This window comes from Aotus nancymaae, unplaced genomic scaffold (assembly GCF_030222135.1).
Source record: "Aotus nancymaae isolate 86718 unplaced genomic scaffold, 86718_ANA_hifiasm-v0.15.2.pri h1tg000018l, whole genome shotgun sequence".
Classification (NCBI taxonomy): domain Eukaryota; kingdom Metazoa; phylum Chordata; class Mammalia; order Primates; family Aotidae; genus Aotus; species Aotus nancymaae.
The window spans coordinates 9,364,818-9,434,129 of record NW_026988430.1 but is presented as its reverse complement, the minus strand read 5'-3'; the positions used below and the strand labels follow the sequence as shown (position 1 = coordinate 9,434,129).

Sequence of the window (69,312 nt, the reverse complement as noted above, 5' to 3'; positions counted from 1 at the left end):
AATTCTGTCAGTTACTGATGAGAAAGGTAAACAACTTCACCTGGTGGACATTATCCAGAGCAGACTAGCAGTCTTATTTACAGAAACCAAGTCAGCAGTTATTGCAAGGAGAATGGGGCAGTTATTACAACTCATTTTTTGGAGACACAGCTTTGTCTTATAAAATGGCGTTGCTCAGGTTCTGGCTCTAGGCCAGCTATAGCACACTAAAATACATAAAAATTAACTGGGCATGGTGGCTCGTGCCTGTAATCCCAGCTACTTGGGAGGCTGAGGTGGGAGAACTGCTTGAACCGGGACCCAGTAGGTGGAGGTTGCAGTGAGCCGAGATTCCCCTACTGCACTCCAGCCTGGGCTACAGAGCAACTCTCCATCTCAAAACAAAACAAAACAAACAAACACAAAAAAGCTTAAATTTTCTTTGCATTTTTTGAGTAAACATTAGATTTCATGTGTGATGAGGGCACATTCCATGTCTGTTAAGATCCAGGATGGGGCTTCCCAGGCCCCAAGAGACTGGCAGCACCGACCCAAGCATGCCCTGGCATGTCCTCCTGGCGGGCCCACTGTGTCCCTTGCAGAACGGCCGGGGCATGGGCTGGTCTCCAGAGCTTTGCGGCTGGGGCTGCGGCCAGGCAGTGACTCAGGCAGGTTCCGCCTGGGCTGGGAGGGCCGGGCATTCCTTCTGTGAGGCTGCCTGTGCCTAACTCATCATGACTTGCACTTTGCTGCCATCCTGCCTGGCAGGCTAACTTAGCTAGGATGACCCCACATCCCCTCCAGCCAGCACTCATGCCATCTGCCCCACAGGTGCCCTTTGTCCTGACTCAGCAGAGGCTTCCTGGGAGCCAGGGCCTGGGCCTGGGAGCCACAGTTTCCTGGGAGCGGGAAAGTCCAAGGGAGACAGGGTGAAGACTGGGGCCTCTGCGGCAGCTTGGGGGAGGCTCCCCTTGCCCACACTCACCTCCCCAGGCTGCAAACCTGCAGCTTCTCCGAAGCATGTTGCGGCTGCTTGCCCATTCAACATGCTTACCACTATGCATGAAGCACTATGGCTAGTGGAGGATAAAGAGAGATGAAGAAGCCCAGAAGTCCTTTCCTAAGTGCTTTCCTACAAGTCCTCAGAAGGTGCAGACAGTGGGGGAAAGTGCCCTGGGCACAGCTAGTTCTGCTGATTTCATGCCTCTCCAAAGAGGGGCTCTGAAACAGTAGTTGACTGGCTGCTCTTGGCTGGGCACAATGACTCAATCACAGCTCTCTGTGGCCTAACTCCTGGGCTCAAGCGATCCTCCCACCTCCGCTTCCCCAAGTAGCTGGGACTACAGGCGTGTGCCACCATGCCCAGCTGACTTTTAAATTTTTCGTAGAGATAGGGTCTTGCTTTGTCACCCAGGCTGGTCTCAAACTCCTGGCCTCAAGAGATCCTCCTGCCTCAGCCTCCCAAAGTGCTGGGATTACAGGTGTGAGCCACTGTGCCTGGCTGAACACTAAGTAAGTATGTATTTGTACCCATTGAGCAAGCTCTCTTCATTCCCGCACCTCCCCACCTTCCCAGCCTGGTAACCACCAATCCACTCTCTATCTTCATGAGATCCACTTGTTTGGCTCCCACACATGAGGGAGAACACGTGGTATTTGTCTTCCTGAGGCATAGCTCTTTTAACCAATGGGGAGATCCCTGAGACCCACTGCCTAATCTTCTCCTTTCTACTCTTTTTTTTTTTTTTTTTTTTTTTTGAGACACAGTCTACCTGGTCACTCTGTCACCCAGGCTGGAGTGTACTGGCACGATCACAGCTCACTGCAGCCTCCACCTCCAGGCTCAAGCGATCCTCCCTCCTCAGCCTCTCAAGTAGCTGGATGTATGCCACCATGCCAGGCTATTTTTTTTTTTTTTTGGATATGGTGTCTTGCCTAGGCTGGAGTGCCATTGCATGATCTCGGCTCACTGCACCCTCCAGCTCCTGGGTTCCAGCAATCCTCTTGCCTCAACCTCCTGAATAGCTGGGATTACAGGCGTGCACCACCATGGCCAGTTAATTTTTGTATTTTTAGTAGAGATGAGGTTTCAACATGTTGGCCAGGCTGGTCTCGAACTCCTGAGCTCAAGTGATCTGCCCACCTCAGCCTCCCAAAGTGCTGAGATTACAGACATGAACCACTGCGCTCGGCCTCCTGGCTAATTTTTTATTTTTTGTAGAGATGGGTCTCTTCTCTCTATGCTGCCTAGGTTCCTTCTGTAAGGCTGGTCGCCTGACTGGGAGCTTGGACACCCCCCCACTGGGAGTTCGTACACGCCCACACCCCCTCCCTCTCCAGAAGCCTGGACATGCCCCATCATGTGGAAACCACATCATTACTCCACGCCCACTTCTGCACTTGGCACCTAGCCAGCCGTTGAAGAACCCTGCCAAAATGCAAAAGAAGTCTTGTAAATCTACCCAATAGCAGTCGAGTCTTGTAAATCTACCCAATAGCATTCAAACCCTGCCTACCTGCCAATAGCAAGCTTGCCCTGCCCACGCCCTGCTCTTCCACAACCAAACACCTCCACTCCCTATAAAACCCCACTTCTGAGAGGAGTCCGTGCGACTTCTCCGGCCCCTCCTGTCAGACCGCAGAACCTTGTCCAGGAGCTGAATAAATTCGCATCGGATCTTCTTGTGCTGGTTTCAGTTTCCTCATTTTAAACTCGCAATAACCCTTACACCTTCTACTCATAAAGGAAGTGGTTTCCCCTCCCGACAACTATTTCCAATCTAAATGTTCCTCGAAATTTAAGCAAACTCGCTTTTCATTCATTCATTCATCCGTTCAACACTTTTTTTGCTAGCTTTGGGTGAATTTGCTGAAAATCTTCTTGCTAAATGATTGATTATTTCCTGTCCGAGGGGTGGTTTGGTGTAGTGGGCTGCTTCCGTATCCTCAGAGGTCTCCCTTGTGCCAGGATATGGTACTGAGCAGAGGTTGAGATATCTGCCTTTGTGGACATTCCAGTCCATGGGGGGACAAGGAGAGAAGAAAAACAACCAACACATAGTCATGCAGACAGAGATAGGATTGCAGGTTGTGACAGGTTCTTGGAAGTAACAAAGGTTTTACTTAGAGGGTGAGAGAGGTCAGGGAGTCTGGTGCCGTGTGGAAGAGGAAGTGTCCCAGGGAGTGAGAGCAGCGTGTGCAAAGGCCCTGTGGTAGGAAATCGCCGGGCTCAGTCAAGGAATGCCAGCGGACTAGAGTGCAGTGAGAATGTGGGAAGTGGTGCCAAGGGAGGCTGGCGAGGCAGCCAGGAGCCAGACCAGGCAGGAGCTCACAGGCCATGGGAGGAAGTTTTCCGAGAGCAAGGGGAGCTACCCGGGATGTAAGTCGGGGAGAGACATGCTCACGTCCTCATCATCCACATGCCTCTCTGGCAGCTGGGATTACAGACCCCCAAATAAGACTAACAGAATGGGAAACATTCCAGAAACAGCAGAAGGAAGCATCTGTAGGATCTAGCACTTGGGGGGCCTGGATTGGGTGGTAGGTACAGAGTTGGGTGCCTGAATGAGCCTGGACTCAAGGAGAGTAGGCAGATGGCAGGAACGTTAGCCTGGGAGAGAGAGAGAGTGACAACCCAGGTGAGGAGGAGGGACTGGGGGTGGAGGACTAGGGCTTGCAAAGACTGCTTGCAACCCCAGCACTTTGGGAGGCCGAGGCGGGAAGATCACTCAAGCCCAGGAGTTTGAGACCAGCCTGGGCAACACAATGAGACCCATCTCTACAAAAAATGTAAACATTAGCCAAGCATGGTGGTGCGTTCCTGTTGTCAGGAGGTGGGAGGATCGCTTCAGAACCAGAATTCAAAGCTGCAGTGAGCCATGATGGTGCCACTGCACTCCAGCCTGGGCAACAGAGGAAGACCCTGTCTCAAAAAAAAAAGAAAAAAAAATCCGAAAAACAAGTATCCGCAAGCTTCTGTCACAACCCACACTTTTACCAGTACAGAAACTGTAACCAAAACCCAGACAGGCAAACAAGGATTTTGTTCTTTGTAGATTTTAACTGCTTCTAGGCTTCTTGCTCTGGCACTTCCACCACTACTGCTGCCACTTTCCATACCACCCACGCCACCTGACCTTTCCCGGGTGCCCTCGACCCGCCAGGCCCTGTTGTGGTCACTTTGCGACTCACTGCTGCATTGAGGGCTTTTGCTAGTTGCTTCCATGGTTCACCCAGGGGTAGGCCCTGGCCACGATGAGTCAGTTCCAAATGGCCTTCGGCCTTGCACTCTGCCCTCTACTCAAGGTCCACATTCCCTGGGGAGTCGGGGAGGCCCTGTGGGGAGCCCACCCCAACCCATGACTGGCCTGGAGCAGGCACCTGGTTGACCATCTCATCAAGTGGGAAGGGGTCACCTGCAAAGATAATCAGCTGCTGCTACCAGAAAAGGGGGAGAGGCTGGCACTGGCCTGGGTCCCCGCCTGGTCTTCCCCCTCTCAGGAGGCACCTCACTCTGCACCTACCACCCAGTCCAGGCCCCTCAGGTGCTAGGTCCTGCAGATGCTTCCTTCTGCTGTTTCTGGAATGTTTCCCATTCTGTTAGTCTTATTTGGGGGTCTCGTCATTTCTTGCCTGCATTGATAGAAGCTGCAGCTTTCGGTCTAGACCTTTCTCACACTGTGCCCTGTCCAGGGGGTTCTCTAAAACAAAAAACTATCAGATGTTTGTCTTTCTGATAAGCTCCTCGGTGCCCCGCACCCCCGCAGCCGGCCTGGCCCACAGGCCTCTGTGAGCCCCCGCCCCGGGAGCATCATTCCCCACCACACCCACTGCTGGCAACAGTGGACACATCACAGCTTTCCCGTGACGTCATGTTCCCTGCCTCCATGCCTTTGCTTCTGCTCTTCCAAGCCCCCTTGCTGTTCCCTGCTCAAATGCTTCTCACTCAGCTCTGATGATGTTCCCTCCCGAGGAGTCTCATCCCAGCCCCGCCAGCCTCCTCTGCCAATCTGGTCACCACAGTGTTCACATTATTTTGAAATTTCCTGTTTATTCCAGGGGAGGGAGGTGGACTTTTTCTGTGCCCCTTTGCTGTCTTTTACATTTTGTTTCAAGAGCATATATTGCCTGTCTTAAAATGCACCAAACATTTACAAAATACAAGCTCATTAGCTCATTGTAAAAAGTCAAATGTTGCTTAAGATGAAAACAGGTCTCCAGTAATTCCACCCCCATCAGTTGTCCCGTCACGTTGGGGCCACCCTTCTGGTCCTTTCTTGTATGTTAGGGCACACGTGTCTACATCTGCTGTACATCTGTACACACACGCACACTGTACTATGCAAGAAAGGACTAGTCCATCTGTTGTTCGGTAAGCTGTTTTTTCTTTCTTTTCTTTTCTTTTCTCTTTTTTTTTTTTTTTAGACAGAGTCTTGCTCTGTCATCCAGGCTAGAGTGCCATGACGCAATCTCGGCTCACTGCAACCTCTGCCTCCCGGGTTGGGTCAAGCAGTTCTCCTGCCTCAGCCTCCCAAGTAGGTGGGACTACAGTCAATAAATATTTATTGAGCATCTACTATAAATGCTGTATGGAGATTACAACAGTGAAGAAATCAAATTCTAGCTGTCAGGAGTTAAGGGACAGGGAGTAAACAAGACATAAATGCTCCAGAGAAAGAATAATGGGGGAAGAGAACAGCGTTGGGAGGGGTCGGGGCTGTTTCCCGCCGCACATCGGAGCGGTGTGGGTGGATGGAGGGGAAGGGCATTCCAGGTGGAGAGAAGCACGAGGGCCAGAGGATGTCCTCGGGACTAGTCCGCCACGATGGGGACCTTGCGTTTCCCTCGAGGGAAATGGGAAGCAAGGCCCCCATGCTGGTGAGCAGGCTGCAGGCGGGTGAGGGTGGCAGGAAGCGCCTGGTGAGAGGGGCGGCGAGTCCGTGGCTGCAGTGGGAGTGTGAGAGGTGACCACATGTGCCGTTCCACACCTGCCCCCTCCCCACAGCGGGGTGCAGAGCAGGAGCCCGGCGAACATCCCTCAGACAGCGTGGAAAGGGCTTTCCAGACGCCTTCCTTCCCAAGCGTCTCTGGTTTCCTGGGGTCCACACAGAAGGAACTTCCCAGAGTTCTCAACCTCCTTGGCCCTCTTCTCAGCTATTCAACAAGAGCGCAGATTTACGGACTGGAGACCCCCATCGAAAGCCCCCAGCGTGTGGCTCCCCAGTGTTAGGGTCCCTGTCTCCATGGGGCCCTGTGCACACTGGGGAATGTGAAGGGCCGGGGCAGTGGTGGCTGGGGGTGCCTTTCGGGGGAGCAGCATGCTCTCGCTGTGGCTCGTGGCTCACCCCTGCCGGCCTTACGTAACCAGAGAACTTGGGGAACGGCATCTGGCAGTGGCAGGTTGGAAAGCTGGAAGAGCTCCACGCCAGGCTGAATCAATCAGCAGCCCCCACGCCCAGGGCAAACACAGGCTCTTTTGAAGACTGGATGTGTGCCCTGCCCAAGCCTTCAGACACATTCTTGGATTTCAGAAGCAAACAAAAGTAGACAGCCCGGGACCTAATCCCCAAAACCAGGGCTGTAGGGAGCAGAGGTCCAGATTATGCCACACCCCGCATTTGAATATTGTTTATTCCTTCTCACGGGAACTTCCTGGGCAGGAACTCCAAGGGCTCAATGAAGGATGGTCCTTAAATACGTGCCCTCTTGGCTCTTGCCGTTCCAGGAGCCCCAGTTACCAGGAGAGGCTGTGTCAAAGGTAACCGTCTTCCCTGCGTGCCTTATTTTTCCTCTTGTCTAGGTGGAGCCTGCACTAGGAGCAGGGGCCCTAAGTGTTGCAAGTCTCTCAGGGGGCTGGTCCCTGCCTCCGGGACCATAATCTCTGGAGCATCCTTCTGGACCTTTGGCAGCTTTGTCATCCCCCAAACCAGGAGGTGGAGGTCCAGGGACCCTCGGAGCAGAGACGCCAAGGTGGCCGTGGGGTGAGAGGCCTTGATGGGCTGTGAGACTCCATCACTGGAGAGAAGGCGGCAGAGCCTAGTGCCAAAGGCATGAGTGGCCGACAGAGACGATGTGGGTTCAAACCCTGACGTGCCGCTTGCTAACTGTGAGATCAGACAGAGCATTTAGCGTTTCTCAGTCTCCCTTTCCTCATCTATAAAACGCATTCATCTCTGTTCATTCTTCATGGGCATCACTGCAGCGCTTTTGTGAGGATGGAAGGTGATGAGGAGGGGAGGGGGTGTCATGGAGGCAAAGTCAGCACTGGCACAGATGAGAGAGGCGGGGTGCAGCAGGGATATGGGGTGCGAGGCAGCTGGCTCTGGAGAGGCTCCCATCCGGGTGCAGCTGCGACGTGAGGGGCTTTGGTCTCCACTCATCTCTGTGAAGCGGCACCTTTGTTAACCTGTCTCTCAGGGAAGTCCCGGGAAGGCCATTCTGCCCAGAGACCACAGTTCTGAGTGGTGACACTGAGGTACAAGGCCAGTCCCGTCCCATGCTCACCAGGCTCTTCCCACCTGGGCTGCCTCCCTTGGTGGCCAGTGTCTAAGGCTGCTGCCCTGGTTTGACCTTACAAGGCTGGGGAGAGAAGCAGGACCTTCCTACAGGGCTGGGTTTGTGACCAGCAGAAGGGGCCTGGCCCATGGGGCTAAGGAGGTCCCAGTGAGGGGGCTTCCCCAGCCTCCTATCAGATCACAGGGAGGGGCCATAGAAGGGCAGGCTTAGAGCACCCTGATGCCAGCAGGTCCCTCCTCCCTGTGCAGAAAGCCTGGGGCTGGGGGTCAGAAAGCCTGGAGAGGGGAGGCAGAGGAAGGATCAGAAACCACTCCATGGAATGTAAGCAGGATCACATATCTATGTACAATGTAGTTATATATTACATGTGATATATAAGGTTTAAAAAAATGGAAATATCATATTTTTGCCGAGGTTAAAAGTTATGCTGTGTCTGCAGGTGGGCTGAGTATCTCTGAAAGGAGAGTAAGGAACTGGTAGCAGTGGCCCCTCTGGGGGTGGCCCTGACAGCTGCCGGAGCAGGGAGGAGGGAGGTGGACTTCTTCTGTGCCCCTTTGCTGTCTTTTACACTTTGTTTTATGAGCATGTATTCCCTGTCTTAAAATGCACCAAACATTTACAAAATACAAGCTCATTGCAAAAAGTCAAACGTTGCTTAAGACGAAAACAGATCTTCAGTAATTCCACCCCCATCGGTTGTCCCGTCATGTTGGGCGCCACCCTTCTAGTCCTTTCTTGCATGTCAGAGCTCATGTGTGTGTGTGCACGCACGCAAACACACACACCCCCAGTCCATCTGTTGTTCTGTAACTTGTTTTTTTTTCCTTTTCTTTCTTTCTTTCTTTTTTTTTTAGACAGAGTTTTGCTCTGTCACCCAGGCTGGAGTGCAATGGCACAATCTCTGCTCGCTGCAACGTCTGCCTCCCTGGTTGGGTCAAGCAATTCTCCTGCCTCAGCCTCCCAAGTAGCTGGGACTACAGATGCCCACCACCACGCCCAGCTAATTTTTGTATTTTTAGTAGAGACGGGGTTTCATCATGTTGGCCAGGCTGGTTTTGAACTCCTGACCACAAATGATCCACCTATCTCGCCTCCCAAAGTGCTTTCTAGGATTACAGGTGTGAGCCACCGCGCCAGGCCTGTAACCTGTTTTCTTTCTTATCTCCAGTGCCTGGGACACCCCTGGTGCAGAGAAAGCCCCTACAAACATGCTGAATCACCTGCTCCTCCTTAGCCCTCAACATGCACAGTAATCCGTCACGTGAGTGTGACAGGAGTCATTTAAACTGCTGACTTGGGTGTTTCCAATATCTCCCTGTTACAGTAAACAGTGATGACTTTCTTATTCGTGAATGTTTAGGAAAGGCTGTAGGACCTCTTTGTCACAGAGAAATATGTTTGAAAAGCTTTCGTCAGATATTGCCAAATTGCCCCCAGCGGGGCCATCGCAATTTGCCACTATGGTTTCGTGTATGGGTGGCAGGAATCGCCTCCATCCGTCTGTGGAAATCTGCAGCTCTGTGAATCCTTGGCGGGCATGAGCGTGCGTCTCCCAGGTGTGGCACGCATGGGCTTAAATACCAAGCCTGTTCAGCTCTGCCAAGAAACCAGCGCATTTTAGAACAATGGCTTAGCCAGGAGGGTTAGGCTATGTTTTCCTTTATCGGCTTGGGTGTGGAATCGCGGCCTGTATCCCCAAATCTACCTGGGGTGTGGGCCTGGGACTGTGCCACCAGCTTTGCAAGCAAGTAGCGGAGCCGGGGAGTCCGGGAAAGGCCCTGCCCCCAGCACGCTGCTAAGGACCCTCAGCAGCAGTTCCGCTCCAGACGCGTGTCGCGGCGGGTGTCGCCCGCTCAGGGGCGCAAGGCAGCCGGGGTCCCTGGCGTCTGAGCGAGGGGCGGGAGAGGAGGCGAGGCAGAAAGCGGACCTTCCAGAGGGAAGGCCATTTTCCGCAGGGCCGAGCCCGGGCCCAGGCAAGTCCCCTTCCTATAGAATTCAGGGCGCGCTCTTGCCCCCGGCCGCTGCAGGTGCTCTCTGTCCCCAGGCACCATGAGCCAGATCAGCGAGACCGTGAGGCGCGCCCGCGCCGCCTTCAACTCGGGCCGGACCCGCCCGCTGCAGTTCCGGATCCAGCAGCTGGAGGCGCTGCGGCGCATGATCCAGGAGCACGAGCAGGAGCTGGCGGGCGCGCTGGCCGCGGACCTGCACAAGGTGCCGGGGCTGCACAAAGTGTCGGCGCCGCGCGGTGGGGCGGGGGCGGGGGGAGTTGCAACCCGGAGAGGTTCGGGAAGCCGCCGAGACGGGGCGCCCCGCCCTCCCCTCCGCCGCGCCCCCGCTTCGCTGGCCTTTTCCTCCTGCCCCGGCCTCCGCGTCCCGCCCGCAGCGCCCCCTATTCCAACTCTCCTGCTGCTCCTACACCCCGAACTTCTGCCCCCGTCATTCCTCAGCCCCACGCCCGACCACCTGATTCTCCACACCAGGAAACAGCGCAGCTTGGCACCCCGGAGGACATGGGGGGCTCTTCCCTCTCTCCCCGTCTTCACTGGGGCTGTTCAGACCCTCACCCTGAGCAAGACCAGACGCCCCCGCATTCGCAGACCCCTGCTGCCCCCACATCCTGCCTGGGGTCCGGCGCTCCGGAGCCCATCCTCCCACCGACTACCTTCTTTGCTCCTGCACTTTTATTTTTTATTTTATTTATTTATTTGAGACGGAGTTTCACTTTCGTCACCCAGGCTGGAGTGCAGTGGCACGATCTCAGTTCACTGCAGCCGCCTCCCGGGTTCAGGCGATTCTCCTGCCTCAGCCTCCCGAGTAACTGAGATTACAGGCACGCACCACCATGCCCGGCTAATTTTATATTTTTAATAGAGATGACGTTTCACCATGTTGGCCAAGCTGGTCTTGAACTCCTGCCCTCAGGTGGTCTGCCCGCTCGGCCCTCCAAAGTGCTGGGATTACAGGCGTGAGCCACGGCGCCCATCCTACTTCTGCACTTTTAAATAAATTGCTCAGGATTTATTTAAACCAGAAACAACAAGGAAACCTACTCCGTTGACTTTACAGCTTCTGTGTTGCTCTTCACAGCCAAGTTTATAGAAGAGACACGTTTTCCGCTATCTGCACCCCCTCTTCTCACTCCTGCTCCCCTCAGGAGTTCCTGAGCGCCCAGCAGTCCTTGGCCCTGCATCCACCGCCAGACAACTCAAGGGCCTGGCTCCATCCTGCCTGCCCAGATCCATCCCCCAGTGCCCGGATCTAGCTCCCCTCCCCCAATCAAGGCCCCCTCCCCGGATTCATTCCCCCTCCCCCCGATCCAGCCCCTCTCCCCAGATCCATCCCCTCTTCCTGGATATACTCTCTCCTTTGCCCCATTCTATTCCCCCTGCCTGGATCCATCTCTTTGCCCATGCCTGGCCCCTTCACCTGCTCTCTCCCCTGGGGCCCCACACATCCAAACCTGCCTGGGCCCCACTCTGGCAGAAAGGGGTCCTCTCAGACCCACAGGTCCAAGCCTAATCCTGGCTCTGCCTCCCCCGGCGGGACCTTCTGCAGCTACCTCCACCCTGGGCTGGGTGGGTGGCCCCCCTCACCCTGGCAACTGAGCAGTGGGGCTCCCCACGGCCCCAGCTGCAGGCTGGCCCTGGCCCTGAAAGCTGACTCAGGCCCTGTCGCTGCAGAATGAATGGACCGCCTACTATGAGGAGGTGGTGTACGTCCTGGAGGAGATCGAGTACATGATCCAGAAGCTCCCCGAGTGGGCCTCGGACGAGCCTGTGGAGAAGACGCCCCAGACTCAGCAGGACGAGCTCTACATCCACTCGGAGCCGCTAGGTGTGGTCCTGGTCATCGGCACCTGGAACTACCCCTTCAATCTCACCATCCAGCCCATGGTGGGTGCCATCGCTGCAGGTGCGTGGCCCGGCCAGGAAGGGAGGCTGGAGGAGACCATCCCCCACCGCGGAGCCGTGCCAGGACGGACTCAGGCCGAGTCCTGGGGTCAGATAAGGGTTTGCTGGGCCTGTCGCAGGAGGCTGTGCAGACTAAGCTATTTAGCCAGGCCTTCTGGTGCCTGAGGTCCAGCCAGACTCAGTGTCCACACCCGATGATGGAGAGAGGGCCTGCCTTCCCCTGACTCTGTTAGGGGGCTGGAGCTGCTGTCACCTAATATGCATTCCTAGGAGAGGCCAGAGCCCAACTCAGAGGGGCGGGTGATGTAGCTCTGGCCCGCGTGTGCCTGTGCATGTCCCTGTGTCACGTGCCCGTGTGTGCTCCTGGTGCGCCCTGTGGCATGTGTGGGTGCCAGCAACTCCTCCATCCACTCTTCCTAGTGGAGGGGAGGCTTCAGGTGTGATCCTTGGGAGGGCGGAGCCTCTGGGTGGGGAACCCTGGGCACAGGCCTGGCTCTGTGTGCTCTGCAGGGAACGCGGTGGTCCTCAAGCCCTCGGAGCTGAGTGAGAACATGGCGAGCCTGCTGGCTACCATCATCCCCCAGTACCTGGACAAGGTGAGGTGCTCTCCAGGGCCTCATAACTCCACAACCTCTAACTGCTGAGGCCAGGTCGTTGGGGGGTGAGAAAAGGAGAATTCTTACAGTGAGGAGCCAGCTACTGGTGGGGCTGAGGATGGGCCTTAGCAGATGCCCTCTCTCATTGGGGTAAACAGAGCCCCTGGGTCAGGGAAGGGGGTCTACTGCCAGTTACTGCCCCTTCCCCCCGGGGTGGGCTGCTGGTCTCAGCCACTGCCCACCCACACTTCAAGAGTGAGGAGGGGCTTGGTCTTTGCTGAGCCTCCCCTCTCTCCTGGCATGGAAGGATCTGTACCCAGTAATCAACGGGGGTGTCCCTGAGACCACAGAGCTCCTCAAGGAGAGGTTCGACCACATCCTGTACACAGGCAGCACAGGGGTGGGGAAGATCGTCATGACGGCTGCTGCCAAGCACCTGACCCCTGTCACACTGGAGCTGGGAGGGAAGAGTCCCTGCTACGTGGACAAGAACTGTGACCTGGATGTGGCTTGCCGGTGAGAGGCACGGGCCTGCTGGCTGCAGTGGTCCTTACTCTGCCTTCCAGCACACGACTGCACCTCCTGCTGTGGGTCCGCTCTGAGTAGCACAGACACCCTCTGCTTCTCGGAGCCTTGGTCTGGTCCTTGCAGAAACTTACATGGGGGTGGGGGTGAGGACCACGGGGCAGAAGAGGAGTGGGGAGTCCCAGAAAGCTTCCTGGAGGGGGAGAGGTCTAGGCTGAGCTCTGCTCGCTGAGTGGGCATCACTGAGGAAGTGCTCCAAGCAGAGGCTGCAGGAAAAGCAATTGTGGGACATTCAGGACACAAGGAACTGTACTGGGTCCAGCCCTCTGCTGGGGCAGGGCAGTCTGAGGTCTGAAGAGCAGGACCAGAGGGGAGAAGGGCCACCGCCACTCGGAGTCTGGGGCAGAACCAGTATCTGCACCTGCCGACCCTGGCCAGGACTCTGACCACCTCCATATTCCACCTGTGTGGCCCCAAGAGATGTAGGGGGCCCGAGTGGCAGTGACACTTGGCTGTGCAGGGCAACAGCATGATCAGGGAGCACAGAGGCTGACCCCAACAGATGTCTTCTAGAAATTCCCTGCCAGTCCCCAGTGAATGTGATCGGGGCACTGGGTCTTCTCGGTCCAGTGTCTAGAACTGAGCAGACCGCTTGGGAGGACTCACTGGTGGCAAGGTCACAGCCAATGGCTTCTGCTGACCAGAGAGCTCAAGGGTCTGCAAAACGAGATGCAGCTCGTGTGGAAGCCCCAGTACCTCTTGGATTTAGTCCAGTCTGGGATTTTCACAGACGCATCGCCTGGGGGAAATACATGAACAGCGGCCAGACCTGTGTGGCCCCCGACTACATCCTCTGCGACCCCTCGATCCAGAACCAAATCGTGGAGAAGCTCAAGAAGTCACTGAAAGTGAGTCTTGGCCTTTTGGCGGGGTGGGATGAGAGGCTGGAAGGCACAAAAACACTGGATTTATTTTCTTCTAATATAAACATAATGCAAGCTAGGCACGGTGGCTCACACCTGTAATCCCAGCACTTTGGGAGGTGGAGGCTGGAGGATCTCTTGAGGCCAGGAGTCTGAGACCAGCCTGGGTAACATAGCAAGATCCCGTCTTTACAAAAAATGTTTTTAAATTAGCCGAGCATGGTGGCACAGTGGTGCATGCCTGTTGTCCCAGCTTCTCTGAAGGCTGAGGTGAGGCTGGAGGATGGCTTGAGCCCAGGAGTTTGAAGCTGTAGTGAGCTGTGATTGCACCACTGCACTTCAGCCTGGGCAACAGAGCAAGACCCTGTCTCTAAGAAAAATAAAAAGGTAATGTACACTCACTATAGATAATTTGGAAAAGATTAAAAAGCATAAAGAAGAAAAAAGCTCCACCAGAATCCCACCACGTGAAGACAGTCACTGCTGGCATTGATCTGTGCAGCCTTTGGCCATGATGAGGGTCTACGTCCTTACCTGAAGTCCCCTCCTCTTCTCTGCAGGAGTTCTATGGGGAAGATGCCAAGAAATCCCGGGACTATGGCAGAATCATTAGTGGCCGGCACTTCCAGAGGGTGATGGGCCTGATTGAGGGCCAGAAGGTGGCTTACGGGGGCACTGGGGATGCGGCCTCCCGCTACATAGGTGCGTGATCCCTGAGAGCACAGCCCACCTGCCCAGGCTGCCGGGGTCCCCAGCAAGTTCACAGCAAGTGGGCACAGATACTTGATAAGCAGACATGACTCCGGGATGGGGATAAATTGCTTTTACCAGGGGGCCTGGGGTCGATTCCAGCAGGCGGGAGCTGAGCACAGCCTCAGCATCCCCTCTCCCAACAAAGGCCCAGAGAGAGGGCCTCATCTTCTCACCCCTCTGAAGCAGCAGGAGCGGGGACAGCAGAGGCCATAGGAGCCCCAGGTGTGTCAAGCCATGAGGGGCCCCCAATGCCCAGCTGTGGGTCACCAGATGGGCCCACTTGGCCCCCAGTTTGTCAAGGAGACAGGATTCGGGTGGCCGGCAGGTGCAGTGTCTGCTCCTGGAGGCAGATCTCAGGTCCCTCTATACAGGTTAACCTGTAGTTGTCCCCAGTGGTCTGCCCAGATGGCACCCGGGACGCAGGTGGGAGCTATGGGAAGAGCTCTTTGGGCCTGGTCCCTACCCTTTTCCAAGCCTGGGCAGCTTCGCCTGGAAAAGGGTTGGAGCAGGGGTCTAGGTGCGTATACTTGCCGGTCACGTGGGGGTCTCCACGCCGTCTGACTCTGGCTGGTTTCCTGCCTCAGCGCCCACCATCCTCACGGACGTGGATCCCCAGTCCCCGGTGATGCAAGAGGAGATCTTCGGGCCTGTGATGCCCATTGTGTGCGTGCGCAGCCTAGAGGAAGCCATCCAATTCATCAACCAGCGCGAGAAGCCCCTGGCCCTCTACGTGTTCTCCAGCAACGACAAGGTGTGTGGTGGGCTGGGGGTGCCCTCCCCCAGGGTCCTGAGGCCCACAGACCTGGGTTCACACTGCAGCTTCACTGTTCTCTGTCTGTGTGACCTCGAGTGAGTCACTAGATCTTTCTGAGCTCCTTTTGCCTTGTCTCTAAGATCAGGACAGCAGCATCACCTGAGGGCATTGCATGAGCGATCCTTGTCCAGGGCCCTGCACACAGACATGGGGGCAGCTGCCATCACTCTGCCCGTGTGGTGCTGAGGGCCATGCAATCTGCAGGGAGAGCAGGAGACAGCGGCTGGGGCTCTGCCTCCACCAGCTCCTCTCCTTATGGCTCCAGGCTGTGCCCAGGCAGGGTGGGGCAGAGGCCTGGTGCATCCTGTGGGCAGGAGACTGAGGTCATTGACTGGGTCCTGGTGCAGGTGATTAAGAAGATGATTGCAGAGACATCCAGCGGCGGGGTGACGGCCAACGATGTCATCGTCCACATCACCTTGCACTCTCTGCCCTTCGGGGGCGTGGGTGAGTCTGGGACTGAGCTTGCTGCCTTCCTGCCTCCTTCTGGGGCTCCTAGGACTGGGCACACTCACCCAGGAAATTCAGGAGGCGCTGGAGCAGCCTGGCTGCAGCCTTCCACTAACTGCTTCCATGTGGGCCTTGGCCTCTGCCGGCCGTCCAGCAGCCACACTTCACCCGGGAGCGTAGAGGGCCCTAGAGGTCACCTGGTGCACCCGGCCTGTTTCATGGAGGCCTGAGAAAGGTGACCCAGGCCAGAAGTCACACAGCCATTTAGTAACAGAGCTGGGATTAGACCCATGGTGGGCACTCCCACTGTTGTCTCCAGCACGGATGCCCTGGGGACACCCTAGACATTGGCCATCCTCAGGACGCCCAGAAAAGGGGCACGATCTGGGGCTGGGTGCCGAGGGCCACAGCACAGGTGATGGGCTCTGCCTCCCTGTCCCTGCGGTTCTGGGATGCACCTGACAGGGTGGAGAGGGAGGCCTGGGGTGTCCTAGGGGCAGGATGCTGAGCCCTGAGCCGACTTCTCCTCTTCAGGGAACAGTGGCATGGGGTCCTACCACGGCAAGAAGAGCTTCGAGACCTTCTCTCACCGCCGCTCTTGCCTGGTGAGGTCTCTGATGAATGATGAATCCTTGAAAGTCAGATACCCCCCAAGCCCAGCCAAGGTGAGAGAGGGAAGGGGGCTGTCAGGGAGACCGGGCTGTTGGGGACCAGAGCCTGGGGATCACTGCCCTCTCCGTGTCCCTCTCACAGATGACCCGGCACTGAGGAGGGGCTGCTCCACCTGGCCTGGCCACACTGTGCCCCATCGGAGTGCGGAACGCCCTTGCTGGCTCTCCCGGCCCTGGGAGAATCGCTCCTGCAGCCCCAGCCCTGCCCTGCTCCTCTGCTGACCTGCTAACCTGCGCACACCCCTCTCCCACATGGGCCTGGGCCTCACCATCCCAAATCCCTACCCCTTGCTAGACCAATAAAGAGACCAATACAATTTTCTAACTCAGTAAATGCAGGCATAAGGAGCTTCTTTTGCAGCCCTGCACCCACCGACCTGTCCCGCCAGATCCCACTGCCCCATCCAGTGTGCTCACTGACGCACCAGCAAAAGCCTCTCATCAGCCCGTGGGGCCTTGTGCCAGGAGGCCATGCATGGTGTCCGGGTGAAACTTGTCTTCCTTTTAGACTCGGGGAGGTCAGCTCCATCTCTGGCGTGTCTAGCCAAGGAGAGGCTGAGGAGGCTGAGCCTTGACGGCACAGTGACTCAGATATGGGGAGCTGACATGCTTCCCAGATTAGCCTCACTATCTCAGGCAGGGGTCACTTTGTGAGATGATGCGGCAGACAACACAAAACGCCTCGGTGATGTCACACTGCCGCTCGTGAGGGCGAAGGACCCGAGGCCGGGCAGCACCAGCACCCACGGTGCCTTGACACTGTGGCGTTGGGCAGTGGCTGGCCCAGAGTCCGGCCCCAGAGGCCTGAGGAGCCAGGACAGGGTCCAGCAAGAGGAGTCTGAAGCTGGGGTTTCTGGGGGCTGGTCAGACCCAGAGCCAAGAAGCTTTCCAGCCTGGGCCTGGCAGGTGAGGGGAGGCTGCCGGGGAGACCTGCTGAGGCTGGACCTGCCCCGCCGGGTCCTCTACACACACTCTCCTGGTATCCTGCAGCAAAGCCCTCGCTGTGAAAGCTGAGATTTCCCTGTGAAAGCACAGAGCCCCGTGCCACCACCACTAGATGTGCCCAGCCCTGCCTGGGACCCTTGCCTGCCACCGGCCACTTGGCTGCTCCCAAGAAAAGCCCACCCTCGCCCTGGCCTGCGTCCTGCCACCGCCGCCCCCTTCCTGCTCCTGCCCTTCCTCTCTCCTGCGTCCTTAGTCTTCCCTTCCGTCCTGGACCATTCCTACTCTATAGCGTCTTGCACTTTAGTCAAAGTCCCCCAGACCCCAATTGCAACCAGAAAAGCCTTTGTTACCTGACCTTGAGCTCCTGACTCATATACCCAACTGCCAACTTGACCTGGGAACTTGGAGTCTCAATAGGAAATTAATGCTTGTGTGCCCAAAGGAGAACTCTTGATTTTCTCCTCTAAGCCATTCTTGCCCAACGCGTGTCACCCTGCAGAGTGGCTGAGGCCAAAATCTAGGAGCCTTGACTTGTCGGCTTTCCTTCATGGCCAAGACTTCCAAAAGCCCCCAGGGGAGCACCTCCAACTCTCACAGACACGTGTCCAACTCTGCGTTCCCACCCTCGCATCCCTGGCCCGAGCGCCAGCAAATGCTTCCCAAGTGGCCTTCTTTCCTCCACTCTTGCTCCCTGTGGTTCCTTCTTCACTGTGCATACAGATGATATTCCCAATACCAAAATCTCTGTTGGGGCACAGTTAAAATGAAAAAATCAGAGGCGTGACAGTGGCGCACGCCCGTTATCCCAGTGCTTTGGGAGGCCAAGGCAAGAGGATCACTTGAGCCCAGGAGTTCAAGACCAGCCTAGGTAATAGAGTGAGACACCATCTTATGTTTTATAAATATAAGAAAATGAGCTGGTCATGGTGGTACATGCCTGTGGTCCCAGCTACTGTGGAGGCTGAGGTGGGAGGATCGCTTAAGCCCAGGAGTTTGAGGCTGAAGCGAGTTGTTCTCACACCACTGCACTCCCGCCTGGGCGACAGAACAAGACTGTCTCAAAAAGTAGGAAAATAGAGCCTTAATTCTCTCTGTTGAAAATAGATTTCTCTCCCCTCCCTTGTCTTAGAGCACCTACTTTGCAAAGCATGTCATTGTAAGTTCTGTCTCTTTGAAATGTGTGTAAGTCTTTTCAGAAGCTATAATAAATAAGACTTGTCAGCTTTAAGAGCTAGACATGTCTTTCTCATAGGCTGGGGTGTCATCTCTTTGAAATGTACCCTTATCTTCTAGTTTCTATGAGAGGAGGAAGCTTAACTTCCAGTGGGCCTATCTGTCCAAGTTGCAAAATCACCTTCTGTCGTAAACATATGAGAGGTTTGGTTTTTTTCTGGATAGAGCCAATTAGCAGGCCAGGCACAGCGGCTAACCCTTGCCATCCTAGCACCTTAGGAAGCCAAGGCGGTAGGATCACTTGAGGCCAGGAGTTCAAGATCAGCCTGGGCAACATGGTGAAACCCCATCTCTACAAAATATGAGAAAATTAGCCTGGCATGGTGGTGTACACCTGTAGTCCTAACTTAGTGCAGAGGATCACGTGAGCCACTGCACTGCTGCCTTGGTGACAGAGTGAGACCCCAGCTCTAAAAAACAAATAAATAAATAAATGTGATGGCTTCCTGTTGTACTGAGGATAAATCCTCATGTCCATAAATCACCTCACAAAGTGCCATGTGTTCTGGGCCCCGCCTTACTCTCTGACCTCTGCCACGAACTTCCCAGTTCAACACCCACAGTCTCCTGCAAGCCTTTCCCTTTCTCAGAACTGTTCTTTCTTCTCCTGGATCCTTCTCCTCACGCCTCTGCCAGCTCAGACCTCACCTCCTTTCCCATCACTCTCCCTCACCTGCCTTAGCCTTTGTCATGTCTGCATATCTGTCTATTGCCTGTCTCTTCCCGATTGAATGCAAGCGCTGACCTCTGTCCATTGTATTCATTCTAGATCTCTAGAGGCTAGAACAGTGGCCAGCATGTAGCAGGTACTACGCAAATATTTGTTGAGTAAATGAATAAATGAATGAGTTTCAATGACATCAGTGGTATTTTATTGCTCCAAATCACCCCCAACCCCACACCATCATCTCATCTGAAATTATCTGATTTTATTATTTATTTGTTTATTTTGAGACAGAGTCTTGCTTGCTTGTCGCCAGGCTGGAATGCAGGGGTGCAGTCCCAGCTCACTGCAACCTCCACCTCCCGGGTTCAAGCCATTCTCCTGCCTCAGCCTCCCAAGTAGCTGGGACTACAGGCGTGTGCCACCACACCAGGCTAATTTTTGTATTTTCAGTAGAGACAGGGTTTCACCATGTTGGCTAGGCTGGTCTCGAACTCCTGACCTCAAATGATCCACCTGCCTTGGCCTCCCAAAATGCTGGGATTACTGGCGTGAGCCACCATGCCCGGCCTGAAATTAACTGATTTTAGATGACAAGTTTCATAGGATCCCACCATTGGATAAGACGGCCCAGAGGTTTTAAACTATATTAACCACAAAGACAATATTCTAATCAAAGATGGTGTGTTCTGTTGCCCTCACCCATCCCAGGTAAGGGCCCCACAGGCAATGCTCTGATAAATGACAGTTGCCCCAGCCGAAGGTGGGAGGAAGAGGAAGCGGCTGCCACACACTGCCTTCTCACCTCAACCTTCACCCCACAGTGGCCCTGTGCAGTGAGGGTGTGAACCTGTTTGCTAAAATTTATTTATTTTCATTTTTTATTTTACAGACAGGGTCTCTCTCTGTTGCTGGAGTGCAGCGGTGCAAACACAGCTCATTGCAGCCTCAAACCCCTGGGCCTAGCAGTTCTCCCCAATACCATGCCCAGCTAATTTTTAAATTTTTGTAGACAGAGTTTCACTATGTTGTCCGGGCTGGTCTTGAATTCCTAGCCTTCACTGATTCTCCTGCCGAAGGCTCTCAGTGTTGGGATTACAGGCGTGAGCCATCACACTGACCCCATTTATAGCTTGGGAACCTGAGGTTCAGGAAGCAGTGTCGCTGGCCAAGGTCTCCCGGTGCCAGCCACAGGTACCGCAGCTCTGGGGCATCTGGTCTCCTCTGGCATCACAGAGGCGCCTCAAAACCTTTGCATCAGGAGCTGCTGAAGCAGTTGCAAACACTGAGATTGGAAGAGAGAAAGTTGAGGGTTTCCAAGGACATTCTCCATCTGCGTTTTCCAAACTGAAGAATTAGAGCAGATGGGTGAGAATCATAATCACCTCTTTCTCCTCTTCCTCTTCCTCTTCCTCTCCTGTTTGTCCCCTTCGGTCTCCTTCTTCTACGTGTTGTTACTATGACACTTACAATTTACAATATCTCCTACTTTATTCATGAGGCCCCACGTCTGACCTTTTCTGAACTAATTTTATTTCCAAATTAGATCTCAATTTAAAAGAAAACTGCAATTAAAAAAAAACAGACTTGGTCTAGTCCCAACACGATGATTTAATCAACTATTTTTTCTTTCTGTGACATGGACTAAGGAATGGGCTGGGAAAAATAAATATTTGCACAATTATGATTCAGCCTTTTCACACAATTGCTATTGTCCAAAACATAAAGACCAAGAATCATCACAACTCCCACATCACCTAGGAGAGCAGGCGACATTTCCGTGTTGCACATCGCACTGCATGCCACACTGCGGACGGTGACAGAAGGGGGCTGCTTCTGTCCAGGAGCCACAGCCCTAGCCTGGCATTCTCCAGTCCATTGGTTGCTCCTGGTGTTTAGACTCTCAGATTAAAAAACAAAAATGTATGTAATCCTAGCATTTTGGACGGCCAAGGTGGGCAGATCATTTGAGGTCAGGAGTTCAAGACCAGCCTGACCAACATGGTGAAACCCCGTCTCTACTAAAATATAAAAATTAGCCAGGCGTGGTGACGAGCGCCTGTAATCCCGGCTACCTGGGAGGCTGAGGCAGGAGAATCACTTGAACCCAGGAGATGGAGTTTGTAGTGAGCTGAGATTGCGCTACTGCACTCCAGACTGGGCGACAGAGTGAGACTCTGTCTCAAAACAAAAAACAAAACAAATGTAATCAGAGTCTGTCCCAAACGAGAAACTAAAAGCAGAGACTCGAGCCGTTGCAGGCTTCTGTCTCTGCTGCGTTTCTGATGCCGTCTGTCTCCTGCTGTTCTACAGCAGAAGGGAAGATCGCGCCCACCTGTGCGTTCCTCCAGCAGGCAGCAGGCGTGGACTGCACTACAGGAGCTCGCCTTGATGGGAGCATCTCAGGCAGGGCCTGCAGGGTTATGCGGCAGGAATGAGTTACCCTCAGAATGGTGGCGGCTACAGAGGAGGTTGGGGGAGCTCTGCTCCACAAGGTCAACCAGAGAGGAGCTGACGGAGGCTTCACCATCTCAGGGCAGGGCTAGAGGTTCACCCACGCTGGGAAGGGAGAACTGGAGAGGCCACTCCAGATCACCTCCGCTCACAGCCCGTCAGCCAGGACCACCAGCCGGAGCTGGAAAGGTTCTGGGAACTGTGGAGGAGCTGGAAATGTCCCTGCTGCACAGACAGAGGAGGACAATAAGCATGAGAACACCGTGACACGAGAACTACCTACAAAGCCGGGCAGTGCCATGCAGGGCATGAGGGAGGGGCTGGGGTTTAGAGCTCACCAGTGAAGACCTGCCTGATGGAAAGGTGGGGCCCGGGCCCCTGAGCTCCAACCCTGACCTGCAATGACTCTCGTTCCCTCTCCCCCAACTGCTGCCACCCAGGCAGTCCCCACATCATCTACCTTGAATGTGGGCCCCTGACTCCAGCGCCCTCACCGCTCCCAGCCTGCCAGACTCCCCTCCACTGCCCGGCCACCTTTCTGCTTGCCCCATGCTGGGGTGCTCCAGGCTGAGCGGATGACATTTCCTGGTTCCCAATCTGTTAGAATGATGTTGAAATAGCAGCAAACTAAGAGTCAGAAAGGTTAAAAAAGGAACTCCACCAGCCAGCACTGACCAGGTGACAGCAGGGTGGCTTCTTCTCTGAGTCTCCTTCTTTCCCAGAATTTCTCTGGAGTCACCTTGAGGGGCTGGATTGGCCTGGACTGAGCAAGCGTGGCGAACACTGCTGTAGCCTGTGCAAATCCATCCCCCTCCCTCCTTGTGAACAGAATTCAGTTTTGAAAATTTCTTTAAAATGGTGATGCCTGGGATCCTGAAATTTTCATTCTACGTTCTGGGGCGGAGTCAGGGCATCACTATGTGTCGTTTTATTTTGTTTTGAGATGCAGTCTTACTCTGTCACCCAGGCTGGAGTGCAGTGGCGCGATCTCAGTTCACTGCAACCTCTGTCTTTCGGGTTCAAGTGATTCTCCTGCTCAGCCTCCTGAGTAGCTGGGATGACAGGCATGCACCACCACACCCAGCTAATTTTTATATTTTTAGTAGAGATGGCGTTTCATCATGTTGGCCAGGCTGGTCTTGAACTCTTGGCCTGAAGTATTCCACTCACCTTGGCCTCCCAAAGTGCTGGAATTACGGGGTGAGCCTCCACACCCAGCCTCTCAGGCCTTTTTTGTAAGGGCACTAATCACCTCCCAAAGGTCCCAAACTCCCATCACACTGGGGACAAGGATTTCAATATCCGGATGTCTGGGGGGTACACAAACGTTCAGATCATAGCACCAATCAAAACAGAAGCACAAGAAAGGGTGACTGACCCCTCTCCCACCAGAGGCTGGCATGTCTGGGTATGAACTTGGAATGTGCAACCATCTGGAGGCCAGAGGACAGCGCCCCAGGTGAGGCCAGCTGGCAGGGAGGTGATGCCCCCAAGTTCCCTGAGATGGGAGTGAGCTGCTAGAGCTGCCTTCTCTTTATGATATGTGATAACACATTGTCCTTTCCTTAGGCCATTTTGCCATTTTGAAGTGTTCCTCGTTACTTACATCTGAGGGCATCTTATCTCTCCTCCCCTTGCCCCTTAGTCCACTCCATGCTCCAGTGACTCCCGAACAGGGCTGGCTTGTTCCCCTGAGACTTCTGCTTACACCTCCCAGCACCTCCTCCCTCCCAGTCTCTTCTTCCCCCCCAGTCTCTTCCTCCCCAGGCCTGCAAGCAGGTGTCAGTGGGGTCTCCTGACTGTAGATGCCTGTGCACACCGGTCCTTTCGCTGCCCCCTGCTGCCCCCAAGCTCCCTCCTCTGAGGGACAGAAGAAGTAGCAGAGGGTGTGTGGAGGCAGGAGACCCAGGTGTTTGTCCCAACTTTGCCGATTCTGTGCTCTGAGGCTGTATCAGCCAGTTCAGTACAGGAAACACAAATGACTCTAGGCAATTTCAACAGAAAAAATTCAGTAAAGGGAATTAGGTCTCTGCAAAATCACTGGAAGAGCTGAAGGAGCAGGATCGAGGCTGGGCCTCCAAGAATGGCTGCCAGGATACATCCACACCACTCACCTGAGGCCACCCTGCAACTGTGAAGGTCCTAGAACTCCCTGTAGGCTGGGCGAGGTGGCTCACGCCTGTAATTCCAGCAGTTTGAGAGGCCGAGGAGGGCAGATCACTCGAGGTCAGGAGTTCGAGACCAGCCTGGCCAACATGGTGAAGGCCTGTCTCTACTAAAAATACAAAATTAGCTGGATGTAGTGGTGGGCGCCTGTAATCTCAGCTATTCGGGAGGCTGAGGCAGGAGAATCACTTGAACTGGGGAAGCAGAGGTTGCACTCCAACCTGGGCAACAAGAGCAAAACTCCATCTCAAGAAAACAGAACAAAATAAAACAAAAACATCTTCCTGTTGTGGGCTCGATCCCAGGGAAGCATGGGCTGGGGAGCTGGCACCACCACCGCCACTGTGACTGCTTTTGACACCAACAGAAGTGGTGGCTGGATGAGAAGTCACTAGTGCAGGAAAACTAGCCTCTCCACGCCCTTGCTGCCAGCGGGAGCAGCGAACTCTTACACACGTGCATCTAAAGCACAGAACTTCATTCTTCCCTGGAACCCGTGCCAGGGAAGCCTGGGAAATGTGGGTTTTAGCTGCTGCTGCATAGAAAGCTTTGAGCAGGAGGTGGAAGGGAGGCTGAGGGCCAAGCGACCATACCCAACCATGTGAGCATGGGTGACTGGGCCACTCCCGGGCCTATCTTTCAGCTACTAATTGGTTATATCAGGACTTGCCTCCTAGGGTGGGTGTGGATTAAATGAGATTGTGCAGGTGAAGCACTTGTTTCTAATGGGGGCTAATGAATATTAGTTCTGATTATCTCTGATACTTCCTCCTTCTAGCTCTGTGGTTCTTGGAGCCTGAGCTTGGTCCCTTACTCTGAAATGTGCCCTGGAGGTCACTGGAGAAGGTTCAGAAAGAAGGGTCCTGAGAGGGACGACCCAGGCCCCTGCCTGCCTGGACACACGGCTGTCTGCGCCCAGGCCTCTCAGCTGTGCCAAACAGCTGCCGACTCTCCAGCCGAGGGTGTTACATAAGCTTCATCTTTTCCTTCGTTTACAGGAAATTGTGAAAACACCAACTGGGCTTGGCCTGAGCTCCTTTCTTCCTAACGGCAGCAGAAATTGGGAGGGTGAGGTAGCCGCACGCAAAGCAGCTGCCCGGCGCCAGGCCAGGCCTTGCAGGACAGGCAGCTGCTGGCGATTGAGGTCAGGCGCTTGCATTGCCCAGGCCTAGGATCTACGGTGCCTGGGGGAAGTCGTGTACTTTTGGATTGCAGCTTTCACCCACACTCATTGGGCCCTGCCTCGGTTTCCCTGCCTGGTGCTGAAGTTCTCCACCATGATGGCAGCTCGCCACCCTGCCAGACCCTACTGCTGGGAGGCCTGGGATGACCTGGGAGCGCCTTCTAGGAGTCTGCCAAGGTCACACACCTAGAAAGTGTGTGGAAAGATATGGAATTACAGGCGTGAGCCACCACGCCTGGCCTAGTTTAAGGATCTTAACTGGCTTTTATTATGATTCCAGAATCAGGCAACACCTCATTCTATAAATTAGAATGAGGCTGGACATGGTGGCTCACGCCTGTGATCCCAACACTTTGGGAGGCTGAGGCAAGTGGATCACTTGAGGCCGGAAGTTCAGGACCAGCCTGGCCAACATGGTGAAACCTCGTCTCTACCAAAAAATGCATAAATTAGCCAGGTGTGGTGGCGCGTGCCTGTGATACTGGCTACTTCAGAGGCTGAGGCACAAGGATCACTTGAACCCAGAAGGTGTAGGTTGCAGTGAACCGGGATTGCCCAACTGCACTCAAGCTTGGGCGACAGAGTGAGGCTCTGTCTCAAAAAATAATAAAATAAAATAGAATAGAATCAGTGTTCTGATGAACTGAGCAGAGGAGTTCGGCTGTGTAGGAAGAAAAGGGCTGAGGAAAGCAGAAATAGTGAACAAAAGTGGATTGGTTCTTTCAAAGGTACTTTCTTTGTAGAGGTTAAAACAGAGGGAATTTATTTAAAAAAAAAAAAAGAAAGAAAGTGGCAGATAAGGTTGGGTCTGTCTCCTATTCAAGTGCACATCCTTTCTACTTCATCTGGGATGACAGATAGCTTTTCTCCAGCCTGCCAGCTCTGCTCTGTTGTACTGGGGAGGGAGGATAAGGCCAGGTGGGAAGGAGATGGCCCCTCCTCTCTGCTTTGACCCATGCTTCTAAGTGGACAGGTGGGGGAAAGCTCACACCCTTCATTCCCTCACATGACAGTGGGGCTGTGCAGGTGCCAAGCTTCCCAAACAACTGCCTTGCCCATCCTAGGAACGTTGCCCAGGCCTGGTCCCAGGAACTGCTTTAATGGAACTTCTTCCATTTGAGCCAGGGACAAAAATGATCTCACAAGTCCTCATGTGACCTGCTGGGAAACAGACGTCTACTTCTGGTAACTTGGGCTTGAGAAAGACAACAGCTGTCTGTTTCCCAAGGCGTGTGTGCCTGACAGGAGTTTCCAGGGCTGCGGACTGGGAGAAATTGGAGTTTCCACTAGAAATTCCCAGCTGGAGTTTCCACACCTTCCCTACCTTGGGAAGGCAAAGGGGTGTGGAGGACAGAGAAGGCCCAGCCCAGCTAGAAGCCCTAATAGTAAGACGGCTGGGCCTTCCTGAGCATTCTGACACTGAGTTTTTTTTTCAGGCCAATAGTTGCTAGACAGACAGGAAAAAAAAAATATTTTCTTCCTAATTCTGCTCCTAAACCTGTGCTCACTGTGATGTAAGTTGGAGAGGTCCCTGCATAGCACACATACTGTTACTCCTCTATCCAGTGACCATGGCAGACATTACGAGTCGATCACCTCACTCTTTTTTGCTTTGCTGAATCATCTGAAGTTCACAAGATAGCAATGGAATACAACAGAGCAGAGCTGGCAGGCTGGAGAAAAGCTATTTGTCATCCCAGATGAAGTAGAACGGATCTGTATTTGGATAGGAGACAGATCCAGCCTCATATTCGGACTCTGCCACTTTCTAGCAGTGTGAACTTGGGCAAGTCCTTTCTTTCCCTGAACTTCAATCCTGTCATTTGTAAAATGAGAATAAGCATATCTACCTGAAAAAGGCTGGCACTAAATGAGATGTATCTCGTGCTGCACAATTAGCGCATAATGGAGACACCTGTCCCTACATATATCATTACATCAACACATATGCTCCTACACACCATTCAGACGTATTCTGCAGGGAATTTGCAGAGATGAAAATGCTAAGAGCCAAGCTAAAGTTTTCTTTTGAGTCATCTTCTCCTTCTCCCCCCTTCTTCTCCTTCTCCTCCTCTTACTTCTTCTTCAAAAAGATTTGTTAAAAGAAAACAAGAAAAAAAAGATTTGTTATGCAACAAAATGTGTTATGCAGATTATTTAACCTACTTAAGAAAAGAAAACGAAGAATTTTTACAGTGTTCATTGAATTTCATCTAGTCTATATCTTTAAAACATTGGGAACCAAGGAACCAGAATTTTAGGAAGAAAGAAAAAAAACGACCATAACATTGGATGTCTCCTAGGTTCCAGCTACTTCCATCTATGTTAGCTTAACATTGGCCAGGCGCAGTGGCTCACACCTATAATGCCAGCACTTTGGGAGGCTGAGGTGGGTGGATCAACAGTTTGAGACCAGCCTGGTCAACATAGTAAAACCTCATCTCTACTAAAAATACAAAAAAAAAACAAAAAAAAAAACTAGCCAGGCGTGGTGGCAGGCACCTGTAATCATAGCTACCCAGGAGGCTGAGGCAGGAGAATCGCTTGAACCTGGGAAGAGGAGGTTGCAGTGAGCCGAGATTGCATCATTGCACTTCAGCTGGGCCACAAGAGTGAAACTCCATCTAACATGGGCACTGTGGCTCACACCTATAATCCCAGCACTTTGGGAGGCCGAGGCGGACGGATCATGAAGTCAGGAGATAGAGACCATCCTGGCTAACACGGTGAAACGCTGTCTTTACTAAAAATACAAAAAAATTAGCCGGGCATGGTGGCACGCGACAGCTACTTGAGAGACTAAGGCAGGAGAAGCATTTGAACGCAGGAGGCGGAGGTTGCAGTGAGCCAAGATTGCGCCACTGCACTCCAGCCTGGGTGACAGAGCGAGACTTTGTCTCAAAAAATAAATAAAAAATAAAAATAAATAAATAAATAAATAAATAAATAAATAAATAAAAGTCTTCACATTGCTGTGCAAGCCATCTCCAGAACTCTTTCCACTTTAAGCAGCTCCCACAGTCCTGCCACCTTCTCCCCAGTCCCTGACAACCACCATTGTACTTTCTGTCTCTTTGAATTCAACGACTCTAAGTTCCTCATGCAGGTGGAATCTTACAGTGTTTGTTCTTTTGTGTCTGGCTTATTTCGTTCAGCATAATGTCCTCAAAGTTCATCCACGTTATATGTAGCATCTGTCTGTCAGAATTGCCTTCCTTTTTTACGGCTCAGTAGTATTCTATCAGATGCACGCGCTGCATTTGGTTGACCCACGCATCTGTTGATGGGCAAGAGGGCTGTTTCCACCACTGGCTCTAGCGAACCGTGCTGCTGTGAACACGGGTGCACATACACCTGCCTCAGTCCCTGCTTTCAGTTCTTTTGGGTGTTTATGGAAACGGAGTTGCTGGATCATACGGTAACAAGACCTATGTCAGATTTTATTACAAGGAAGGAACAAACTATGACTCGCCCAAGGTCAACACATCGGGAAAGTGGCGGGATAAGAATGTAACCCAAATCTATCTGAAGTGAGCTTCAATTGTCTATTTCCTTTCTTTCATGCCAGTTGGGTTCAAGAAACTACCTCACTGAAGGGTGTGCAGGTAGGTGTGAGGAGCAGGTGGGGACGACCTTTTCCCCCGCAGGCTGATGTAGGTCTGAGGGGTCAAGCAATGTCCTGCTAGGTGGTTCGGGAGCTCCCCCCGGCCCTCGCGCTAGGGGTCTGCCTCCTAGCAAGGCCCATGAGGAAAGACAGTCAAGCCAGGGATTGTACGGTGGGGTCAGTATGAAGACCCTGAGTTGCGGATGCGGAGACAGCGGGCCGTGCAGAGCTCACGACAGGCCTCACAGTCAGTGAGGGGTCACGGGTTAGGAGGAACAGATGCCATTTACACCATCTCAACTTGAAAAAGAAGAAGAGGAAGAAAAAAAAAGATTGGTGCATCCTGGGAGAGGTGTCCAAACGCTTGTGGCCGGCGGAGGCTGTCACGCGGCACGCACGACCTCGCCTTCCAAGCCGTGGGCGGGGCACGTCCGGGGCTCCAGTGTAGGGTCCATGCGTCCCGGGGAGTCCTGCGCAGCCCCCGAGGGCAAGGTCCACGGGGAGGGGTTGGGCGCGCGGGGCCGGCTGACCGGGCGGGGCGTTCCAGGCGGCGGATCTTCCCCTAGGCCTCGGTGTCCGGGCCCTCCGCGCCGGAGGCTGCGCTGAGTTCGGGCTTGCGGTTACAGAGAGGCGGGCTGCGCGCTGCGGTGCCGGCGCCTGCAGGCAGGGCTCGGGCTTCCTGTTTGCGCGCCCGGCGGTGTCACGTGCGTGGGCGAAGCGTTGCTTTGACCTCAGAAAGCCCCGTGTTTCAGGCCAGCCGGGCTCTGCCGGATGAGAACAATGGCGTTAAGAGGGATCCCTGCGGCTGGGCGCCCAAGTCCCCAGCGGCTGCCCCCTGCTCCGCACCCAGGCTGACTTCACAGACCCCAAATCCTCCCCTTGGCGGGGCTGGCAGTACAGTCACTGAGCTCTGACCGCCCTGGCAGTGCCTGGAAGGGTAACCTCAGGGACACATAGGGGTAGAGCCAACAGTAGCAGGCTCGGTAGCCCACCACATCAGGCAGTCCTAGGAGAGTCACGACGTCCACCTGTTAATTGGAGAAGTAACCGCTGAGCACAATGGCACCGCACCCCTCCACCTTCGCCAAGGACACAAACTGGGATCAAATTTGGCAGCAACATGCTGAGAAGCTGGGCCCTTCCCCAGCCCCGGGGTGAACGTGTCCAGACACGTGGCTCTCAACGCCAGCTGCACATCAGAGAGGGAGGTTTAGAAGAATGCCTGGCAAAGAATTCGCTGGTGCCCAAAACCGAGGCAGTGGCTGTCCTTGCTAAGGGAGAGTGACTGGAAGGGGAAACCAGGGGGCTTGGAAGTCAGTTAAATTCTGTTTCTTAACCTGTGTGCTGGTTACTCAAGTGTATTTATTTTATGAAAATCCATGGAGCTGTACACTTAATAGACTTTCCTGTGTAAATAATATACTTCAATAAGAAGTCAAAGAAATCAGGCAAAAACCCAGCTGTCCGGGCCAGTTTCAGATCAGAATGTCTGGGGTGGGCCCTGGATAGTGTTTTGTTTTGGTGAAAGCTTCTAGGTGATTATGAAGTGCAGCCAAGGTGGGAACTGCTGGTTTAAACCCAAATTTCCCACACAGGGCTGCTGCCGAAGCGCTCAGGCTCTCACCTGGATGAAGTGATGGGGCTTCTTTCCGCAAGATGTTCAGGCTCTCAGACGCCTGCTGGAAATCTGCCAAGGCCCAGGGCGTGGGGTGGCAGCTCCCCACAAATACAAGGCTGAACAAACAACCTCTCTTGCTGCCATCCTGGCCGCCTCGCAGGTGAGCCTCTAGCTCTTTTATGCATTTTCCCAAAATGTAGAAATGTCTATTTGCACATGCAATTATTCACCATCCCTACGCATCAATAACCTTGGTATGTAAAGAGCTTACAGCATCCCTCCCCCTTACACCTTTAAACAGCTTCATTAAGTCACATGCCATATGCACCTTTTTAAAGTATACAATTCAGTGGCTTTTAGTATATTCACAGAGATGTGACACCAGCAACACAATCAATTTTAGAACATTTTCATGGCCACCAAAGAAACCCCATATCCACTTAGCTGTCACCCTCTGTCTTCCCCCCAACCCCCGCTCCTTGCCAGCCTCTGGAAATCACTCATCTACTCTCTGTCTCAATGGATTTGTCTATCCTGGACATTTCATAGAAATGGAATCACACACTTTCTGACCTTTTGTGATTGGCCTCTTTCACATAGCATCATGGTTTCAAAGTTCATCCCTGTTTTTAGTGGATCAATACTTCGTTCCTTTTTAGGGCTGAATAATATTCCATGATTGGATATTCTACATCTTGGTGTTCCTTTCATCAGTGCACGGACATTTGGGCTCGCCCTACATTTTGGCAATTGTGAAAAGCGCTGCTGCTGCATTTTGGAACCAACATGAGATGCATGTGCAGGAGGGGAACATGCAGAGACCTCAAGAAATGCCCTGTTATTATTTGGTGTACCATTTTAAAAATAGACTTCCTGTTCTATAGCAGTTTTAGATTTACAGAATTGCACGCCACCTCCACCCCCACCTCCCCACGTTTCCCCGATTGACATCTTGCATGAGAATGGTGTGTTTGTTAACACTGATTCACCAATATCGATGCAGTATTATGAACTAAAGTCCATCATTTACATTAGAGTTCGCTAGCAGTGTTGTACACCCTATGGGCTTGCAGAAATATTGCCATGTATCCACCATTACGGGATCCTACAGAACAGTTTCTCCGCCCTAAAATTCCTCTGAGCTTCGCCTATTCATCCCAAACCTCCGCACAACCACTGATCTTACTGCTTCTATAGTTTTGACTTTTGCAGAATGGCAGAGTTGGAATTGTACAGTACGCAGTCTTTTCAGACTGGCTTCTTCCCATTAGATAAGCAATATGCGTTTGAGGTGGCTCCATGTCTTTTTGTGGCTTGATAGCTCATTTCTTTTTATTGATGAGTTACATTTATTTTTATTTCTCGTAACTTTTCTCCAGATGGAAAGGCTCGCCATCTTCTAGCACTTGGCAGTGACTTCTGGGGGTCTTGCTGCCACTGCCGAGGGCTTTGCCAGCTGGCTCTGTCTCTCCCCTCACCTGAAGGACTGGGAGTGCTGACGTCAGCTCAGGGACTGAGCCCTGGTCATTTCTGAGGGTGAAATACCTGGGCATGGAAGGTGCCAGGGAGACCTTATGAGAGTAGGGAGAGAGGAAAACAGGAAGGGGTGAGGGATGGAGGGAGGGACTACTAGGTGGAGGTGGAGAGAGGCAGCTGCCAAAATCTATGAGCCGATTGAGGAGGAGTCGGGGAGGGGAAACTCAGGGATTTAGCAGGTATTGGTCACCGTCCGGTGGGGGGAGGAGATGAGGCAGGGCCATAGCTTAGTCCCCCCTCAACTGTCCTTTGCCCTGAATGTGGGGCTGAGCCATCAGCAAGCCAGAGTCCCCACCCTCCCAGGGGAGGAATGGGTGTTCTGCAGTCACGAGGCAGTGGAGAAGGGTTGGAGAAATTACACTGGTCCCTGGCCCGGGGGTACACGTCTCTGGGAGCCAAAGAGCAAATGCAACGCCTTCAGGCCCAGTGAGGTGGAACCAAGTGAGGAAAGGTTCACAGGGGCCCTGGACCCAGACTGTACTCGGGTGGACTCCAGGAAATTACTCTAATGAAGGCAGGGCCCGAGGACCTGGCCCTTGCCCCCAGCAGGCCCTAAGCCTGCAGGAGCTGAGCCCTCAAGTGAGGGGGACTTCCTGGCACTCCCACATGCCTTGTGGCTCTGCCTCAGCGAGGCTGATGGGGCTAGGGGGCCAGCGCCCCCTGGGTCAAGCCTCCCCTCGCTGGCTCGGAGCCTCCCCAGTCCCAGGGTGTGTGCTGGGGGCTTCCCAGGACTCTCCACTCCTTTCCCCTCCCCCGTCTCCTGCCATTCCCAGGATTTTGTAGCTTTGGGTCCTCCTTCCTGGGTAAGCGTAAGTCCTCTCACCACTGACCTCGGGGGGCTTTATATGCTCACCCGTGCTTGGGGCCAAGTGTGGACAGCGGGTGGCACAGGAGAGAGGAGAGGAGAGAATGGAGAGGGAGGAATAGAGAGGAGGAAGAGGAGGGTGCTGGCTAAAGAAGGCATGGCCTCTCAGCTGCTGCCACCCAGAAGTGGAGGCTGTTCCCTCTCCTGTGAAATGTGAGCGAGTCCATGATTGGCTGGTCAACAGGATGAGGCAGAGGGGCATGAGGACTCCCCAGGCTGGCTCTTGACCTGTACGCAGCTTCCACTTGCACCATCGAATGTCCGTCTTCTGCTCCAGCTCCGTGCTGAGACGCCCACGGTACGTGGAGAGGTCCTGTGAGGGAAGGTGGAGATGCTCCGAGTGACGGTCTCAGCTGAGTGCAGACACCCACTGCGGCCTGGGCATGAGCCTGGAGGATGGGCCAGCCCCGGCCAGTCCCAGGTGACTGCAGACACGCTGGACCAGGGGAGGCAGAAGGACCACCCAACTCGCCCCACAGAGTCACGACACAGATGGTAATGGTTTTAAGACACCAATTTTGGCGGCCGTGGGTCGTGCAGCAATAAATAAATGAGGCAGGATATGTAGGTACCTTTTTTTTTTTTTTTGAGATGGAGTCTTGCCCTTTTCTCCCAGGCTGGAGTGCAGTGGCTCAATCTCAGCTCACTACAACCTCCAATTCCTGAGTTCAAGCAATTCTCCTGCCTCAGCCTCCCGAATAGCTGGGATTACCACCATGCCCAGCTAATTTTTGTATTTTTTTGTAGAGACGGGGTTTCATCATGTTGGCCAGGCTGGTCTCAAACTCCTGATATTGAGATCTGCCCGCCTCGGCCACCCAAAGTGCTGGGATTACAGGCGTGAACTGCCGCACCCAGCCTGTGTAGGGATGTTTTAACTTTCATAGCATCCCACCCTCTGGGGGGACCCTGCCCCACTTCAGGCAGCTCAAGGTTCCCTTCTTCCCACCCTTTCCAGCGCCATTCTTGTTCAGGTTAGCTTTTGCTAACCCCAGTCTTCCAAGAATTTGTCTCTGGGACTAAAGGCGTTGGGGCTGAGTCAGCTTTCCCTGAATAACCCCGAGAGTTCAGGGCTGTGTGATTCTCCCGTCTCGAGGCCAGCTGCTCAGCCCTCTTCTGGATCACTAAGCAACGATGACCCCTCTCCCCCTTCCTCCCTTCCTCCACCTGCTGGCACGATCCTAGTTCGTGTCTATTGTTTCCTTCAGAGAACCGTGGCGGACGCGGCAACGGACATCAGGCGGATGTCGCAGGCCACCTGCCCCGAGAAATAAGGGCCTTGGAAACAAGTGATCAGCTGAGAAGGGAAAGGGTCCAGCATTGCCGGGACTTGCTTTCACATTCTAGGGGATCAGCAGCCCTGTTCCTGAGAGGGAGCTGCTGATCAGTCTCTTGTGTGCCGTATCTGGGACCACAGAAGGTGCAGGACTGAAGGGTGGCGTGTGGCTCCTGACAGCACTGGACGCTCTGGAGAGAGGGCAGAGGCTGAAGTCTCTGAGCCCCCGCCAGCCACAGGATGGCGCACAGGGCCCACCGAAGCTCTGCTTACAGTGTCTCAGGTTCCAGGGAGGAATCCCAGAAAACCCCACTCGGAGCTGAGTCTGCAGATGGCTGCAGGGTGGTGCTGCTGATTCTGCAGTTACCACTACAAAAGGAGGGCCTGAAGGCATTGCCGGGAGACTGCGGGGACTCACAGAGCTCTGACACCGCACACCTGGAGGAGGTGGCTCCCCCAGCCCACGCCACCTTTGCCTAGGGTGGCCAACCCATGGCAGTAATCGCCCTTGCTTCCTGCCAGGGTTAAAGCCACTGGGGCCTGGGGATTGAAATTCAGAAATTCTGAGAGGAGTGTGGGAGAGGAGTGTCTCCCTGAAGAAAATGCAGGATACATTGGCTCCTATCACAGAAATCCTGGGACTGTTCCTGAGAAGGGATTTTGGAGATGCTTGGCCTAGGACTGGCCCTGGGGAAGATGATCCGACCTTTGTCCTGTGCAGCTGAGGGCTCGATCCTGGTCAGCTCCGGAGAAAGCCTGGTGTCTCCAAGCTGGTGGCAGGGCATTTGCACTGAGCACCTTCCAGCATGGTGGGGGCAGGGGAGGCAGCTGTCCTCAGTAAAAGTGGCCTGGAGTGAGATGGACCCTTCTGCCTACACGCGTGGGCTCCCCAAACACCTCTGTAGTCTCGGGCTGCCATGCGGTATTGCTTCTGGCGGCCAGGTTCATGCACTGCCGTGACAGGAGGTGACAGGCCAAGGCTGGAGGGTGGCTGATCTCCCAAGAGGCCCCGTCAGCTGGAAGCAGCTGGTTTCACATAACAGAGACCCCCGACCCAGGTCCCCTGGGGGCAGGAGGATTTTCGGCTGCCCTTTTGGAAGAGGCAGGCTGACCATGAGAACGGGACAGGTGAGGACATGAAGAAGGCATTGAACGAGAGAAGTCAGACGTCTAGCCGTGGCCTGGCCTGCGGGGCTGCAGCTTCCACCTGTACTTCCTCCCGTGTGGCGTCATCATCACTATCGCAATGATGATAAAATGTCTTCTTTCCTCTGAGCAGGTAGCAAAGGCGCTATTTGGTGCACAGGTCGGAGAGTGCCGTGATAGGAACCATCAGAACAAGGGCAGGAGCGTGACTTCCTGGGTGATCCTGATGCAGGTGCTGCCAGTGGAGCGTTCTGGAATTCTGTGTCAAGAAAGAAGGCTGCGTGTTGACTGGGGTGGGGCTGGGCCTGCGTTCGGGGCAGCCTGTGGGCATAGCACGAGCCTTTTTTTTGTATTTGTCCTGCCTCCTTTCCTTCAGGGTCTCTTCCTTCCTCCTTAAGGCCCTGGGAGCATCTCAGAATCCCGCCAGCCACTCTTCCGCTGCAGGGGTGGACATGGGAACCAAGAGGGACTTTAGGGTGTCTTCAGCACCCCCCACAGCAGCCAGCCTGCCTGCCCTCCTCCTGGCCCTGCGCTCACTCCTCCTCCTCCTGGGCTGAACCCACACTCACAAGCCTGATCCAGGCTTGGGCCAGGTGACTGGTGCAATCCTTCCATGCCTCTCTTGGTTCCCACTGCCCTGCCAGTCCTGGGGCAGGTTGAGGGGGGAGTCACAGGCCATCCCTGCAAGGAAAAGCAGATAGGACAGTTTGGGAGGGTGACGGAGGACCCCAGTGGGATGCCGAGTCACAACCTTGCTGGGCACGATGATTGGCAGGCATAGTGAGCTGCCTTCCCAAGCAGTGCCACCCCTGGCTCTCAGAGATGCTGCTGAAAGGGGTGATGGGCAGTGGGGGGCTCGGGACTCTGCCAGGTGTCCTAGCTCCCATCCCCAGGCCCAGGCCCCTCCAGCAGGAAAAGCTAGGGACCTCACTGCCATGGGCTTTGAATGGCCCCCGACTCTTGGGAAGCTGCCCCTCCCAGGGAAAGGCAGAGTTGGGGTCTGCTCAGGCTCTGCCACCACCTGCTCTGTGACCTCGGGCAGGCCGAGAGTTCCTCCGAGAAAGGGGAGGCATTGTGGGCACCATCACCCCTGGGTGCCCAGTGGCCCAGGCTGCCCTGCCCCAGCCTCGGCATTCCTCCCCCAGCCACTACAGGCAGCCCTGGACCTTCTCCTGATGAGGCCTTACTGCCAGCCCCTCTGGGAGATCAGACACAAGTTACCAACAGGCAGCGGTCTGGGTGACTCCCAGGAGTCCAGGCCTCCATCGTGTCCTACCCAGTGGCTGGGGCAGTGGGCTGGGCAGCAGGGCCTCAGTGCCCAGGGAGGCAGGGCTCATCCTGCAAGTCACCACGGCAGCCCCTCCTCCTGCCCCTTACTCATTAGCCAGGCTGTACTGACACGGGCTGCCCCGGCAGGGGGGACTCGATGGACATAGCTGGTGGTGCGGGCACTCAGGCGTGCAGGGTGGCCAGTGCCCCGGCCAGGAATGGACAGCCTCCAAGACACACTGCCCCGGAGCCATGGGGGCTGCTGCCCTGCCTTCAGCAGGCTGGTTCCCAGAGGCTTTGGGGCTGAGGTGTGGACTCTCTTTGCTCTTTCCGGACCCCTGGTAAGGAGGTTGGGCTAGGGGGCAGGCAGGGAGTGGAGAAAGCGGAGAGGCGGAGGGTGTCCGCCTTGCAGGCAGGATCCAGAAATGTGCTCACATTTTCCCCAGAAACTGCCCATGTTGACTGCCAGGCGCAGAGCCTGGGGACAGCAGGATGGCTCCTGGAGGCTGTCCCTGGACGATCCCCAGTGGCAGTGGGGCCTGACTTTGCTCAACAGCAGGCAGCCCCCACACAGAAGGGGTGGGTGTGTCTCAGCTGGAAACCCACAGACACCTGAATTGGAAGATGACTCCAGGACAAATGGGACCTGGAGATGCACAAAGCCTGCAGCACCTTCCCAGGGGGAAGCAGGGGCCAGCTACCCATTTCATGTCCAAAGCGGAAACTGTTTTATACACATTTCATTTTTTCCCTGACCATAAAGAGTAATGGGCCTGGTGGGGTGGCTCACGCCTGTAATCCCAGCACTTCGGGAGGCCGAGGAGGGCGGATCACCTGAGGTCAGGAGTTCGAGACCCTGTCTCAAACAGGTGAAACCCTGTCTCTATTAAAAATACAAAAATTAGCCAGTCGTGGTGGCACATACCTGTAATCCCAGTTACTTCAGAGGCTGAGGCAGGAGAATGGCTTGAACCAGGGACTGGGAGGTTGCAGTGAAACGAGATCTTGCCATTGCACCCCAGCCTGTGCGACAAGAGCAAAAATTCCATCTCAAAAAAAAAAAAAAAGAGTAATGGATTTTCACCCCCTGTAAAACCTTCAGGAAAAAATGAAAAGTTATAAAGAAGAAAGAAATTTAACTGAAATCCAACTGCTTGGAAGTAGCCATTACTAAGATTTTGGTGTATTAAATTCCCCTCCTTTTTTGGGGGTGTGTGGCCTGACCTATTATACTAGGAACAGCAATAGCAGCATCAGACACTTGGGTCAAGCTTCTGGCGCCAGGCACTGCACTGGGTGTCCATCGTGCACTGGCCTTTCTGGGTAGGGACATGGAGGCCAGGGGTGACTTCAGCTGCAGAAGGCAGAATGGGAGCTGGGCTCAGGCCACCTGACCTCCAGCCCTGGCTCCCCCAGGCGTAGGTGACCTCCCGGGTCACTGGTGTGGGGCCCTCACAGCTGGAGAGGCCTGTCTTGCAGGACGGGGCCGTGAGGGTGGTGGCGCCTGTGGCCTGGGTCTGACCCGGTCGCTGTCCTCCAGTTCCTGTTCCAGATGCTGACTTTTATGAACTACATAGTGAGCACTGTGTTCTGTGGGCACCTGGGCAAGGCGGAGCTGGCGTCGGTGACCCTCGCAGTGGCCGTGAGTACCCAGCCTGGCCCAGAGCAGGGAGGTTCTCTCCCCAGGCTTCTCCACCAGGTTCCTGGGTGGGCCCGTCTTGGGTGGCTACTCAGGGATGGGAAGACACACCCACATGGCTGGACAGCCACCTTCATAGGTGGGACCTGAGGCCAGAGATGGAGGCAGTCTGCTCTCAGGCACACAGCACATGAGGCTGCTGAGCAGAGCCACCTCTGCCACCACTGCCTGCTGGGTGACATTTCCCGACGCAGGCTCATCCCAGATGCATGGGCCTCTCCTGACAAGCTCTTGTCTTCTCCTGTGTGCGGTGCCAGTTTGTCAATGTCTGCGGAGTTTCCGTAGGAGCTGGTTTGTCTTCCGCGTGTGACACCTTGATGTCTCAGGTGGGTGACCTCCCAGAGCTAGGCAGAAAGCCAGGCAAGGGCAGAGCCAATCCCACAGGTGCCCCGGAGATGGCAGGTGGGAGGGGCCCACTCAGGTGATCTGGGAGTGAGGGGCCCAGGGGGCAGCTGCTCTTGCCCCAGCTCCAAGGATCACAGGCAATCAGGGAAACAGACGCTCCCCTTTGAAGGAGTCTGGGCCAGGAGAAAAGGGTGGAGATGGTGGAGACAGTTTCCTGACCTCTTGCCCCCAGAGGAGGTCACCAAGTAGAGAAAGACAACCGGTTCCCCCTTCTCACTCCTAGTTCGGCTGCCTACATGCAGGCACGAGCCGAGGGGACACAGAAGGAACCTCCCTGCTCGCAGGAGCCTGCAGTCCAGCAGGGGCTGCCCAGGCGGCCATGGGGTCACAAAGCGGCCAGGCCTCACCTCTCCCTGGGGTTCTAGCTTCTCGGTGGACCTGGGCTTGGTCCTGGCTACCACTTACTCGCCGGTGACATGCGAGGAAATCCCACGTGCTTTCTTCCTCCTTGGATTTTTGGAAAACAGTGGAGACAGTGGTGGGCTGCGGGCTCAGGAAGGCCGCTGTGCCGTTCCAGGCTGCAGTAGCAGAGGCCGCAGGCTCCGCCACACACTGCTGGCGCCTGCTCCCCGCGCGGGGCATCGGAATGTCCGGGGTAGCGGAAAAGGCTGATGCGGGGCGGGCTGTTTTGCAGAGCTTCGGCAGCCCCAACAAGAAGCACGTGGGCGTGATCCTGCAGCGGGGCACGCTGGTCCTGCTCCTCTGCTGCCTCCCCTGCTGGGCGCTCTTCCTCAACACCCAGCACATCCTGCTGCTCTTCAGGCAGGACCCAGAAGTGTCCAGGTGCGCCGGGCTCCAGCTGGGGAGTTGGGGCTTGCCAGAGACCTGGAGGCTCCTGGGAAACCCTAAAGAAGCCATCCCGACCCCCCACCAAGCCCCGTACTTCTCTAGGCCACGAGTGGTCACAGTGCACGGTGCCTGTGTGTACCTTCCAGGCTTTGGTTTGGGGATTCTCTCCCATGGCTGCGGCTCCAGCAGCGGCCAGCAGGGGACAGAGGCGGACAAACGCCCAGTTTTAATTTAGGAGGCAAGGCAAGAAACAATTTGGGATTTGCATTTTATTTGCATTTGTGTGCCTGCACACAGTTGGAGCTTTATGGATGCTTTTGAAAAAATGCAGTGTGTGCATTTTCCCATATTCCAAAAAGGAGAGAGATGACAACCAATTTTTGATGAATTATAGTTTTATTAGTAGTAGTAGCATTTATTATTTTTTGAGATGGAGTGTCACTCTGTGGCCCAGGCTGGAATACAGTTGTGCAGTCTTGGCTCACTGCAACCTCTGCCTCTCGAGTTCAAGCGATTCTCCTGCCTCAGCCTTCTGAGTAGCTGGGACTACAGGCGCACACCGCCACACCCGGCTAATTTTTGTATTTTTAGTAGAGACGGGGTTTCACTATGTTGGCCAGGATGGTCTCGATCTCCTGACCTTGTGATCTACCCACCTCAGCCTCCCAAAGTGCTGGGATTACAGGCGTGAGCCACTGTGTCCGGCCCATAGTTTATTATTAAATTCAGAGGAACAAGGGAGCCCTTGTTCATTTATATTATGTACATTTCATTTGGTTATTCCTTTTTAAGATATAACCTTTTTTTCTTACAAAACGAGATGTTACTCTGAATTTAAGTTCCCTAGTCCTGAGGCCTGGGTATTTGGTTGCTTCAGCTGCCCCTCCTGGCACCTGCTTAGCATCTTAGAGCAGCAGCCCCTGATGCGGAAGTTTCACAGTCCTGGCTGAGATCTGCAGGGCCTGGTAAAACCTCTCCTCAAACCTAGGGGCCCAGGATGCCCTGGGACGGCAGCCAAGCACCCAGTCCTGGAGGGCACAGGGGACCGGGCCCTGCCTCCCCGGGCCACAGCCTGGTCAGCTCCAGAGCTTCTCCTTCTCCTGCAGGTTGACCCAGGACTACGTGATGATTTTCATCCCAGGACTTCCGGTAGGTGACCCTGTTGGCTGAGCACGGAATCACATTCCCCTAAATTCTGGCTTTTTGCTTTTCCACCCTAACTGCTGGGGAAGATCTTTATCCTGCTATGACTTCCTGCTGGGCCATGAGAATGATTGACAGAAGAGAAGTTCCCTTTGCAGTTGGTGCAAACTGAATTTTAACCTATGCTGAGCAAGCATAGTATAACATGTTTTTCTGATTTGAAAATGTTTAATGGAGAAAATATGAAAAGCGTGAGGCAGAAAGAATTCAAATCACCTATAATTCTACCACCCAGAGACAACATATGTTACTATCTCTCTCCAGAATTTTTCTTTTTTTTTCTAGACGGAGTCTCGCTTTGTCACCCAGGCTGGAGCGCAGTGGCACGATCTTGGCTCACTGCAACTTCCGCCTCCTGGGTTCCAGCCATTCTGCCTCAGCCTCCCAAGTAGCTGAGATTACAGGCATGCACCAACACACCTGACTAATTTTTGTATTTTTAGTAGAGATGGAGTTTCTTCATGTTGGCCAGGCTGGTCTTGAACTCCTGACCTCGGGAAGTGATCCGCCACCTCAGTCTCCCAAAGTGCTGGAATTACAGGTGTGAGCCACCACACTCGGGCCTCCAGGATTATTTCTATTCATGGGTGTGTGTATTCAAACACACACATACACACAAATTGAAATGGGATCAATATGTGTATATTGTATTATAATATGCTTTTCCCCTTTAAAACTATCATTAGTCTCTTTATATGATGAAATAGCCTTCCGCAATATCAATTCCAAAGGTTATTTGGTACCCATAATTATGCCATAATTTATTAAGCAATCCCTACTTATAATACAAACTATTATAAATAAGATTTGTGATATTCTTAAAGAAAAATCTTTGTGAGTCATCTGTAATGATTTCCAAGGAAATTATCAGTTATGGACATGCATTACTGGAAGTGGAATTGCTCAGTGAATGGCTTTTGAGACATTGCCAAACGGTACCAATTTCTACCCCAGCCAGCAAAAACTTCATTAGCATACACTATTATTAAGAGTTCTTCCAATTAGAAATAGTTTTAACGTGCCTGCCTGCCTTCCTTCCTTTCTCTCTCTTTCTTTCTTTCTTTCGAGATGGAGTCTTGCTGTGTTGCCCAGGCTGGAGTGAGGTAGCATGATCTTGGCTCACTGCAAACCTCTCCCTCCTGGTTCAAGCGATTCTCCTGCCTCAGCTTCCTGAGTAGCTGGGATTACAGGTGCGCACCACCACGTTTGACTAATTTTTGTATTTTTAGTAGAGACGGGGTTTCACCATTTTGGTTGGGCTGGTGTCCCAATGTGTTGGGATTACAGGTGTGAGCCACCGTGCCTGGCCTGTATTTTTTTTATTGATAACAAAGTTGAACATTTTCTCATGTGTTCATTCTGTGAATAGCTCTTCGCTTATTTTAGTGGGTTAATCTTTTTCTAAGTATTATAATTCTTATTAAAGAATACTTTAATCCTTTGCCTTTTATTCTGTTTATGTTTCTGATTTAAAGAATTTTGAATGTGTATGTAAGTCCTTTTCCTTATGTCTTTAACGAGCTTAAAAGACTTAACTCACAGCAAGATTATATACACATTTGCTTATATATTTTTGGACCCTTCCAGTGTTTCTATTTTTACATTTAAGTCATTAATCCAATGAACTTAAAATTTTTTGAACAGCGTTTATTGCATATTCTCTCCTTTCTGCATTACTTTGTTAATTACTAAATGAATGAACAGTGCATCTGTCTGGGTCAGTGTCCGTCTGTCCCGTGACCTGGTGATCCATATGTCTATTCCACAGCCCAGTGCTTCACTGTTCAACTGCAGCTTAGCGATGCCTGTGGGGACTGGCAGTTCTGTGTGCTGTCCGGCCCTGCCAGGCTGAGCTCACCTTTTGACACTGTAGCCTCCAGGGCGCCAGGGGCAGAGTTGTAGGCCAGGGAACTGGGCAGGGAAGAGGTCAGGGTTGAAGGTGGGGTGCCCCAACAGCATGCAGTCCTGGTAGACCCAGCCACACCCACCTCTCTGCCAGGCCAGTGCCATGACCTCTTTGGGGCCTGGCTGGTTACAGATTTCTTCCAGATCGTGGAAACCACCTTATAGGGCTGCTCTTCTCTGAGTCTTCCATACAAACCATACTTTGGCTATTCAGACCAAGATGGTGGCCTCTTGTCAACCAGGACTATTGGCACTGGGTCGGGGGAAATGCCCTATAGAGATCACTGTGGCGTCGTCTTTATCAAATAAGTCAAGGTTCTTCCATAAAATGCAGCTGCAGAAGTTAATTGCTAATAATACTGACTTATGTAGTGCTCAGCTAACACTTGGAATGCTCAGATGTCCCATATATTATTTTGTAAGCACTTTGCAATATTAACTTTGCAATATTTATGTATGTCAAATGTTAAGTGTATCTTAAGTACACACACACACTATCATTAGCCCCATAATAACAGTGAGGAAATAAACTCAGTGAGGTTAAGTAACTTGCCCAAGATCACACATCTCAGAAGACGCAGAGCCAGGAACTGAACCCAGTCCATTCCAGCTCCGGACTCTTAATCAGTACACGATGCTGAAAAGAAGTGGAGGGCTAAGGGGAGCAACGGCACAAGGAAGGCGTGGGCCCTGGGCTGGGTTTCAGTTGATGCCTGTTCTATACTCCTTAAGAGAAGAGAGAAAGGGCAGGGACAGTGCCCCCAACGCACACACTGCCACGCACACTCCCCTGCGGTCCTCCCTGGCCAGGGAAGGGCGTGCCCCCTCTCCCCCGCTGCCCCGTAGGGTCTTGAACTTGCTCAGCATAGGCTAATCTAGGCCAGCATGGCTCAGTACCTGCCATTCCCCACTCCAGATCACTCCTTCAAATCCCCTTGGGTCATCTTCTTACCTTCCAAAGCTGACAGAGACCTGGCTTAGCAGCCAGAAGGCCTACCAGGCACTGTGCACCATGCGCAGGTGTGCAAAGGGTCCTCTCTCAGAGCCAAAACACGCCTGCTCATCTCCCCTGCGGCAGAAGGGAGTCCTGAGGGGGCCTCTCCCATAGGCCGGGCCAGAGCACGAGTCCAGGTGGTCAGGTGGGCTTTGGCTGTAACTGAGGGGTCCCAGACATACTTTGATAAATAATTGCCCCAATCTAGGGTACCATGTCCTGGAAAGGAATGTTGGTTAATGCTTATTTGGTGGATTTTGGTCATTGTTACTGATATGTTTGGGTTTGCTTTTCATACAGGTGATTTTTCTTTACAATCTGCTGGCAAAATATTTGCAAAATCAGGTACAGGTCTTTGGCATGGGGGCGGCCCTTCTCCCAGCACACTGCCCTGTTCCAGTGGGAGGGGCCTGGGGCTTTCCCCTTCTCTCCACCTTCTGTGAACCAGCTCCGGAAAGGGGTCACTTCCAGCCCACCACGCCATGTCCTGACCTCCACACAGAGGCGGGTGAGAGGCTGTGCGTCCCAGCTTCTTCCAATTCCCGGACGAGGATGTCTGAAGGGGCAGGAGAGCGAGTCCCCATTCCACACCCTGGGTCTGTCCACCCGCCATGCATCCCACTCACACCTTAGCAGGGCCAGTTTTCATTTCTTTCAGAAGATCACGTGGCCCCAAGTCCTCAGTGGTGTGGTGGGCAACTGTGTCAACGGTATGGGCAACTACGCCCTGGTCTCTGTGCTGGACCTGGGGATCAGGTGAGCCCGGGGGCTGGTGGGGCCTGGTCAGGGGGCACTGCCCACCAAGCTCCCCACCCCTGGTAAAGACAGGTCAGTCACCATCCTGGCCCTGCCTGTGCTGTCCTGAAGTGGGGGGTTATGGGGAGTTGGAGGGGCCTGATGGTCCCTTGGGGACCTCAGTTTGAGGCCTGATTGGGTGAGAGGACAGCCACTCCCCACTCCTGCCCCAGCCCACCAGGAGAGGCAAAGTGGGCACTGGCAGTGGCCCCAGGACGCTGTAGTCATGGCTGCCTGGGTAGAGTCACCATGGTCAGAGGTGCCTGTGGGGTCTGGCTGCGTCCGATCCCAGGATGGGGGTAGAGCAGAGCCATGCCTGCCCCACATGGGCTGGCTGCCAGAGCCATCTCTCCCTCAGGCAGCGAGTGGCTTCAGTCCCAGAGAGTGGCATCAGTGGGTGGCAGAGAGTCGGCATCAGTCCTAACCCTGCTCTCCGTCCTTTCCCAGAGGCTCTGCCTATGCCAACATCATCTCCCAGTTCGCACAGACTGTCTTCCTCCTTCTCTACATCATGCTGAAGAAGCTGCACCTGGAGACGTGGGCAGGTGGGAGGCCTGGTCTGCTCTGGGAGGCTGAGCAGGCCAGTGGCGGTGCTGCCCCAGGCAGGGCGGTCAGCAGGCAGAAGGCGCAGGACCCTGCATGGCCCCCCTCCTTCCCCTTTGCTTCCCAGCTCCAAGGGCCCAGCGTCCCTTCATCCAAGGTGTCACAATGTAGAGCCCTGATGGGTCCCTCACAGAAGTCTGGCCCAGGGAGCTTTCTTGCCCAGCCCCTGCTCTCAGGATGGCGGTGAGAGCAGTGACAGGCATGGAAGACCAGGTGTCAGCAGTGTGTGGGGTGCCTGATATTCCTGGCTTCATTTAAGCCTCGCTACACCTCATTAGCCCCATCTTACAAAGAGGAGATTATGACAGACGGAGATTAAGTCATTTGCCGAAACACCAGGCATGTTGGGGCCTGCCTGTGCTGTTCTGCCTCTTGAGAGCCAATCCCATACAAAGAGGACCTCCTCTTGCCAGGCATTTCAGGAACAGCTCTGCGGGCCTGTGGGGCCTCACCTGGGGGCGGGGCCCTAGCTAAGCCCCTTTCAAGCCTTTGAGGCACACCACCATCCTTGATCTCAAGCTGCCTCTGAAAACCCCCGGGGGAGGCAGGGCAGAGCTAAGGCCTGGGGTTTTCAGATGGGAACAGAGCCTGCAGAGTGGCGGGTAGTTGCCCAAGATCCCACAGTGTTGAGGGTGGAGTGGGGACCAACACCCATCCCTGGGCTGACTGGGCCACCCGTGAACCGGCCAGGTGAGCCTGGTATCCTGTTCCTGCATGCTCCTCCACCGTGGGCCCAGCACCAGCTCTAGACCATCCGCATTCCCTCTGCAAAACACCCAGTGCCTGGGCCTGCTAAGCCCCAGAGCAGGAAGAGCCAAAGGTGTTTAGGGGCCTCCTGGCAGTGGGGAGCGGGAAGCAGGAGGGCCAGCCGGGCAGGCTGCCAGCTCAGGGGTCTCTGTTCCAGGTTGGTCCAGCCAGTGCCTGCAGGACTGGGGCCCCTTCTTCTCCCTGGCTGTCCCCAGTATGCTCATGATCTGCATCGAGTGGTGGGCCTACGAGGTCGGGAGCTTCCTCATGGGTATGTGGAAGAGCGAGGGGGCGGGGTGCACAATGGCGTGTGGGCGGCTCACCCAGCCCAGAAGCCCCCTCCCCAGGATGGCAGCTCACCAGCCCCCTTCTGATTCCATTGGTCAGACCCCCAGGCATGGACCCAGAGAGCACCACTGCCCAGTGGGGTGGTCAGTCTGTTGCCGATCTGCCTCCCCACTAGGCTGTGAGCGTCCAGGAGGCAGGCCTGGGCCTTTTGTGCCTGAATCCCAGCAGGGGCCGGGTGGAGCAGGTGCCCGTGGGAGGTGGCCGAGGCAAGGAGAACTGAGAGATCAAATGAGCTGGTTTGTGGGTGTGAACAGAGGCCTGGGCTCGCAAGTGTGAGGCTCCTGCCTGCTGTCTTGTGTGTGCTCATCAGAGCACTCGGTGAAGTGAGGACTCGAGGTAGCCTGAATATCAGAACCTCTGCCCCGCATTAACAGATGAGAAAATGGGGCCCCGGGAACAGAGGAACTCCACAAACAGGAAGTCGGTGGCAGGGCTGAGAACCGATCTTGGGTTGCCAGACCCTGGCCCCGTTCTCTGTCCCCTCCCTCACGCTGCCCCCTGAGTTCATCTGGAAAGACGAACCACACGTGGAAGCCTGCAGGGGCCTCTGGGGCAGTGGGCAGAATTTTCCTAACAGGTTGAAGACCAGAAGGAATGTCTTTTTGTTGTTATTGTTACCAGTCTGCCCTTCAAAATCAGCTGGGCGTGGTGGTTCACACCTGTAATCCCAGCACTTTGAAAGGCTGAGGCAGGTGGATCACTTGAAGCCAGGAGTTCGAGACCAGGCTGGCCAACACGGCGAAACACGGTTTCTACAAAAACTACAAAAATTAACTGGTGTGGTTGCAACACCTGTAGTCCCAGCTACTTGGGAGCCTGAGGTGGGAGGATCACCTAAGCCAGGAGGCAGAGGTTGCAGTGAGCCATATTTGTGCCACTGCACTCCAGCTTGGGTGACAGAGTGAGACCCTGTCTCAAAGAGAAAAAAAAAATTTGCCGGAGTTCCCAAAACAGAGCAGCGTCCTGTCGGTGCAGGGTCTGGGTGTCTGGGGCTGCAGGCTGGGCTCACGGAAAGCCTCTCCTCCAGGGCTGCTCAGCGTGGAGGATCTCTCCGCCCAGGCTGTCATCTACGAGGTGGCCACCGTGACCTACATGGTAAGTAAGGCTCCTGCAGGGGTGCCTTCCCCACATCCCCCACCTGACGGCTGGAGGTGTCATTGGGGGGCCGCTGTCACCTGAGGCTGTCTCCGTCTGCCGAGGGACCCTGCTCAGCTTACGCCAGGGCTCACACACAGGTGCCCACGACCTGTCCACCAAGGGTGGTATTTCACTCACAGATGTGGGAATTTTTAAAATTAATTAGCATTATTTTAAAATTGGGAGATTTCACACCACAATCTTATTTTTGGATTTTCTTAAGAAATGCACATTCCATTGAGTAGCAGGCCCACGTTCCTGCACACTGCAGTTGGCCAGAGTTGGGTGACAGCATCCCCAGCAGGGCCACGGGCTCTCTGCCACCACAGTCCCCGCCTCCCCTGTACTCCCCACAGAGACATACCATCATCTTCCTCATGATGCCCACGCCACTCCAGGTCACTCCGGTTGGCATCTGCCAGCGTCCTGGGGGCATGCTGTCCTAGACCCCACGTTTAAGCAAAGGATTCACAAAATCTACGTTACAAAACCATTTTTACGAACGTTTGTTGCTGAACTCTCTTTTTTCTTACAGGGAGCTTTTCAGGTATACTTAAGACCATAGTCACCTCTTTAAAATCTGTTTCTCATTGGATTTTGACCACACAGTGATTTCGGTTGCAAGGCCCACCTGCCTGTGCTGCCTCTGATGGCACAGGTGGTGGTGGGACTGCCTCTGATGGCACAGGTGGTGGCGGCTCATGGGGGGTCCCCCCACCCTTCTCCCAGCCCCAGCCCTCCCTGCCTCATTGTCAGCAGCAAGAATGCCACACGCCTCTTAGGCTGCAGGCCTGAGGTCTGCTCCGCCTTCCCACTCCCACCCCTCTTGGCCCAGGCTGGCTCAGGACTGCAGGGGTGACAGGGCGGCCCCACTCACAGTGCTTTTTTATCGTTGATCCCAGATTCCCTTGGGGCTCAGCATCGGGGTGTGTGTCCGAGTGGGGATGGCTCTGGGGGCTGCGGACACTGTGCAGGCCAAACGCTCGGCTGTCTCAGGTGTGCTTCTCATAGGTAGGTGGAGTCCTCTCCTGGTGGGCCTTCAAACATGGGCCTGAGTCACCAGCCTGGGCCAGAGGAAGGCTGGCACGGTGGAGGCAGGGCTGGCCTCGGGAGCTGCCAGGTTTATCTTCCAAGCCTGCTGGACCTGCCATCTGACCCAGGCCAGCCTCTACTGATAAGCTGACAGCTGCCCCTCCCTGAGCAGCAAGCGTCCCTCCCACCACCTTGTCCCCACCCCCACTCACGCCTTTCCTGCTGCTATGATTCTGGGACTCTTCTGGAGATCGCTGGCTTCTACCACTCACCTTAGAGAAAAGCCTGACTCTTTGAAGGCCCTTCCTGTCCAGCACTCTTCTCACCGTCCAGAGTCCTTCTGCAAGCCCGGCCCTCCCAGCACCCCCGTGATCTCGGCAGCTGCCCACCCTCCCTTGAGAAGGAGCCACTCGTGTCCTCCGACATCATGGCTGTGCTTTCTTAGACTGAAGGCTCACACCGGCTTCCCTGTAGAAAGCAGTGGTTCTCAGGCTGTAGTCTGCGCTGGAATCCCCAAGAGGGCTGGTCACAGATTGCTGGGGCTCTCCAGCAGGCTTTGATTCAGTAGATGGGAGGCAGGGTCTGAGAATCTGCGTTTCTAACAAGTTCCCAGGTGATGCGGATGCTGCTGGACCAGCGTGCCCCCTACTCTGAGAACCAGTGGAGTGAAAGCATCTTCCACACTGCCCTTCCTACCAAACTGAGTGTCTAGCCCAAATGAACGCCTCGGATGCAGGGGACATCAGGGCCCGTGACGAAAGGCACCTAATTGCAGAGGGCTGGGCTGACTTGCACTGACAAAGCGGTCCGCCCTTTGCTGATCTGAGCAGGGTGCTCCCTGGGTTGGGGTCTGTCATTGCTGCACCTTTTGTCTCTTCCAGTTGGCATTTCCCTGGTCCTGGGCACCCTGATAAGCATCCTGAGAAATCAGCTGGGGCACATTTTTACCAATGATGAGTAGGTAATCAGTTTTCTATGCTGACTTTTGGAAAATGTCACAGGGGTTCCCAGCCTGTCCTCAGAGATTTATCATGTGCCTGGCCCAGTGCTGGGCCCAAAGGAAGCAGGAAGAGTCCAGGCTCTTTGCTCGAAATAAGGATGGAACTATTATCAGCAAATACTTTGGGCACTTACTATACAGCTAGCCCTTCATGTGTATTAGCAAGTTCATCCTCACAGCCCAGCGAGGTCTTGGGGAGGGCAGAGATACTTAAATCATGTCTGAGGAGTCAATCTCTGTCCACTCTAGGCCTTCATAACCTGCCTGTCCACAGACAAGAGGCTAATTGAAGGGCAGTACAAAATTATGGGGGTTCTCTGAAGTTTGAGGTGTGACCCACAGACACATAGAAAATTCTGGGCTAGCAGTGCCAGTTACATCTGTGTGGGGCAACTACCTCTATTCCAAAGCGTTTTCTTGGCAGGGGGTGGGGGCATGGAATAGAAGGGAGATAAATGGGTCCCCAAGGCTACCTCTGTGTCTTACGCTTTCTCATTTCTTCTGCAGAGATGTCATCGCCCTGGTGGGCCAGGTCTTGCCGGTTTATAGCGTCTTTCACCTGTTTGAGGCCGTCTGTGTGAGTACCACTTTGATCCAAAGCCTGACTTGGGGACACAATTTACATACCTCTGCCCTCCCCAAGACCTCACAGGGCTGTGAGGATGAACTTGTTCATACACATGAAGGGCTAAAGTATTTTGCTGATAATAGTTCCATTCTTATTTCAAGCAATGACTTCCCTCCTCTCCTGCAATTTACACAAGCCAAAAAGTGAATGCGGATTAGCAAAGAACCGAAAAATCGTAGCAGTGTAAAGTCACAAATCTTTTTTCTTCCGGATTCCTCATGAGCTGGGACCATGACACTGACCTGTGCCCCAGGCTGGCCAGGAGCCGAATGGCAACCATATCCTGTAGCCAGCACAGAGGGACATTTCTACAAGGGAACGAGCCCAACCAGAACATAGAAGGACCTGGACTTTCTGCTCCTTTGATCATTGAAAGAGAGGTCTCATTTAACACAGATTTGAATTATGTGATTTCATATATTTTTTGAGACAGGGTCTCACTTTGTCGCCCAGGCTGGAGTGCAGTGGTGCGATCATGGCTCACTGCAGCATCGACCTCCCGGGCTCAAGCATCTTCTCACCTCACCCTCCTGAGTAGCAGGGACTACAGGTGCACGCCACCACATCCAGCTAACTTTTTAATTTTTGTATTTTTTGAAGAGACAGTGTCATACTATAGTAGGTGGAGTCCTCTCCTGGTGGGCCTTCAAATGTTGGCCTGAGTCACCAGCCTGGGCCAGAGGAAGGCTGGCACGTGGAGGCAGGGCCGGCCTCGCGAGCTGCCAGTTTTATCATCTAAGCCCTGGCTGGTCTCGAACTCCTGGACTCAAGTGATCCTCCCAAATCAGTATCCCCAAGTGCTGGGATTATAGGCGTGAACTACTGTGCCCAGCTATGATTTTTTAAAAACATGAAAAAACAACAACGAAAAAACCCAAAACACTTAAGTCTTGTTTAATAAGCAGAATTTGAACTCATTTGACTCCTACTTTGCGTCTGGAGTTATGTGAATTCGTTAGGAACACACCTCTCGCATAAATTCCCATCGCTCTGCAGGAGGATATGCCCTTAATTAGCAACGCGAAACACTGGCACGCTCCAGGCCTTGCTTAGCTGGGGAAGAACACCTGTATAATAACTACCAGCTCATTAAAAACCTACTGAAGAAATTACACTTATGGAGGATTTTTCTAAAGGCCTCTGGGTACTCCATCCAGTTTACTAACTATTCTAATATAGTTTGGCGTTCAGAAAGCGACATCCTTGGGCCGTGTGTTCTTAGCCTCAGCAGATCGCCTTCTCTGGGCTGTGTTCTGGCATCATATTTGTGGCCTTTATCAAGGAACAGCAAACGAAACCACTTTATGGAGCCCATTATTGCTTTTGTCATAAAATATTATTTCTTTTGTTTTGTTGTTTTGAGACAGAGTATCACTCTGTTGCCTAGGCTGGAGTGCAGTGGTGCAATCTTGGTTCACTGCAACCCCCACCTCCTGAGTTCAAGTGATTCTCCTGCCTCAGCCTCCCAAGTAGCTGGGACTACAGGTATGCACCCTGACGCCCAGCTAATTGTTGTATTTTTAGTAGAGAGAGGGTTTCGCCATGTTGGCCAGGCTGGTCTCAAACTCCTGACCTCAGGTGACCCACCGGCCTCGCCCTCCCAAAGTGCTGGGATTACAGGTATGAGCCACCTCACCTGGCCTGGATACTGTTAAGACACTATTCATATTTTTTCTCTAGTGTCTGGATGAGACCACACCCAAAAAATCCTTCTTGAAATTGAAGAAACTGAAGGCTAGGAATGGCTTTTTTTTTTTTTTTTTGAGACAGGTCTCACTCTGTCGCCCAGGCTGGAGTACAGCGGTGCCATCTCAGCTCACTGCAGCCTTGACCTCCTGGGCCCAAGTGATCCTCCTACCTGAGCCTCCTGAGTAGCTGGGAGGCTGAGATAGAGAAGGGATCTTTTGTAGAGATGGGATCTTGCTATGTTGTCCAGGTTAGTCTTGAGTCCCTGGGCTCAAGCAGTCGTCCTGCCTTGGCCTCCCAAAGTGCTGGGATTGCAGGCATGAGCCAAGGCACCCAGCCCAGCATTTCTTAAGAAATTAAGTATGCCTCCTCTTCCAGGGGGCAGTACTTCTCTATTCACTTTGGCTACCAAGAAACTCCTAGTCAGGTTTACAGAGAACAGTTACCGGGGCCTGACAGCTTGTGTACGTGCATCCCATCACCTTCCCTTCTGGCTAGTCTTTTTCTTAATTTACCTTTTCCATGAGGCTTATTTTTTATTTATTTATTTTTTGAGCCAGAGTCTCACTCTGTCACCCAGGCTGGAGTGCAGTGGCATGATCTCAGCTCACTGCAACCTCCACCTCCTGGGTTCAAGCAATTCTCCTGCCTCAGCCTCCCGAGTAGCTTGGACAACAAGCATGTGCCACCACACTGGCTAATTTTTGTATTTTTAGCATAGACAGAGTTTCACCATATTGGCCAGGCTGGTCTCGAACTCCTGACCTTGTGATCCGCCTGCCTTGGCCTCCCAAAGTGCTAGGATTACAGGCGTGAGCCACCATGCCCAGGCTATTTTTATATTTTGTAAACTTTTAGTGAGTTATTATTTACATATCATAAAATTCATATATAAGTATACAACTCAGTGATTTTAAAAGAATTTAGAGTTATGTAACCATCACCACCATCTAGTTTTACATCACCCCCCAGAATTTCCTGGAGACCGTTTGTGGTTAATTCCTGCTCCCACCTCCTGCTCTGGGTAATCCATTGAATTATTTTCTGTCAGTATGAACGACTTCATATAAGGAGGGTCGTACGCTATGCAGTCCCCGGGTCTGGCTGCTTCTCCTTAGCATACTGTTTTTGAGGTTCCTCATGCGGTAGCATGCGTCAGTGCCTCATCCTTTTATTACAGAGTAGATCCATTGCATGGAAACGCTGCCTTTGTTTATCCATTCATCAGCTGATGGACATTTGGGTGGTTTCTAGATTTTGCTGTCATCAATAATGCTGTTTAGAACGTCCATGTGGAAGTCTTTGTGTGGATTTGTTTTCATTTGTTTTAGTAGAGTCCTGGGAGTTGAACTGTTGGGTCAAATGATAACTTTATTTTTAGCTTTTTAAGAAACTGCCAGCTGGGTGCAGTGGCTCATGCCAGCATGCTAGTGCTGGTAATCCCAGCACTTTGGGAGGCTGAGGTGGTAGGATCACTTCAACCAAGGCGTTCGAGACCAGCCTGGGCAACATAGGGAGACCCTGTCTATACAAAAAGTTTAAAACGTAGCTGGGCATGGTAGTGCACACCTGTGGTCCCAGCTAGTCAGGAGGCTGAGGTAGGAGGATCGCTTGGGCCCAGGTGGTCGAGGCTGCGGTGAGCTGTGATCATGCCACTGCACTTCAGCCTGAGTGACAGAGAAAGACCTTGATTTAAAAAAAAAGAAAAGAAAAGAAACTGTCAATCTATTTTCTAATGTGGTTGTACAATTTTACATTCCCACCAGCAATATATGAGGATTTCAGTTTCCCTACTTCCTTGCCAATTCTTGGTATTATATTTTTTAACAATTAATAGGCATTAGTTTTAAGAGCAGGTTTAAGTTTACAAAAAAAAATCGAGCAAAAACTATGGAGTTCCCATATATCTCCTCCCTCCCCTCACAGTTTCCCCCAGATTTCCCTCTTGTGTTAGCGCAGTGCATTTGTTAGAACTGATGAACTACTATTGAGATATTATTAACTGAAGCCCATAATTTACAATAGGCTTCACTCTGTGCTGTGCATCTTATGTGTTTTGACAAATATATAATGACATGTATCTACCGTCATGGCATCACACAGAGCAGTTTCACTGCTCTAAAAATTCCCTGTGCACCACCTCTTCATCCCTTTCCCTTTCCTTTCCTGCTCTGGAACCCCTGGCAACCACTATTTTTAACTGCCTCTATGGTGTGGCCTTTGCCAGAATGTCACAGAGTTGGAATCGTGTAGTATGTGGCCTCTCCAGAAAGGCTGCTTTCACTTAGCAGTGTTCATTTAAGCTTCCTCCATATCTTTGCGTGGCTTGATAGCTTCTTTTCTTTTCCTTTTTCTTTTTTTTGAGATGGAGTCTCACCCTGTTTTGTTGCCCAGGCTGGAGTGCAGTGGTGTGATCATGGCTCACTGCAACCTCCACCTCCCAGGTTCAAGCAATTCTTCTGCCTCAGCCTCCTGAGTAACTGGGATTACAGGCATGCGCCACCACGCCTGGCTAATTTTTGTATTTTTAGTAGGGACAGGGTTTCGCTATGTTGGCCAGGCTGGTCTTGAACTCCTGACCTTGTGATCCCCCTGCCTTGGCCTCCCAAAGTGCTGGGATCACAGGTGTGGGCCACCACACTCGGCCAGCTTCTTTCTTTTTATCTCTTAATCATACCCCATTGTAGGGATGTACCACAGTTTGTTTATCCACCTACTGATTGAAAGACATCTTAGTTTGCTCCAAGTTTTGGCAATTTATCAGTAAAGCTACTATAAATATTCATGTGCAGGTTTTTGTGTTGACATGTTTTCAGCTCATTTGAGTAAGCATCTGGGAACATGACTGTTAGATAGACAGTAAGACTGTAAGCTTTGTAAGAGCGCCAAGGTGATTTCCAAAGTAGCGATACCATTTTGCATTCCCACCAGCGCTGAATCAGAGTCCCTGTCATTCCACATCCTCACTAGCATTTCATGTTGTCCGTGTTTGGGATTTTAGCCACTCTAATGGGTGTAGTGGTAGCTCACTGTTTTTTCTTTTTTGGGGTTTTCTTGAGACAGAGTCTTGCTCTGTCACCTAGGCTGGAGTGGAGTGGTGTGATCTTGGCTCACTACAACCTCTGCCTCCCAGGTTCAAGCAATTCTCATGCCTCAGCCTCTCAAGTAGCTGGGACTACAGGCACGCACCACCACACCCAGCTAATTTTTTTTATTTTTTATCTTTTTTTTATTTTTTTTTTTAGTAGAGATGGGGTTTTGCCATGCTGGCCAGGCTGGTCTGGAACTCCTGGGCTTAAGTGATCCACCCGCCTTGGCCTTCCAAAGTGCTGGGATTAAGGGCGTGAGCCGCCGCACCCGAATCTCACTGTTTTAATGTGCTATTCCCCAGTGACGTAAGAGGTTAAGCATCTTTTCACATGCTTATTTGTCAGCTGTATAGGTTTCTCTGTAGAGGTGTCTGCCTAGATCTTTTGCCCATTTTTTAATTGGGTTGTTTTCTCATTGTTGAGATTTAAGAGGTTTTTTCTTTGTGCATGTTTTGGATACTAGTCCTTTATCAGATACGTGCTTTGCAAATATTATTTTCCAGTCCACGGCTTTTCATTCTCTTACCATTATCTTTTGCAGAGCAGAAGTTCTTAATTTTAATGAAGTTCAACTTAACAGTTTTTTCCTTTCATGATCATGCTTTTGGTATTGTATCTAAAAAGTCAGGCTGGGCATGGTGGCTCATGCCTATAATCTCAGCATTTTGGGAGGTTGAGGGTGGAGGATTGCTTGAGGCCATGAGTTCAAGACCAGCCTGAGCAACATAGGGAGACCCTATCTCTATTAAAAGCTTTTTAAAATTAGCCAGGTGTGGTGGTGCACACCTATAGTCTTCGCTACTTGGGAGGCTGAGGCAGGAGGATTGCTTGAGCCCAAGAGTTCAATGTTACAGTCAGCTATGATTGTACCACTGCACTCCAGCCTGGGAAACAGAGTGAGACCTCCATCTCTAAAAAAAAAGTAAAATAAAATTTAAAAAGAAGTCATTGTGCAACCCAAATTCACTTAAACTTTCTATTATTTTGTAGGAGTTTTAGTTTTGCATGTTGCTTTTAGGTCTGTGTTTTTAACTTTCATGAAAGGCAAAGGATGTCTAAATACATTATTTTGTATGTAGATATCCAGTTGTTCCAGCACCACTTCTTGGAGAAAAAAAACAGGCTTTCTCCAGTTGCCTTCGCTTCTTTTTTGTGGCTGAGCAGTACTCCACTGCATACATGCGCCACGTTTTCTTCATCCATTCATCTGTTCACGGATACTTAGGTTGCTTCCAAATCTTGGCCATTGTGAATAGTGCAATAAACATGGGAGTGCAGGCATCTCTTTGATAGACTGATTTCCTTTCTTTTGGGTATATACCTAGCAGGAATGCTGGATCACGTGGTAGTTCTGTTTTTAGTTTTGTGAGGTACTTCCACACTATTCTCCACAGTGGCTTCACTAATTTACATTCCCACCAATAGTGTACAAGCGTCCTCTTTTCTTCACATACTACCTTGCATCCATTATTGCCTGCCTTTTGAATAGAAGCCATTTTAACTGGGGTGAGATATCTCATTGTAGTTTTGATGTGCATTTCTCTGGTGATCAGTGATGTTGGGCACCTTTTCATATATCTGTCATTTGTATGTCTTCTTTTGAGAAATGTCTATTCAGATCTTATACATTTTAGGATTTTTTTTCTATTTCTGTCCATTTTTCGATTGGATTAGATTTTTTTTCTATAGAGTTGTTTGAGCTCCTTATACATTCTGGTTATTAACCTCTCATCAGATGGATAGTTTGCAAATATCTTCTCCCATCCTGTGGGTTGTCCCTTCATTTTGTTGATTATTTCCTTTGCTGTACAGAAGCTTTTTAACTTGATGTGTCCATTTTTACCTTGGTTGCCTGTGCTTTGGGGGTATTACTCAAGAAGTCTTTGCCCAGACCAGTTTCCTGGAGAGTTTCCCCAAAGTTGCTCTTTTAGTAGTTTCATGGTTTGAGATCTTCAGGTCTTTAATCCATTTTGTATTGATTTTTGTATATGGTGAGAGATAGGAGTCTAGCTTCATTCTTCTACATATGAATATCCAGTTTTCCTCGCACTATTTATTGAAGACACTGTCCTTTCCCCCATGTATGTTCTTGACACCTTTGTAAAAAATGAGTTCACTGTAGATGCCTGGATTTACTTCCGGGCTCTCTATTCTGTTCCATTAGTCTATGTGTCTGTTTTTATGCAAGTACTATGCTGTTTTGGTTACGATAGCTCTGTTGTATAATTTGAAGTTAGGTAATGTGATTCCTCCAGTTTTGTTCTTTTTGCTTAAGATGGCTTTAACTATTCTGGATCTTTTGTGGTTCCATATAAATTTTAGGATTATTTTTTCTATTTCTGTGAGCAATGTCATTGGCACTTTAATAGGGATTGCACTGAATCTGTAGAATGCTTTGGGTAGTATGGACATTTTAACAATATTAATTCTTCCAATCCATGAACATAGAATATCCATTTTTTGTGTGTCCTCTTCAATTTATTGCATCAATGTTTTATAGTTTTCATTGTAGGGAACATTCATTTCTTTTTCTTTGTTTCTTTGAGGCAAGGTCTCACTCTGTCACTCAGGCTGCAGTGCAGTGGCATGACCATGGCCTTGACCTCCTGGGCTCAGGTGATCCTCTCACTTCAGCTTCCTGAGTAGCTGGGACCACAGGTGCACACCACCACAGCTGGCTAATTTTTGTATTTTTTGTATAGATAGGGTTTCGCCATGTTGCCCAGGCTGGTCTTAAACTCCTGGCCTTAAGAAATCCACTCACCTTGGACTCCCAAAATGCTAGGATTACAGGAACGAGCCACCACGCTTGGCCATCTTTCATTTCTTTGGTTAATTTATTCCTAAGTATTTTACTTGTTGCTATTATAAATGGGTTTACTGTCTTGATTTTTCAGATTGTTCACTGTTGGCATATAGGAATGTTACTGATTTTCGTATGTTGATTTTCTATACTGTAACTTTCTTGGATTTATCAGTTCTAAGTTTTTTGGTGGGGGTCTTTAGGTTTTTCCAAATATAAGATCCTATTATCTGAGTCAGACAGCTCACAACTGTAATCCCAGCATTGTGGGAGGCTGAGGCAGGAAGACTGCTTGAGGCCAGGAGTTTGAGACCAGCCTGGGCAACATAGTGAGATCCTGTCTCTCCAAAAAGATTTTTAAATTAGCCAGGAATGGTGGCACATCTCTACGAAAACAAAAAACTAACCTGGTGTGGTGGTGCATACCTGTAGTCCTAACTACTTGAGATGCTGAGGTGGGAGGATTGCTTGAGCTCAAGAGGTCAAGGCTGTAGTGAGCTGTGAATCCACCACTGCACTCCAGCCTGGATGACAGAGCAAGATCCTGTCTCTAAAAAAAAAATAAGATGATATCACCAGCTGGGTGTGGTTGCTCACGCCTGTAATCCCAGCATTTGGGAGGCTGAGGCGGATGGATCATTTGAAGTCAGGAGTTCAAGACTAGCCTGGCCAACATGGTGAAGCCCCATTTCTACTAAAAAAAAAAAAAAAAAAAAAAAAAATTAACCAGGCTTTGTGGCGCATGCCTGTAACCCTAGCTACTTGGGAGGCTGAGGCAAAACTGCCTGACCCCTCCAGCCTGGGCAACAAAATGAGACTCCGTCTCCAAAAAAAAAAACAAGAGATATCACCTGCAAACAAGAATAATTTGACTTCCTTTTCAATCTAGATGCACTTTATTTATTTCTCTTGTCTGCTCTAGCTAGGACTTCCAGTACTATTTTGCATAATAGTGGTGAAAGTGGGTATCCTTGTCCTGTTCTAGATCTTAGAGGAAAGGCTTCCAGTTTTCCCATTTGGTACAATACTAGCTGTGGGTCTGTTATATAAGGCTTTTATTGTGTTAATGTTCCTCCTATACCCAGTTTTTTTGAGGTTTTAATTTTTTATCATGAAGGGATGCTGAATTTCATTAAATACTTTTCAGCATCAATTGAAATGATCATATGGTTTTTGTCCTTAATTCTGTTGGTATGAGGTAGCATATTGATTGATTTGCATGTGTTGAATCATCCTTATATCCCAGAGATAAATCCCACTTGGTCATGATGAATAATCTTGTTAATGTGTTACTGAATTTGGTATGCTAGTATTTTTGCTGAGGATTTTTGTTCATCAGGGATGCTAGTCTGCAGTTTTCTTTTTTTGATGTGTCTTTGTCTGGTTTTGGTATCAAGATAATACAGGCCTCGTAGAATGATATTGGAAATTTTCCTCCCTCCTCTATTTTTTTGAATAGATTGAATACGACTAGTATTGGTTCTTTAAATGCTTAGTAAAATTCAGCAGTGAAGTCAATGGGTCCCGGGCTTTTCTTTGCTGGGATCTTAGCCAAAAGGCCAAGAAGTGATAGGAGACTTATTATTACAGCTTCAATCTCATTATTGTTATTGGTCTGTTCAGGCTTCAGATTTGTTCATGGTTGCATTTTGGTAGATTGTATGTGTCTAAGAATTTATCCATTTCTTCTAGGTTTTCCAATTTATTGGAAATAAATATATAGTTGCTTATAGTAGTAATTAATGATCCTTTGCATTTATTAGTCTTAGTTATGTCTCCTTTCTCATTTGATTTTATTTATTTGGATCTTTTTTTTTTTTTCTTAGTCTGGCTAAAGGTTTGTCTATTTTTTTTTTTTTTTGAAAAAACAAATTTTCATTTCATTGATCTTTTGTGTTTTTTTGGTCTGTTTCAATTTAACCTATTTTTTCTCTGACCTTTATTCTTTGTTTTCTTCTACTAATCTGGGATTTGGTTTGCTCGTTTTCCTAGGTCTTTAAGATGAATCATTCAGTTACTTGATGTTTTGCCCTTTGATGTAGGTCCTTATTGCTATAACCTTTCTTAGCACTGCTTTCATTGTATCACATTGGTTTTGATATGTTGTTTCCATATCATTTGTTTCAAGAAATTTTTAAAATTTCCTTACTTTCTTCATTGGCCCCCTGGTCATTCAGGAGCATTCTAATTTCCATGTGTTTGTAGAGTTTCCAAAGTTCCTCTTGTTATTATTTCTAGTTTTATTTCAATGTGGTCAGAGAAAATACCTGATATAATTTCAATTAAAAAAATTTTTTTTAAGACTTGTTTTGTGATCCAACATACGGTCTATCCTTGAGAATGGTCTCTATGCTGAGGAGAAGAATGTGTATTCTGCAGCAGCCGAATGAAGTCTTTTGTAAATATCTGTTAGGTGCATTTGGTCTACAGAGCAGATTAAGTCCAATGTTTCTTTGTTGACTTTCTGTCTGGATGATCTGTCCAGTGCTGCAAGTGGGATACTGAAATCTCTCTCTCTCTTTAGTTCTAATAATATCTCCTTTATATATCTGGGTGCTCCAGTGTTGGGTAGATATATATATATTCATAAATGTTATATTCTTTTGCTGAATTGACCCCTTTATCATGATATAATGACCTTGGTTCTTTTTATAGGTTTTGTCTTGAAATCTATTTTGTCTAAGTATAAGCTACTCCTGATCACTTTTGGTTTCAATCTGTACGCAATATCTTTTCCCATCTCTTTATTTACAGTCTATGTGTGTCTTTGTAGGTGAAGTGTGCTTCTTGTAGGCAACAGATCACTGAGGGTTTTTTTTAACCCATTGAGCCACTCTTTGTCTTTTGACTAGAGAGTTTAGTTCATTTACATTCCATGTTATTATTGATAAGTTAGGACTTAGTACTGCCATTTTGCCTTTTGTAGGTTTTTTGATTTGGGGTTACCATGAGGCTTGCAAATTACATCTTATAATCCATTATTATTATTATTATTATTATTAATTTGAGACAGGGTCTCACTCTTGTAGCCCAGGCTGGAGTGCAATCGCATGATCTCGGCTCACTGCAACCTCCACCTTCCGGGTTCAAGCGATTCTCCTGCCTCAGCCTCTTGAGTAGCTGAGATTACAGGTGTACACCACCACACCTGGCTCATTTTTGTATTTTTAGTAGAGACAGGGTTTCACCATGTTGGCCAGGCTGGTCTCAAACTCCTGACCTCAGGTGATCCACACGCCTCGGCCTCCCAAAGTGCTGGGATTACAGGTGTAAGCCACTGTGCCTGGCCAATAATCCATTATTTTCAAACTAATGACAACTAAACTGATTGCAAAAACAGAGAAAATTAATAAAAACTTTTAACTTCATCCCCTGCTGCTTCTTAACTTTGTTGTTTCTATTTATATTGTATACTGTCCATGTCTTGAAAAACAGTTTTTTTAAAAAATAGGTTCATCTTTTAGTCTTCTGCTGTTTATGTCAATGACTTCATACTAATTTATTTTTTAATTTTTATTTATTTTTTTGTAGAGACAGAGTCTTACTATATTGCCCAAGCTGGTCTGGAACTCCTGGCTTCAAGCAATCCTCCTATCTTGGCCTCCTAAAGTGCTGGGATTACAGGTGTGATCCACCATGCCTGGCCCACACTAATCTTTTACTTTATTTAGGTATAGTTTGTTTTTCCTTACTAGCTTCTTTTTTTGAGATGGAGTCTTGTTCTGCCACCCAGGCTGGAGTGCAGTGGCATGATCTTGGCTCACTGCAACCTCTGCCTCCTGGGTTCAAGTGATCCTCCTGCCTCAACCTCCCAAGTAGCTGGGATTACAGATATGCGCCACCACACCCAGCTAATTTTTGTATTTTTAGTAGAGATGGGGTTTTGCCATGTTGGCCAGGCTGGTCTTGAACTCCTGACCTCAGGTGATCCACCCACCTCAGCCTCCCAAAGTGCTGGGATTACAGGTGTGAGCCACTGCACCTGGCCTCTTTACTAGCTTCTTACGGTAGAATATTAGGTCACTGGTTTGAGACCTTTCTCCTTTTCTGATACAGGCATTTGAAGCTGTACATTTTCCTCTAAGCATTGCCTTAGTTGCATCCAATAAATTTTGATTTTCATCGAAATTTCAAGTTAAAAATATTTTTAAATTTCTTTTGTGATTTATTCTTTGACTTATGGTTTAGAAGTACATGTAATTTCCAAATATTTGGGGTTTTATTTCTGGTAGGCATCTCTAATTTAATTCTATTGTGGCCAGAGAACATACTTTGTATGAATTCAGTCTTTCAAAATTTGCCAGGCATGATGGTGTGTGCCTGTAGTCCCAGGTACTCAGGAGGCTGAGATGAGAGCATTGCTTGAGCCTAGGAGTTCAAGACCACTCAGGGCAACATAGCAAGACTCTGTCTCTTTAAAAACATTTTTTTATAAGTTTAGTTTATTGAGACTTGTTTTGTGGCCTACTGCAGGTCTATCCTGGAGAATGTTGCATGTGAGATTTGCACCCAAGGAATGTCATTGTGTTGGTTAAATAACTTGCTTAGACTGATTCTGTGACTCTCGTCTCTACAATCTGCAGCTGCTGATCTCTCTTGCTCAGTTTTTTTCTCCTTGTTCTTAAATCTAGCATTCTAGTTTAAAACATTGTATCTTTCTAGGTTTAAAAATGTCTGCAGAGCTTAGTGTTCAGCTAATTATTGGTCAGAGATTGTGTTCAACACCTCTGATAGCTAGCAAGGCTTCCATTCTCTGCTGACGGATCCATGTGTGGGCTAGAGACACATTCAGAGTTCCAGCTGTTTTCAAGTGTGTCCTGGCTTTTACTTTCTTCTGGGTACTCTTGGTATCTTCAGCCCATGTGAATAGGCTCCAGATAACTCTTTGTTGTGGGGGTGGTCCCCTGAGCATTGTACGATGTTTAGCAGCATCCTTGGTCTCTACCCACTAGATGCTGTAACACCTTCCCCTCACCACACCCCCGCAGTTGTCACAACAAAAACATCCCAGAAATTGCCATCCCCATTTGAGAAACACTGGTCCAGGGAACATCAATCATAATTTGGAAGAAGTCTTTTTTTAGTCAAAAAAAGATCATGCCATGACATATAATAACCCGCAATATGCACAGCATATTTCTTTTATTTATTTATTATTATTTTTTTAAATTTTACTTTAGGTTCTGGGGTACATGTGCAGGTCAGGCAGGGCTGTTGCATAGGCACATACATAACCAGGTGGTTTGCTGCCTCTATTCTCCCTTCAACTATATCTGGCATTTCTCCCCATGTAATCCCTCCCATCCTCCCCCCGACCCCCTGTCCCTCCCTTAGCCCCCGCAACTACCCCAAGTGTGTGATGCTCCTCTCCCAGAGTTCACATGTTCTCATTTTTCAGCACCCACCTATGAGTGAGAACATGTGGTGTTTGGTTTTCTGTTCTTGTGTCAGTTTGCTGAGAATGATGGTTTCCAGATTTACCCAAGTCCCTACAAAGGACATGAACGCATCGTTTTTTATGGCTGTGTAGTATTCCATGGTGTATATGACGCACAGCATATTTCAAAGTTCAAGAGGCATACATCTCCTAAGCCCAGTGCATTATCTCTTTGTTCAGATATGTACAAAGCACAAAATACTCCCCACCTCTCATAGGAACAAAATTAAAATAACAAAATATCTATTGGTCAATAATCCTGACTAAAGATGAGCTGTGTCTGTAGTTCAGTAGATCTGGAATCATGTTGGGAGAATGAGACTAACGAAATAAGACAAACAGGACTTTCTCCGGAGCAGTTCTCATCTTTGAGATGAGATATAATCACAGACAGCAGTGGGTGAGGGCTGCTTATCTCATATGGAATAAGCTAACAACCACCGTTTGTCATGTATGGTAGGCAAAATAATGGCCCCAAGTTTCAACGTCCACATCACAATCCCCAGAATCTATGAGTGTTTCAAGGCAAATGGGACGTTGCAGGTGTGATTAAGAATCTGGAGACGGGGATTATCAGGCCCAATGTAAATACAAGGGTCCTTAGAAGAGGGAGGTAGGAGGGTCAGAGGAGATGTGAGGCTGGAAGCAGAGGTTGGAGTGATGTGGGGCCACCAGCCAATGAATACACAAGGAATTCTAGAAGCCGGAAAAAGCAGAGAAACATTCTCTCCTAGGGCCTTCAGAAGGGAACTAGCTCTTGATTTTGGCACAGTGAGACCCAATTCAAACTTCTAACCTCCAGAGCTGTAAAATAATGTGTGTGTGTGTGTGTGTGTGTGTGTGTGTGTGTGTGTGTGTGTGTTCTTTTTTGAGACCAAGTCTCACTCTGTTGCCCAGGCTGGAGTGCAGTGGCGCATCCTAGGTTCAAACAACTCTCGTGCCTCAGCCTCCCAAGTAACTGGGATTACAGGCATGTGCCACCTCGCCTGGCTAATTTTTGTATTTTTAGTAGAGATAGGGTTTCGCCATGTTGGCCAGGCTGGTCTTGAACTCCTGACCTCAAGTGATCTGCCCGCTTCAGTCTCCTAAAGTGTTGGGATTACAGGCATGAGCTACCATGCTCGGGCCAAATTTGTGCTATTTTAAGCCACTAAGTTTACAGTAATTTGCTACCGTAGCCACAGGAAACCCACACACCACAACCGTACCATGTGAAGTTAGTCCAGTCTCCCAGACCAGTTGGTTGCTGGCCACGAATTCTACCTTTACTTTCTAGGGAGGCCATATGGTGTGGAGGTGAAGCGTGGGTGCTGTGGGGTTGTGTTCAAACACAGCTACTTCTGTGTAACATGGACAAGTGATTTGACCTGTCTTGGACAGTCACCCTCAGGGAAGAAAGGGAGATAAGGGTGCCCATCCAGTGCTGTGAGAATTCAAAGGAAGCAATGCCATGCGAATTGCTTAGCAAAGGCCTGCTGCATATGACACCTGCTCTTAGTCTCATCATCATGACCCTCTTACCCATTTCTGTCTCCCCTCCTAGTGTGTCTACGGTGGAGTCCTGAGAGGAACTGGGAAGCAGGCCTTTGGTGCCGCTGTAAATGCCATCTCGTATTATGTCATCGGCCTACCACTGGGCATCCTTCTGACCTTTGTGGTCAGAATGAGAATCATGGGTATGTGGTGTGTGGAAGCTGGGAGAGGCCTGGGTGGTTGTCGCACATTCTTCCCGTCATCACTTGTCTCCTCCAGGCCTCTGGCTGGGCTTGCTGGCCTGTATCTCCCTGGCAACTGCTGCCTTTGTTGTGTATACTGCCCGGCTGGACTGGAAGCTTGCTGCAGAGGAAGTAAGTGAGTTAGCTGCCCCTGGCCACAAGACACACCCTGCACCTGACCCCACCAGGCGGAGTGACTACTCAGCCAGAAATGCCCAGAGCACATAAGAACTTGGCAGCAGTGTGGTATAAGCTGTGGGTGTTTTGTGGGGGATTATAGAGGGACCAGCTGAGCCTCAACAGTGACTCCTGTTACTGTAATTGGCCAGTATAAAAAGCACGCTCTGCAGTTATAAAGAGAAACAAAATCAACAACTTTCCTTAGACAGCCCCATCTGCTGAAAACCAAACAAACACAAAGAACGCAAACTAGTCTGAACCCAGATGAGCTTCCAAGCGTGTGCCTTAACTTTGGAAGGAGTAATAAAATCCCCCTGCCCACCATCCTCTGATGTCCTTTTTAAACAGTGCAGGGCAGCCTTTGCTTCTCAGGCACAGCAAAGGCACAACTCAGCCTGCAAGCAGAGCACAGAAGCAATGTTCTCTCAAAGACCCTGAATCCTATCAGAGCGTGGTTTTGCCTTTGTGCACAGAAAAAGTCATCCTGACACTTAAGACGCTGGATAAACGGAGACTTTAAATGATTTATTTATTTAGTTATTTGAGACGGATCATTGTTCTGTCGCCCAGGATGAAGTGCAGTGGTCCGATCTCGGCTCACTGCAACCTTTGCCTCCTGGTATCAAGAGATTCTCTTGCCTCAGCCTCCTGAGTAGCTGGGACTACAAGCATGCGCCACCATGCCCAGCTAATTTTTTGTATTTTTGGTAGAGACAGGGTTTCACTATATTGCCCGGGCTAGTCTTGAACTCCCGAGCTCAAGCAATCCACCCGGCTCAGCCTCCCAAAGTGCTGGGATTACAGGCATGAGCCACCATGCCCAGCTTTAAAATGATACTTTCTAAAAGCCCCACAGTTATGAATATATGCATATGTACTGCTTCAACTTGCAATGTTGTTTTTTGTTTGTTTGTTTTCTTGAGACAGAGTTTCGCTCTTGTTACCCAGGCTGGAGTGCAAGGGCGCGATCTCGCCTCACCACAACCTCCGCCTCCTGGGTTCAAGCAATTCTCCTGCCTCCGCCTCCCGAGTAGCTGGGACTACAGGCATGTGCCACCATGCCCAGCTAATTTTTGTATTTTTAGTAGGGACGGGGTTTCACCATGTTGACCAGGATGGTCTCCATCTCTTGACCTCGTGATCCACCCGCCTCGGCCTCCCAAAGTGCTGGGATTATAGGCGTGAGCCACCGTGCCCGGCCTTGCAATGTTTTAAAAGCAGAGAATGTGAGGACAGTGGTGAAGGGGCTGGCAGGTTGACCCAAGCAAGTTCTTCCTCTTTTAGGCTAAGAAACACTCAGGTCAGCAGCAGCAGCAGAGAGCAGAGAGCACTGCAACCAGACCTGGGCCTGAGAAAGCAGTCCTATCTTCAGGTAATGTGCTGTCATGGCTGCCTCTACTTTGGTACACACATAAACGTCAGTGGCACGTTGCTCCTGTCTGCCCTCTGTGCCTCTGCTTACAAGCCCAAGCTCTTTTTCTTCCCATTATTATGAAAATGATGTCCTAAGCACCGGGAAGACAACAACATTTACTGTCTAACAGGCATGCAAGTACCAAGCCCTACACCAAGTCCCTGGCCTTGAGAGGCAACTAGATGTATGCCCATTTTCAGATGAGGAAGTGAGGCTGAAAGAACTTACATATTTCCGGCTGGGCGCAGTAGCTCACGCCTGTAATCCCAGCACTTTGGGAGGCCAAGGCGAGTGGATCACAAGGTCAAGAGATCAAGACTATCCTGGCCAACATGATGAAACCCTGTCTCTACTAAAAATAGAGAAACTAGCTGGGCGTGGTGGTGGGCACCTGTAGTCCCAGCTACTCAGGAGGCTGAGGCAGGAGAATCACTTGAACCCGAGAGGCGGAAGTTGCAGTGATTCAAGATCGTGCCACTGCACTCCAGCCTGCGTGACAGAGAGAGACTGTTTCAAAAAAAAACTTACGTATTTCCCCCATCATTTCATAACTCATAAAGGCCAGAGATAAAATCTGAGCATCAACCCATTGAATGCTAAAGCTCATGATCTCCCCCACTGAACTCTGCTCAGGACGGAAGGCCAACTTTTAACCTACGGCTGCCAGTCTGGGGAGCCTGGCTTGTCAGTTGGCCTGGCTTGACTTACTGGCTTTGGGGGGACCTGCTATTTGCCTCTCTCTACCCCATCAGGCAGATGAGCGTCTCTCTGGTTTGTGCCCAATGTCCATGTCATGAAGTGATGGCCCCAGCTCTGCCCCAGGGCTGGTCCTGAATGCCAGGCGTGTGTGCAAATGGCCCAAAGCTCATTCAGATGAGGTCTCCATGACCTCATCCATCCTGGGCTCATCCTTGATCAGGGCAGTAGTGAGCCAGCTAAAACTCTGGGAGCTTAAGTTGTCATGAGAGAATACAGTAAGACACGATTAATTGTGTTTCCCATGTGCTTTTGAAGCCATTGATCATCACAAGGCCAAGTGCTAACGAGAACATTCCTCATCAGATCCTAGAAGTAAGCATTATCTGCATGTGAAATTCACCGTTTAAGATGCTTTCCCACATAACTCCTTCTCTGGTCTTGCTTGTCAAGCAGATAAAGCAGGTATTTTTCTACTATATAGGCGTTATCTCTTGTGAGGTGTAACAAATGCAGCCAGGTGGTTAGGATAGGCTTCCTGATGCTAAGGCCAGAGCTCTCCCACTCACCCCTGCCTACTGAGTTTGCTCCTGTTTGCTTCTGCAGTGGCTACTGGGAGTTCCCCTGGCATTACCCTGACAACGTATTCAAGGTCTGAGTGCCACATGGACCTCTTCAGGACTCCAGAGGAGGCCCTTTCAGCTCCTACCAGCAGACTGTCAGTGAAACAGCTGGTCATCCGCCGTGGGGCTGCTCTGGGGGCGGCGTCAGCCACACTGATGGTGGGGCTCGCAGTCAGGATCCTGACCACCAAGTACTAGCAAAGAAGCTCAGAAACAGAAAGCCAGGAGTGGCCATTCCCAGTACCCAAACACACCATAGTCTGCCCTGCAGAAGTGCCAATGGGGTCCAGGGCAGGTGGACACTTTGAACCACTCCTCAGAAAAAGAACTTTGGCTGATTCCTTGTGGTGACATTCAGAGGGGTCTGAATAGAGCAAACTGGCCATTCTGTGCTGGTCAGACAAGTTTTCTTCTCTGACCTGGATTGCTCTATAGAAGACATCAGCCAAATGCATGAATCAGAGTCCAGGGATTGCCACTATTATTAATAATGTAAATGGCTTCAAATGAGAGACTGCAGATAAAATCACAAAACCACTATTACATTAAAGATTACACATTTCCTAGGCACAGCCTGCTACTCAAGTCTGTCATAAAGCCTGTGTGAAGCTCTGAGAAGGGGGCCAGCGGGCCCTGTCCAGGCAACCCCTGTGTGCCCCCGGCAGGCTGTCTATATCCCCTGCTTCCCCTTTTCTCCAGTTCTTTCATTCCATCGCCATTGTCACTTATTAAAGACTTTGAGAAATGCTCGTTCACACTGTACTTTTTCTTGTAGTAGTAACACGATATAAATAAGGGCACAAAACAACTAGGAACAGAGCATAGCAAAGTCATCACTGAAGCAATTCCAGACGCTGTGCCACTGTTTGCCCAAGTGTGCTCCACAGTTAACAGGTATTAAGATAAACCGCATGGCGTCAAGGAAGTCTGGGGAAATGCTTCAGAGGTTCCAAAATACTTGGGTCCTTTAGTTTGCTGATGTGCTTTACAAGCCAGTGTTATAAGGACTGGCGGCAGGACCATTTTTTGGGTAAAATCTTGTGGGATTAGTGTTCTATGAATATGCTTACAGAAACACTTGTAGATCAGCAACTGGGGTTAGGAGGATGCCACTAGAAAAAAACCTATTTACTGTAGCTACTAACCCCCACACCCGCCAACACACACAGCAGAACATAAAGTTTGAGAAAATCTTCTTGGCTAAGATTTTTTTTTTTTTTGAGACAGAGTTTTGCTCTTGTTGCCCAGGCTGGAGTAGCAGGCTGTGCAATGGCGTGATCCCGGCTTATCACAACCTCTGCCTCCCGGGTTCAAGCGATTCTTCTGCCTCAGCCTCCCGAGTAGCTGGGATTACAGGCGTGCGCCACCATGCCTGGCTAATTTTGTATTTTCAGTAAAGACGAGGTTTCTCTATGTTGGTCAGTCCATCAGTGGGCTGGTCTCAAACTCCCGACCTCAGGTGATCCGCCTGCCTCAGCCACCCAAAGTGCTGGGATTACAGGCGTGAGCCACCGCACCCGGCCTTGACTAAAAATTTTAAAATGAGAAAGCATGACAAAGAAAGTTGACAAATATCATCTATAATAAAGACATAAAAGGATTTATAGTTGGGGAGAATTTATGATCAAAGGACTGTCTCCAATGGGGCATATCTGAGGTTCCACACCAAGAGTGTCATTAAAATTGATGCCAATTTTATGAAATATATTAATTTTGAAGCAGGTATGTATTAGTGGACAAGCCAATAATTGAAACATACCAAATGAAAATTCCATAGTGCAATTTTATCTAAGGTATTTTATGATTACTCTTTTACAGCCACAGTTTTAAGCAGCTTTTTCCTAAACTAGGCTAGTTATTAATTCTTGACACTTTATGCTATGATGAAGACATCACATACTCGAGACAGCCTTAATAAAACTAATTATTCAACAAAGTTGATTATACATTCTATAAGTTACATTCTCTCATCGAGTGAGCTGAGTCCTTTTGAGTGTAGGGACGTGGAGTCCCTGTAGTCAGGAGCTCGAAGGCACAGCACAACACTGCCCTGCCCTGCCCTGCCCTGCCCTGTCCAGCAGTAACACTGCATTCCACAGGCCTCTGCTTCAGCCTTGCCCACTCAGGTGAGTACCTCAGGTGGTGGCCACAGCGACTGATGAGAATAACTTCTCACTTGCTCAAGGGATCCTCTTGCCATCCATCCCCTTCGGTATGACCAACTGCAGTGGCTTGCTTGCTTCTTCTCTACAGCATCCACCATCTGTCTGCCCCACGAAGCTCTCAAA

The 69,312-nt window shown here is 51.1% G+C and overlaps 2 protein-coding genes, 1 long non-coding RNA gene and 1 pseudogene across 7 annotated transcripts; 2 read left to right on the top strand and 2 right to left on the bottom strand.

Moving 5' to 3' along the window:
- The window catches only part of LOC105730682 (TBC1 domain family member 25-like), a 10,219-nt pseudogene extending 3,921 nt beyond the window's left edge, over positions 1-6,298 (bottom strand).
- Positions 6,299-6,664: 366 nt separating this feature from the next.
- On the top strand, positions 6,665-16,467 carry ALDH3A1 (aldehyde dehydrogenase 3 family member A1). 2 transcript variants are annotated; one of them, XM_012472069.2, is made up of 11 exons: positions 6,665-6,736; positions 9,522-9,705; positions 11,175-11,406; positions 11,916-12,001; positions 12,309-12,517; positions 13,317-13,434; positions 14,010-14,151; positions 14,787-14,953; positions 15,364-15,463; positions 16,001-16,131; positions 16,220-16,467. In XM_012472069.2, the coding sequence occupies exons 2-11, from the start codon at positions 9,544-9,546 to the stop codon at positions 16,232-16,234; spliced, it is 1,362 nt and encodes a 453-aa protein (XP_012327492.2). In that variant the 5' UTR covers positions 6,665-6,736; positions 9,522-9,543; the 3' UTR covers positions 16,235-16,467. The 2 variants fall into 2 exon arrangements, with proteins under 2 accessions (XP_012327492.2, XP_012327491.2); XM_012472068.2 differs by having other exon boundaries at positions 6,697-6,736; positions 9,539-9,705.
- A 13,463-nt stretch (positions 16,468-29,930) lies between these two features.
- Positions 29,931-36,133, bottom strand: LOC135275744 (uncharacterized). The gene is made up of 3 exons (XR_010343320.1): positions 36,053-36,133; positions 35,397-35,508; positions 29,931-35,265 (listed from the first exon to the last, which is right to left on the bottom strand). It is a non-coding gene; the product is annotated as an uncharacterized LOC135275744 (long non-coding RNA).
- Positions 33,638-67,774, top strand: SLC47A2 (solute carrier family 47 member 2). 4 transcript variants are annotated; one of them, XM_064378256.1, is made up of 18 exons: positions 33,638-35,059; positions 35,226-36,437; positions 37,637-37,738; positions 38,053-38,121; positions 38,835-38,983; positions 40,096-40,138; positions 43,392-43,436; positions 43,750-43,847; positions 44,334-44,431; positions 45,394-45,507; positions 46,612-46,679; positions 47,624-47,732; positions 48,635-48,710; positions 49,261-49,330; positions 63,940-64,072; positions 64,149-64,243; positions 65,576-65,663; positions 67,008-67,774. In XM_064378256.1, exons 2-18 carry the CDS (start codon positions 36,315-36,317, stop codon positions 67,220-67,222), a joined length of 1,695 nt encoding a protein of 564 aa, XP_064234326.1. In that variant the 5' UTR covers positions 33,638-35,059; positions 35,226-36,314; the 3' UTR covers positions 67,223-67,774. The 4 variants fall into 4 exon arrangements, with proteins under 4 accessions (XP_064234326.1, XP_012327493.2, XP_012327494.2 ...); XM_012472070.3 differs by having other exon boundaries at positions 33,638-36,437; XM_012472071.2 differs by having other exon boundaries at positions 33,640-35,420.
- Positions 67,775-69,312: the final 1,538 nt, after the last annotated feature.

Bases quoted from the DNA above. Each gene is read 5' to 3' on its own strand.
- SLC47A2 (XM_064378256.1), top strand. From the start codon at position 36,315: ATGGACAGCCTCCAAGACACACTGCCCCGGAGCCATGGGGGCTGCTGC. The intron at 64,073-64,148 runs GTATGTGGTGTG...TGTCTCCTCCAG, and splicing joins GGTCAGAATGAGAATCATGG to GCCTCTGGCTGGGCTTGCTG. The intron at 64,244-65,575 runs GTAAGTGAGTTA...TTCCTCTTTTAG, and splicing joins GGAAGCTTGCTGCAGAGGAA to GCTAAGAAACACTCAGGTCA.
- ALDH3A1 (XM_012472069.2), top strand. From the start codon at position 9,544: ATGAGCCAGATCAGCGAGACCGTGAGGCGCGCCCGCGCCGCCTTCAAC. The intron at 11,407-11,915 runs GTGCGTGGCCCG...TGTGCTCTGCAG, and splicing joins GGTGGGTGCCATCGCTGCAG to GGAACGCGGTGGTCCTCAAG. The intron at 14,954-15,363 runs GTGTGTGGTGGG...GTCCTGGTGCAG, and splicing joins TGTTCTCCAGCAACGACAAG to GTGATTAAGAAGATGATTGC.